Here is a 72089-nt window from a genome sequence, read left to right on the forward strand (position 1 = left end):
TAGGCTTTAGAGCAATTTCTCATTGAACTATGGGTGTTCTGAATTCATTGATTCCTTCTAAACATGTGAGATGTTATTTTTATATACAAATATGCAAATAACCATTATAGTATCAATTTGGTCAAAGAATTGCTTTGCAACACAGATTACCAAAATCAAACAAGTTAACAGGTAAACACTTACATTTTCCAAAAGGATTTTTAAGTTTTATGAAAATATTAGGGATGTGGGCTTTATAGCAATTTCTCATTGGACTAAGGGTGTTCTGATTTCATTGATTCCTTTTAAACATGTGAGATGTAATTTTTATATGCAGATATGCAAATATCCTTTATTGTATCAATTTGGTCAAAGAATTTTTTGCAACACAGATTACCAAAATTGAACAAGTTAACAGTTAAACACTTATCTTTTCCAAAAGGAAAACTTTTACTATCCACCTAAAACCTAAAAAATACTGTAACTATGTGTACATCATACACATCATTGTTTATGTTGTATTTATTTTCCTATAGGAATTACATTTAGAAATGTACATTCTTTACAACATTGTCATCCATTGATTTCATGAAGAGTTCAAATAGTGATCGAAAAGAAAACCTCAAACACGAAGGGACTCGCACTCTCAATCTTCTGATTCGAAGTCAGATGCCTTATCAATTAGGCCACACGGTCACCTACATAGAAGTTGTCGAACCTGTGGAAGGTGTGGTAATAGTAACCTCAAGTATAACATTCAAAATTTAGAAGTTTTTTCTAGAGGTATGTTTTGGAAAAACTTGCATATGAATTACAAAATGATATCCAACAACATATTTTAATGATTTATTTTGAGTAAACATTACAAAGTATACCTTTCACATAGCCTAGATTTTGTTAAATCCTTAATTTAGCTGAGAAATAACTTAACTTTTCTATAGCCATGCTATAAAGTTTTAAGAAAAGATTAGGGATGTAGGCTTTAGAGCAATTTCTCATTGAACAATGGGTGTTCTGATTTCATTGATTCCTTCTAAACATGTGAGATGTAATTTTTATATGCAGATATGCAAATAACCATTATAGTATCAATTTGGTCAAAGAATTGCTTTGCAACACAGATTACCAAAATCAAACAAGTTAACAGGTAAACACTTACATTTTCCCAAAGGATTTTTAAGTTTTATGAAAATATTAGGGATGTAGGCTTTATAGCAAATTCTCATTGGACTATGGGTGTTCAGATTTCATTGATTCCTTTTAAACATGTGAGATGTAATTTTTATATGCAGATATGCAAATATCTTTTATTGTATCAATTTGGTCAAAGAATTTTTTGCAACACAGATTACCAAAATTGAACAAGTTAACAGGTAAACATTTAACTTTTCCAAAAGGATAACTTTTACTATCCACCTAAAACCTAAAAAAACTGTAACTATGTGTACATCATACACATCATTGTTTATGTTGTATTTATTGTCCTATAGTAATTACATTCTTTACAACATTCTCATCCATTTATTTCATGAAGAGTTCAAATAGTGATCGAAAAGAATACCTCGACCACGAAGGGACTTGAACCCTCAATCTTCTGATCTGAAGTCAGACGCCTTAGTTTGACAACTATGTAGGAGTTGTCAAACCTGTGGAAAGTGTGGTAATAGTAACCTCAAGTATAGTATTCAAAATTTAGAAGTTTTTTCTAGAGGTATGTTTTGGAAAAACTTGCATATGAATTAAAAAATGAAATCCAACAACATATTTTAATGATTTGTTTTGAGTGAACATTACAAAGTATACATTTCACATAGTCTAGATTTTGTTAAATCCTTAATTTAGCTGAGAAATAACTTAACTTTTCTATATGCATGCTATAAAGTTTTATGAAAAGATTAGGGATGTAGGCTTTAGAGCAATTTCTCATTGAACTATGGGTGTTCTGAATTCATTGATTCCTTCTAAACATGTGAGATGTTATTTTTATATGCAAATATGCAAATAACCATTATAGTATAAATTTGGTCAAAGAATTGCTTTGCAACACAGATTACCAAAATCGAACAAGTTAACAGGTAAACACTTTCATTTTCCAAATGATTTTTAAGTTTTATGAAAATATTAGGGATGTAGGCTTTATTGCAATTTCTCATTGGACTATGGGTGTTCTGATTTCATTGATTCCTTTTAAACATGTGAGATGTTTTTTCTAGAGGTATGTTTTGGAAAAACTTGCATATGAATTACAAAATGAAATCCAACAACATATTTTAATGATTTATTTTGAGTGAACATTACAAAGTATAACTTTCACATAGCCTAGATTTTGTTAAATCCTTAACTTAGCTGAGAAATTACTTAACTTTTCTATAGGCATGCTATAAAGTTTTATGAAAAGATTAGGGATGTAGGCTTTGAAGCAATTTCTCATTGAACTATGGGTGTTCTGATTTCATTGATTCCTTCTAAACATGTGAGATGTAATTTTTATATGCAAATATGCAAATAACCATTAAAGTATCAATTTGGTCAAAGAATTGTTTTTAACACAGATTACCAAAATTGAACAAGTTAACAGGTAAATACTTACCTTTTCCAAAAGGATACCTTTTACTATCCACCTAAAACCTAAAAAAACTGTAACTATGTGTATGTCATACACATCATTGTTTATGTTGTATTTATTTTCCTATGGGAATTACATTTAGAAATGTACATTCTTTACAACTTTGTCATCCATTGAATTCATGCAGAGTTTGAAGATTTCAAATAGTGACAAAAAGAAAAAATCAACCACAAAGGGACTCGAACCCTCAATCTTCTTTTCTGAAGTCAGATGCCTTATCCATTAGACCACGTGGTCATCTATGTAGAAGTTCTCAAACCTGTGGAATGTGTGGAAATAGTAACCTCAAGTATAACATTCAAAATTTAGAAGTTTTTTCAAGAGGTAAGTTTTGGAAAAACTTTCATATGAATTACAAAATGAAATTCAACAATATATTTTAATGATATATTTTGAGTGAACATTACAAAGTATACCTTTCACATAGCCTAGATTTTGTAAAATCCTTAACTTAGCTGAGAAATAACTTAACTTTTCTATAGGCATGCTATAAAGTTTTACAAAAAGATTAGGGATGTAGGCATTAGAGCAATTTCTCATTGAACTATGGGTGTTCTGATTTCATTGATTCCTTTTAAACATGTGAGATGTAATTTTTATATGCAGATATGCAAATAACCATTATAGTATCAATTTGGTCAAAGAATTGCTTTGCAACACAGATTACCAAAATCAAACAAGTTAACAAGTAAACAGTTACATTTTCCAAAAGGATTTTTAAGTTTTATGAAAATATTAGGGATGTAGGCTTTATAGCAATTTCTCATTGGACTATGGGTGTTCAGATTTCATTGATTCCTTTTAAACATGTGAGATGTAATTTTTATATGCAGATATGCAAATATCCTTTATTGTATCAATTTGGTCAAATAATTTTTTGCAACACAGATTACCAAAATTGAACAAGTTAACAGGTAAACACTTACCTTTTCCAAAAGGATAACTTTTACTATACACCTAAAGCCTAAAAAAACTAACTATGTGTACATCACACACATCATTGTTTATGTTGTATTTATTTTCCTATAGTAATTACATTCTTTACAACATTGTCATCCATTTATTTCATGAAGAGTTCAAATAGTGATCGAAACGAAGACCTCGACCACAAGGGGACTCAAACCCTCAATCTTCTGATCTGAAGTCAGACGCCTTATCCATTAGGCCAAGCTTTCAACTATGTAGGAGTTGTCAAACCTGTGGAAGGTGTGGTAATAGTAACCTCAAGTATAGCATTCAAAATTTAGAAGTTTTTTCTAGAGGTATGTTTTGGAAAAACTTGCATATGAATTACAAAATTAAATCCAACAACATATTTTAATGATTTGTTATGAGTGAACATTACAAAGTATATCTTTCACATAGCCTAGATTTTGTTAAATCCTTAACTTAGCTGAGAAATAACTTAACTTTTCTATAGCCATGCTATAAAGTTTTATGAAAAGATTAGGGATGTAGGCATTAGCGCAACTTCTCATTGAACTTTGGGTGTTCTGATTTCATTGATTCCTTCTAAACATGTGAGATGTATTTTTTATATGCAGATATGCAAATAACCATTATAGTATCAATTTGGTCAAAGAATTGCTTTGCAACACAGATTATCAAAATCCAACATGTTAACAGGTAAACACTTACATTTTCCAAAAGGATTTTTAAGTTTTATGAAAATATTAGGGATGTAGGCTTTATAGCAATTTATCATTGGACTATGGGTGTTCTGATTTCATTGATTCCTTTAAACATGTGAGAATTTATTTCTAGAAGAATGTTTTGGAAAAAATTGCATATGAATTACAAAATGAAATCCAACAACATATTTTAATGATTTATTTTGAGAGAACATTACAAAGTATAGCTTTCACATATCCTTGATTTTGTTAAATCCTTAACTTAGCTTAGAGATAACTTATTATTTCTATATGCATTCTATATGCATGCTGTAAAGTTTAATGAAAATATTAGGGATGTAGGCTTTAGAGCAATTTCTCATTGGACTATGGGTGTTCAGATTTCATTGATTCCTTTTAAACATGTGAGATGTAATTTTTATATGCAGATATGCAAATATCCTTTATTGTATCAATTTGGTCAAAGAATTTTTTGCAACACAGATTACCAAAATTGAACAAGTTAACAGATAAACATTTACCTTTTCCAAAAGGATAACTTTTACTATCCACCTAAAACCTAAAAAAACTGTAACTATGTGTACATCATACACATCATTGTTTATGTTGTATTTATTTTCCTATAGTAATTACATTCTTTACAACATTCTCATCCATTTATTTCATGAAGAGTTCAAATAGTGATCGAAAAGAAGACCTCGACCACGAAGGGACTCAAAGCCTCAATCTTCTGATCCGAAGTCAGACACCTTATCCATTAGGCCACGCAGTCAACTATGTAGAAGATGTCGAACCTGTGGAAGGTGTGGTAATAGCAACCTCAAGTATAACATTCAAAATTTAGAAGTTTTTTCTAGAAGAATGTTTTGGAAAAACTTGCATATGAATTACAAAATGAAATCCAACAACATATTTTAATGATTTATTTTGAGTGAACATTACAAAGTATACCTTTCACATAGCCTAGATTTTGTTAAATCCTTAACTTAGCTGAGAAATGACTTAACTTTTCTATAGACATGCTATAAAGTTTTACGAAAAGATTAGGGATGTAGGCTTTAGAGCAATTTCTCATTGAACTATGGGTGTTCTGAATTCATTGATTCCTTCTAAACATGTGAGATGTTATTTTTATATACAAATATGCAAATAACCATTATAGTATCAATTTGGTCAAAGAATTGCTTTGCAACACAGATTACCAAAATCAAACAAGTTAACAGGTAAACACTTACATTTTCCAAAAGGATTTTTAAGTTTTATGAAAATATTAGGGATGTGGGCTTTATAGCAATTTCTCATTGGACTAAGGGTGTTCTGATTTCATTGATTCCTTTTAAACATGTGAGATGTAATTTTTATATGCAGATATGCAAATATCCTTTATTGTATCAATTTGGTCAAAGAATTTTTTGCAACACAGATTACCAAAATTGAACAAGTTAACAGTTAAACACTTATCTTTTCCAAAAGGAAAACTTTTACTATCCACCTAAAACCTAAAAAAAACTGTAACTATGTGTACATCATACACATCATTGTTTATGTTGTATTTATTTTCCTATAGGAATTACATTTAGAAATGTACATTCTTTACAACATTGTCATCCATTGATTTCATGAAGAGTTCAAATAGTGATCGAAAAGAAAACCTCAAACACGAAGGGACTCGCACTCTCAATCTTCTGATTCGAAGTCAGATGCCTTATCAATTAGGCCACACGGTCACCTACATAGAAGTTGTCGAACCTGTGGAAGGTGTGGTAATAGTAACCTCAAGTATAACATTCAAAATTTAGAAGTTTTTTCTAGAGGTATGTTTTGGAAAAACTTGCATATGAATTACAAAATGATATCCAACAACATATTTTAATGATTTATTTTGAGTAAACATTACAAAGTATACCTTTCACATAGCCTAGATTTTGTTAAATCCTTAATTTAGCTGAGAAATAACTTAACTTTTCTATAGCCATGCTATAAAGTTTTAAGAAAAGATTAGGGATGTAGGCTTTAGAGCAATTTCTCATTCAACAATGGGTGTTCTGATTTCATTGATTCCTTCTAAACATGTGAGATGTAATTTTTATATGCAGATATGCAAATAACCATTATAGTATCAATTTGGTCAAAGAATTGCTTTGCAACACAGATTACCAAAATCAAACAAGTTAACAGGTAAACACTTACATTTTCCCAAAGGATTTTTAAGTTTTATGAAAATATTAGGGATGTAGGCTTTATAGCAAATTCTCATTGGACTATGGGTGTTCAGATTTCATTGATTCCTTTTAAACATGTGAGATGTAATTTTTATATGCAGATATGCAAATATCTTTTATTGTATCAATTTGGTCAAAGAATTTTTTGCAACACAGATTACCAAAATTGAACAAGTTAACAGGTAAACATTTAACTTTTCCAAAAGGATAACTTTTACTATCCACCTAAAACCTAAAAAAACTGTAACTATGTGTACATCATACACATCATTGTTTATGTTGTATTTATTGTCCTATAGTAATTACATTCTTTACAACATTCTCATCCATTTATTTCATGAAGAGTTCAAATAGTGATCGAAAAGAATACCTCGACCACGAAGGGACTTGAACCCTCAATCTTCTGATCTGAAGTCAGACGCCTTAGTTTGACAACTATGTAGGAGTTGTCAAACCTGTGGAAAGTGTGGTAATAGTAACCTCAAGTATAGTATTCAAAATTTAGAAGTTTTTTCTAGAGGTATGTTTTGGAAAAACTTGCATATGAATTAAAAAATGAAATCCAACAACATATTTTAATGATTTGTTTTGAGTGAACATTACAAAGTATACATTTCACATAGTCTAGATTTTGTTAAATCCTTAATTTAGCTGAGAAATAACTTAACTTTTCTATATGCATGCTATAAAGTTTTATGAAAAGATTAGGGATGTAGGCTTTAGAGCAATTTCTCATTGAACTATGGGTGTTCTGAATTCATTGATTCCTTCTAAACATGTGAGATGTTATTTTTATATGCAAATATGCAAATAACCATTATAGTATAAATTTGGTCAAAGAATTGCTTTGCAACACAGATTACCAAAATCGAACAAGTTAACAGGTAAACACTTTCATTTTCCAAATGATTTTTAAGTTTTATGAAAATATTAGGGATGTAGGCTTTATTGCAATTTCTCATTGGACTATGGGTGTTCTGATTTCATTGATTCCTTTTAAACATGTGAGATGTTTTTTCTAGAGGTATGTTTTGGAAAAACTTGCATATGAATTACAAAATGAAATCCAACAACATATTTTAATGATTTATTTTGAGTGAACATTACAAAGTATAACTTTCACATAGCCTAGATTTTGTTAAATCCTTAACTTAGCTGAGAAATTACTTAACTTTTCTATAGGCATGCTATAAAGTTTTATGAAAAGATTAGGGATGTAGGCTTTGAAGCAATTTCTCATTGAACTATGGGTGTTCTGATTTCATTGATTCCTTCTAAACATGTGAGATGTAATTTTTATATGCAAATATGCAAATAACCATTAAAGTATCAATTTGGTCAAAGAATTGTTTTTAACACAGATTACCAAAATTGAACAAGTTAACAGGTAAATACTTACCTTTTCCAAAAGGATACCTTTTACTATCCACCTAAAACCTAAAAAAACTGTAACTATGTGTATGTCATACACATCATTGTTTATGTTGTATTTATTTTCCTATGGGAATTACATTTAGAAATGTACATTCTTTACAACTTTGTCATCCATTGAATTCATGCAGAGTTTGAAGATTTCAAATAGTGACAAAAAGAAAAAATCAACCACAAAGGGACTCGAACCCTTAATCTTCTTTTCTGAAGTCAGATGCCTTATCCATTAGACCACGTGGTCATCTATGTAGAAGTTCTCAAACCTGTGGAATGTGTGGAAATAGTAACCTCAAGTATAACATTCAAAATTTAGAAGTTTTTTCAAGAGGTAAGTTTTGGAAAAACTTTCATATGAATTACAAAATGAAATCCAACAATATATTTTAATGATATATTTTGAGTGAACATTACAAAGTATACCTTTCACATAGCCTAGATTTTGTAAAATCCTTAACTTAGCTGAGAAATAACTTAACTTTTCTATAGGCATGCTATAAAGTTTTACAAAAAGATTAGGGATGTAGGCATTAGAGCAATTTCTCATTGAACTATGGGTGTTCTGATTTCATTGATTCCTTTTAAACATGTGAGATGTAATTTTTATATGCAGATATGCAAATAACCATTATAGTATCAATTTGGTCAAAGAATTGCTTTGCAACACAGATTACCAAAATCAAACAAGTTAACAGGTAAACAGTTACATTTTCCAAAAGGATTTTTAAGTTTTATGAAAATATTAGGGATGTAGGCTTTATAGCAATTTCTCATTGGACTATGGGTGTTCAGATTTCATTGATTCCTTTTAAACATGTGAGATGTAATTTTTATATGCAGATATGCAAATATCCTTTATTGTATCAATTTGGTCAAATAATTTTTTGCAACACAGATTACCAAAATTGAACAAGTTAACAGGTGAACACTTACCTTTTCCAAAAGGATAACTTTTACTATACACCTAAAGCCTAAAAAAACTAACTATGTGTACATCATACACATCATTGTTTATGTTGTATTTATTTTCCTATAGTAATTACATTCTTTACAACATTGTCATCCATTTATTTCATGAAGAGTTCAAATAGTGATCGAAAAGAAGACCTCGACCACAAGGGGACTCAAACCCTCAATCTTCTGATCTGAAGTCAGACGCCTTATCCATTAGGCCAAGCATTCAACTATGTAGGAGTTGTCAAACCTGTGGAAGGTGTGGTAATAGTAACCTCAAGTATAGCATTCAAAATTTAGAAGTTTTTTCTAGAGGTATGTTTTGGAAAAACTTGCATATGAATTACAAAATTAAATCCAACAACATATTTTAATGATTTGTTATGAGTGAACATTACAAAGTATATCTTTCACATAGCCTAGATTTTGTTAAATCCTTAACTTAGCTGAGAAATAACTTAACTTTTCTATAGCCATGCTATAAAGTTTTATGAAAAGATTAGGGATGTAGGCATTAGCGCAACTTCTCATTGAACTTTGGGTGTTCTGATTTCATTGATTCCTTCTAAACATGTGAGATGTATTTTTTATATGCAGATATGCAAATAACCATTATAGTATCAATTTGGTCAAAGAATTGCTTTGCAACACAGATTATCAAAATCCAACATGTTAACAGGTAAACACTTACATTTTCCAAAAGGATTTTTAAGTTTTATGAAAATATTAGGGATGTAGGCTTTATAGCAATTTATCATTGGACTATGGGTGTTCTGATTTCATTGATTCCTTTAAACATGTGAGAATTTATTTCTAGAAGAATGTTTTGGAAAAAATTGCATATGAATTACAAAATGAAATCCAACAACATATTTTAATGATTTATTTTGAGAGAACATTACAAAGTATAGCTTTCACATATCCTTGATTTTGTTAAATCCTTAACTTAGCTTAGAGATAACTTATTATTTCTATATGCATTCTATATGCATGCTGTAAAGTTTAATGAAAATATTAGGGATGTAGGCTTTAGAGCAATTTCTCATTGGACTATGGGTGTTCAGATTTCATTGATTCCTTTTAAACATGTGAGATGTAATTTTTATATGCAGATATGCAAATATCCTTTATTGTATCAATTTGGTCAAAGAATTTTTTGCAACACAGATTACCAAAATTGAACAAGTTAACAGATAAACATTTACCTTTTCCAAAAGGATAACTTTTACTATCCACCTAAAACCTAAAAAAACTGTAACTATGTGTACATCATACACATCATTGTTTATGTTGTATTTATTTTCCTATAGTAATTACATTCTTTACAACATTCTCATCCATTTATTTCATGAAGAGTTCAAATAGTGATCGAAAAGAAGACCTCGACCACGAAGGGACTCAAAGCCTCAATCTTCTGATCCGAAGTCAGACACCTTATCCATTAGGCCACGCAGTCAACTATGTAGAAGATGTCGAACCTGTGGAAGGTGTGGTAATAGCAACCTCAAGTATAACATTCAAAATTTAGAAGTTTTTTCTAGAAGAATGTTTTGGAAAAACTTGCATATGAATTACAAAATGAAATCCAACAACTTATTTTAATGATTTATTTTGAGTGAACATTACAAAGTATACCTTTCACATAGCCTAGATTTTTTTAAATCCTTAACTTAGCTGAGAAATGACTTAACTTTTCTATAGGCATGCTATAAAGTTTTACGAAAAGATTAGGGATGTAGGCTTTAGAGCAATTTCTCATTGAACTATGGGTGTTCTGAATTCATTGATTCCTTCTAAACATGTGAGATGTTATTTTTATGTACAAATATGCAAATAACCATTATAGTATCAATTTGGTCAAAGAATTGCTTTGCAACACAGATTACCAAAATCAAACAAGTTAACAGGTAAACACTTACATTTTCCAAAAGGATTTTTAAGTTTTATGAAAATATTAGGGATGTGGGCTTTATAGCAATTTCTCATTGGACTAAGGGTGTTCTGATTTCATTGATTCCTTTTAAACATGTGAGATGTAATTTTTATATGCAGATATGCAAATATCCTTTATTGTATCAATTTGGTCAAAGAATTTTTTGCAACACAGATTACCAAAATTGAACAAGTTAACAGTTAAACACTTATCTTTTCCAAAAGGAAAACTTTTACTATCCACCTAAAACCTAAAAAAAACTGTAACTATGTGTACATCATACACATCATTGTTTATGTTGTATTTATTTTCCTATAGGAATTACATTTAGAAATGTACATTCTTTACAACATTGTCATCCATTGATTTCATGAAGAGTTCAAATAGTGATCGAAAAGAAAACCTCAAACACGAAGGGACTCGCACTCTCAATCTTCTGATTCGAAGTCAGATGCCTTATCAATTAGGCCACACGGTCACCTACATAGAAGTTGTCGAACCTGTGGAAGGTGTGGTAATAGTAACCTCAAGTATAACATTCAAAATTTAGAAGTTTTTTCTAGAGGTATGTTTTGGAAAAACTTGCATATGAATTACAAAATGATATCCAACAACATATTTTAATGATTTATTTTGAGTAAACATTACAAAGTATACCTTTCACATAGCCTAGATTTTGTTAAATCCTTAATTTAGCTGAGAAATAACTTAACTTTTCTATAGCCATGCTATAAAGTTTTAAGAAAAGATTAGGGATGTAGGCTTTAGAGCAATTTCTCATTGAACAATGGGTGTTCTGATTTCATTGATTCCTTCTAAACATGTGAGATGTAATTTTTATATGCAGATATGCAAATAACCATTATAGTATCAATTTGGTCAAAGAATTGCTTTGCAACACAGATTACCAAAATCAAACAAGTTAACAGGTAAACACTTACATTTTCCCAAAGGATTTTTAAGTTTTATGAAAATATTAGGGATGTAGGCTTTATAGCAAATTCTCATTGGACTATGGGTGTTCAGATTTCATTGATTCCTTTTAAACATGTGAGATGTAATTTTTATATGCAGATATGCAAATATCTTTTATTGTATCAATTTGGTCAAAGAATTTTTTGCAACACAGATTACCAAAATTGAACAAGTTAACAGGTAAACATTTAACTTTTCCAAAAGGATAACTTTTACTATCCACCTAAAACCTAAAAAAACTGTAACTATGTGTACATCATACACATCATTGTTTATGTTGTATTTATTGTCCTATAGTAATTACATTCTTTACAACATTCTCATCCATTTATTTCATGAAGAGTTCAAATAGTGATCGAAAAGAATACCTCGACCACGAAGGGACTTGAACCCTCAATCTTCTGATCTGAAGTCAGACGCCTTAGTTTGACAACTATGTAGGAGTTGTCAAACCTGTGGAAAGTGTGGTAATAGTAACCTCAAGTATAGTATTCAAAATTTAGAAGTTTTTTCTAGAGGTATGTTTTGGAAAAACTTGCATATGAATTAAAAAATGAAATCCAACAACATATTTTAATGATTTGTTTTGAGTGAACATTACAAAGTATACATTTCACATAGTCTAGATTTTGTTAAATCCTTAATTTAGCTGAGAAATAACTTAACTTTTCTATATGCATGCTATAAAGTTTTATGAAAAGATTAGGGATGTAGGCTTTAGAGCAATTTCTCATTGAACTATGGGTGTTCTGAATTCATTGATTCCTTCTAAACATGTGAGATGTTATTTTTATATGCAAATATGCAAATAACCATTATAGTATAAATTTGGTCAAAGAATTGCTTTGCAACACAGATTACCAAAAACGAACAAGTTAACAGGTAAACACTTTCATTTTCCAAATGATTTTTAAGTTTTATGAAAATATTAGGGATGTAGGCTTTATTGCAATTTCTCATTGGACTATGGGTGTTCTGATTTCATTGATTCCTTTTAAACATGTGAGATGTTTTTTCTAGAGGTATGTTTTGGAAAAACTTGCATATGAATTACAAAATGAAATCCAACAACATATTTTAATGATTTATTTTGAGTGAACATTACAAAGTATAACTTTCACATAGCCTAGATTTTGTTAAATCCTTAACTTAGCTGAGAAATTACTTAACTTTTCTATAGGCATGCTATAAAGTTTTATGAAAAGATTAGGGATGTAGGCTTTGAAGCAATTTCTCATTGAACTATGGGTGTTCTGATTTCATTGATTCCTTCTAAACATGTGAGATGTAATTTTTATATGCAAATATGCAAATAACCATTAAAGTATCAATTTGGTCAAAGAATTGTTTTTAACACAGATTACCAAAATTGAACAAGTTAACAGGTAAATACTTACCTTTTCCAAAAGGATACCTTTTACTATCCACCTAAAACCTAAAAAAACTGTAACTATGTGTATGTCATACACATCATTGTTTATGTTGTATTTATTTTCCTATGGGAATTACATTTAGAAATGTACATTCTTTACAACTTTGTCATCCATTGAATTCATGCAGAGTTTGAAGATTTCAAATAGTGACAAAAAGAAAAAATCAACCACAAAGGGACTCGAACCCTCAATCTTCTTTTCTGAAGTCAGATGCCTTATCCATTAGACCACGTGGTCATCTATGTAGAAGTTCTCAAACCTGTGGAATGTGTGGAAATAGTAACCTCAAGTATAACATTCAAAATTTAGAAGTTTTTTCAAGAGGTAAGTTTTGGAAAAACTTTCATATGAATTACAAAATGAAATCCAACAATATATTTTAATGATATATTTTGAGTGAACATTACAAAGTATACCTTTCACATAGCCTAGATTTTGTAAAATCCTTAACTTAGCTGAGAAATAACTTAACTTTTCTATAGGCATGCTATAAAGTTTTACAAAAAGATTAGGGATGTAGGCATTAGAGCAATTTCTCATTGAACTATGGGTGTTCTGATTTCATTGATTCCTTTTAAACATGTGAGATGTAATTTTTATATGCAGATATGCAAATAACCATTATAGTATCAATTTGGTCAAAGAATTGCTTTGCAACACAGATTACCAAAATCAAACAAGTTAACAGGTAAACAGTTACATTTTCCAAAAGGATTTTTAAGTTTTATGAAAATATTAGGGATGTAGGCTTTATAGCAATTTCTCATTGGACTATGGGTGTTCAGATTTCATTGATTCCTTTTAAACATGTGAGATGTAATTTTTATATGCAGATATGCAAATATCCTTTATTGTATCAATTTGGTCAAATAATTTTTTGCAACACAGATTACCAAAATTGAACAAGTTAACAGGTAAACACTTACCTTTTCCAAAAGGATAACTTTTACTATACACCTAAAGCCTAAAAAAACTAACTATGTGTACATCATACACATCATTGTTTATGTTGTATTTATTTTCCTATAGTAATTACATTCTTTACAACATTGTCATCCATTTATTTCATGAAGAGTTCAAATAGTGATCGAAAAGAAGACCTCGACCACAAGGGGACTCAAACCCTCAATCTTCTGATCTGAAGTCAGACGCCTTATCCATTAGGCCAAGCATTCAACTATGTAGGAGTTGTCAAACCTGTGGAAGGTGTGGTAATAGTAACCTCAAGTATAGCATTCAAAACTTAGAAGTTTTTTCTAGAGGTATGTTTTGGAAAAACTTGCATATGAATTACAAAATTAAATCCAACAACATATTTTAATGATTTGTTATGAGTGAACATTACAAAGTATATCTTTCACATAGCCTAGATTTTGTTAAATCCTTAACTTAGCTGAGAAATAACTTAACTTTTCTATAGCCATGCTATAAAGTTTTATGAAAAGATTAGGGATGTAGGCATTAGCGCAACTTCTCATTGAACTTTGGGTGTTCTGATTTCATTGATTCCTTCTAAACATGTGAGATGTATTTTTTATATGCAGATATGCAAATAACCATTATAGTATCAATTTGGTCAAAGAATTGCTTTGCAACACAGATTATCAAAATCCAACATGTTAACAGGTAAACACTTACATTTTCCAAAAGGATTTTTAAGTTTTATGAAAATATTAGGGATGTAGGCTTTATAGCAATTTATCATTGGACTATGGGTGTTCTGATTTCATTGATTCCTTTAAACATGTGAGAATTTATTTCTAGAAAAATGTTTTGGAAAAAATTGCATATGAATTACAAAATGAAATCCAACAACATATTTTAATGATTTATTTTGAGAGAACATTACAAAGTATAGCTTTCACATATCCTTGATTTTGTTAAATCCTTAACTTAGCTTAGAGATAACTTATTATTTCTATATGCATTCTATATGCATGCTGTAAAGTTTAATGAAAATATTAGGGATGTAGGCTTTAGAGCAATTTCTCATTGGACTATGGGTGTTCAGATTTCATTGATTCCTTTTAAACATGTGAGATGTAATTTTTATATGCAGATATGCAAATATCCTTTATTGTATCAATTTGGTCAAAGAATTTTTTGCAACACAGATTACCAAAATTGAACAAGTTAACAGATAAACATTTACCTTTTTCAAATGGATAACTTTTACTATCCACCTAAAACCTAAAAAAACTGTAACTATGTGTACATCATACACATCATTGTTTATGTTGTATTTATTTTCCTATATTAATTACATTCTTTACAACATTCTCATCCATTTATTTCATGAAGAGTTCAAATAGTGATCGAAAAGAAGACCTCGACCACGAAGGGACTCAAAGCCTCAATCTTCTGATCCGAAGTCAGACACCTTATCCATTAGGCCACGCAGTCAACTATGTAGAAGATGTCGAACCTGTGGAAGGTGTGGTAATAGCAACCTCAAGTATAACATTCAAAATTTAGAAGTTTTTTCTAGAAGAATGTTTTGGAAAAACTTGCATATGAATTACAAAATGAAATCCAACAACATATTTTAATGATTTATTTTGAGTGAAGATTACAAAGTATACCTTTCACATAGCCTAGATTTTGTTAAATCCTTAACTTAGCTGAGAAATGACTTAACTTTTCTATAGGCATGCTATAAAGTTTTACGAAAAGATTAGGGATGTAGGCTTTAGAGCAATTTCTCATTGAACTATGGGTGTTCTGAATTCATTGATTCCTTCTAAACATGTGAGATGTTATTTTTATATACAAATATGCAAATAACCATTATAGTATCAATTTGGTCAAAGAATTGCTTTGCAACACAGATTACCAAAATCAAACAAGTTAACAGGTAAACACTTACATTTTCCAAAAGGATTTTTAAGTTTTATGAAAATATTAGGGATGTAGGCTTTATAGCAATTTCTCATTGGACTAAGGGTGTTCTGATTTCATTGATTCCTTTTAAACATGTGAGATGTAATTTTTATATGCAGATATGCAAATATCCTTTATTGTATCAATTTGGTCAAAGAATTTATTGCAACACAGATTACCAAAATTGAACAAGTTAACAGTTAAACACTTATCTTTTCCAAAAGGAAAACTTTTACTATCCACCTAAAACCTAAAAAAAACTGTAACTATGTGTACATCATACACATCATTGTTTATGTTGTATTTATTTTCCTATAGGAATTACATTTAGAAATGTACATTCTTTACAACATTGTCATCCATTGATTTCATGAAGAGTTCAAATAGTGATCGAAAAGAAAACCTCAAACACAAAGGGACTCGAACCCTCAAGCTTCTGATTCGAAGTCAGATGCCTTATCAATTAGGCCACACGGTCACCTACATAGAAGTTGTCGAACCTGTGGAACGTGTGGTAATAGTAACCTCAAGTATAACATTCAAAATTTAGAAGTTTTTTCTAGAGGTATGTTTTGGAAAAACTTGCATATGAATTACAAAATGATATCCAACAACATATTTTAATGATTTATTTTGAGTAAACATTACAAAGTATACCTTTCACATAGCCTAGATTTTGTTAAATCCTTAATTTAGCTGAGAAATAACTTAACTTTTCTATAGCCATGCTATAAAGTTTTAAGAAAAGATTAGGGATGTAGGCTTTAGAGCAATTTCTCATTGAACAATGGGTGTTCTGATTTCATTGATTCCTTCTAAACATGTGAGATGTAATTTTTATATGCAGATATGCAAATAACCATTATAGTATCAATTTGGTCAAAGAATTGCTTTGCAACACAGATTACCAAAATCAAACAAGTTAACAGGTAAACACTTACATTTTCCCAAAGGATTTTTAAGTTTTATGAAAATATTAGGGATGTAGGCTTTATAGCAAATTCTCATTGGACTATGGGTGTTCAGATTTCATTGATTCCTTTTAAACATGTGAGATGTAATTTTTATATGCAGATATGCAAATATCCTTTATTGTATCAATTTGGTCATAGAATTTTGAGCAACACAGATTACCAAAATTGAACAAGTTAACAGGTAAACATTTAACTTTTCCAAAAGGATAACTTTTACTATCCACCTAAAACCTAAAAAAACTGTAACTATGTGTACATCATACACATCATTGTTTATGTTGTATTTATTGTCCTATAGTAATTACATTCTTTACAACATTCTCATCCATTTATTTCATGAAGAGTTCAAATAGTGATCGAAAAGAATACCTCGACCACGAAGGGACTTGAACCCTCAATCTTCTGATCTGAAGTCAGACGCCTTAGTTTGACAACTATGTAGGAGTTGTCAAACCTGTGGAAAGTGTGGTAATAGTAACCTCAAGTATAGTATTCAAAATTTAGAAGTTTTTTCTAGAGGTATGTTTTGGAAAAACTTGCATATGAATTAAAAAATGAAATCCAACAACATATTTTAATGATTTGTTTTGAGTGAACATTACAAAGTATACATTTCACATAGTCTAGATTTTGTTAAATCCTTAATTTAGCTGAGAAATAACTTAACTTTTCTATATGCATGCTATAAAGTTTTATGAAAAGATTAGGGATGTAGGCTTTAGAGCAATTTCTCATTGAACTATGGGTGTTCTGAATTCATTGATTCCTTCTAAACATGTGAGATGTTATTTTTATATGCAAATATGCAAATAACCATTATAGTATAAATTTGGTCAAAGAATTGCTTTGCAACACAGATTACCTAAATCGAACAAGTTAACAGGTAAACACTTTCATTTTCCAAATGATTTTTAAGTTTTATGAAAATATTAGGGATGTAGGCTTTATTGCAATTTCTCATTGGACTATGGGTGTTCTGATTTCATTGATTCCTTTTAAACATGTGAGATGTTTTTTCTAGAGGTATGTTTTGGAAAAACTTGCATATGAATTACAAAATGAAATCCAACAACATATTTTAATGATTTATTTTGAGTGAACATTACAAAGTATAACTTTCACATAGCCTAGATTTTGTTAAATCCTTAACTTAGCTGAGAAATTACTTAACTTTTCTATAGGCATGCTATAAAGTTTTATGAAAAGATTAGGGATGTAGGCTTTGAAGCAATTTCTCATTGAACTATGGGTGTTCTGATTTCATTGATTCCTTCTAAACATGTGAGATGTAATTTTTATATGCAAATATGCAAATAACCATTAAAGTATCAATTTGGTCAAAGAATTGTTTTTAACACAGATTACCAAAATTGAACAAGTTAACAGGTAAATACTTACCTTTTCCAAAAGGATACCTTTTACTATCCACCTAAAACCTAAAAAAACTGTAACTATGTGTATGTCATACACATCATTGTTAATGTTGTATTTATTTTCCTATGGGAATTACATTTAGAAATGTACATTCTTTACAACTTTGTCATCCATTGAATTCATGCAGAGTTTGAAGATTTCAAATAGGGACAAAAAGAAAAAATCAACCACAAAGGGACTCGAACCCTCAATCTTCTTTTCTGAAGTCAGATGCATTATACATTAGACCACGTGGTCATCTATGTAGAAGTTCTCAAACCTGTGGAATGTGTGGAAATAGTAACCTCAAGTATAACATTCAAAATTTAGAATTTTTTTCAAGAGGTAAGTTTTGGAAAAACTTTCATATGAATTACAAAATGAAATCCAACAATATATTTTAATGATATATTTTGAGTGAACATTACAAAGTATACCTTTCACATAGCCTAGATTTTGTAAAATCCTTAACTTAGCTGAGAAATAACTTAACTTTTCTATAGGCATGCTATAAAGTTTTACAAAAAGATTAGGGATGTAGGCATTAGAGCAATTTCTCATTGAACTATGGGTGTTCTGATTTCATTGATTCCTTTTAAACATGTGAGATGTAATTTTTATATGCAGATATGCAAATAACCATTATAGTATCAATTTGGTCAAAGAATTGCTTTGCAACACAGATTACCAAAATCAAACAAGTTAACAGGTAAACAGTTACATTTTCCAAAAGGATTTTTAAGTTTTATGAAAATATTAGGGATGTAGGCTTTATAGCAATTTCTCATTGGACTATGGGTGTTCAGATTTCATTGATTCCTTTTAAACATGTGAGATGTAATTTTTATATGCAGATATGCAAATATCCTTTATTGTATCAATTTGGTCAAATATTTTTTTGCAACACAGATTACCAAAATTGAACAAGTTAACAGGTAAACACTTACCTTTTCCAAAAGGATAACTTTTACTATACACCTAAAGCCTAAAAAAACTAACTATGTGTACATCATACACATCATTGTTTATGTTGTATTTATTTTCCTATAGTAATTACATTCTTTACAACATTGTCATCCATTTATTTCATGAAGAGTTCAAATAGTGATCGAAAAGAAGACCTCGACCACAAGGGGACTCAAACCCTCAATCTTCTGATCTGAAGTCAGACGCCTTATCCATTAGGCCAAGCATTCAACTATGTAGGAGTTGTCAAACCTGTGGAAGGTGTGGTAATAGTAACCTCAAGTATAGCATTCAAAATTTAGAAGTTTTTTCTAGAGGTATGTTTTGGAAAAACTTGCATATGAATTACAAAATTAAATCCAACAACATATTTTAATGATTTGTTATGAGTGAACATTACAAAGTATATCTTTCACATAGCCTAGATTTTGTTAAATCCTTAACTTAGCTGAGAAATAACTTAACTTTTCTATAGCCATGCTATAAAGTTTTATGAAAAGATTAGGGATGTAGGCATTAGCGCAACTTCTCATTGAACTTTGGGTGTTCTGATTTCATTGATTCCTTCTAAACATGTGAGATGTATTTTTTATATGCAGATATGCAAATAACCATTATAGTATCAATTTGGTCAAAGAATTGCTTTGCAACACAGATTATCAAAATCCAACATGTTAACAGGTAAACACTTACATTTTCCAAAAGGATTTTTAAGTTTTATGAAAATATTAGGGATGTAGGCTTTATAGCAATTTATCATTGGACTATGGGTGTTCTGATTTCATTGATTCCTTTAAACATGTGAGAATTTATTTCTAGAAGAATGTTTTGGAAAAAATTGCATATGAATTACAAAATGAAATCCAACAACATATTTTAATGATTTATTTTGAGAGAACATTACAAAGTATAGCTTTCACATATCCTTGATTTTGTTAAATCCTTAACTTAGCTTAGAGATAACTTATTATTTCTATATGCATTCTATATGCATGCTGTAAAGTTTAATGAAAATATTAGGGATGTAGGCTTTATAGCAATTTCTCATTGGACTATGGGTGTTCAGATTTCATTGATTCCTTTTAAACATGTGAGATGTAATTTTTATATGCAGATATGCAAATATCCTTTATTGTATCAATTTGGTCAAATAATTTTTTGCAACACAGATTACCAAAATTGAACAAGTTAACAGGTAAACACTTACCTTTTCCAAAAGGATAACTTTTACTATACACCTAAAGCCTAAAAAAACTAACTATGTGTACATCATACACATCATTGTTTATGTTGTATTTATTTTCCTATAGTAATTACATTCTTTACAACATTGTCATCCATTTATTTCATGAAGAGTTCAAATAGTGATCGAAAAGAAGACCTCGACCACAAGGGGACTCAAACCCTCAATCTTCTGATCTGAAGTCAGACGCCTTATCCATTAGGCCAAGCATTCAACTATGTAGGAGTTGTCAAACCTGTGGAAGGTGTGGTAATAGTAACCTCAAGTATAGCATTCAAAATTTAGAAGTTTTTTCTAGAGGTATGTTTTGGAAAAACTTGCATATGAATTACAAAATTAAATCCAACAACATATTTTAATGATTTGTTATGAGTGAACATTACAAAGTATATCTTTCACATAGCCTAGATTTTGTTAAATCCTCAACTTAGCTGAGAAATAACTTAACTTTTCTATAGCCATGCTATAAAGTTTTATGAAAAGATTAGGGATGTAGGCATTAGCGCAACTTCTCATTGAACTTTGGGTGTTCTGATTTCATTGATTCCTTCTAAACATGTGAGATGTATTTTTTATATGCAGATATGCAAATAACCATTATAGTATCAATTTGGTCAAAGAATTGCTTTGCAACACAGATTATCAAAATCCAACATGTTAACAGGTAAACACTTACATTTTCCAAAAGGATTTTTAAGTTTTATGAAAATATTAGGGATGTAGGCTTTATAGCAATTTATCATTGGACTATGGGTGTTCTGATTTCATTGATTCCTTTAAACATGTGAGAATTTATTTCTAGAAGAATGTTTTGGAAAAAATTGCATATGAATTACAAAATGAAATCCAACAACATATTTTAATGATTTATTTTGAGAGAACATTACAAAGTATAGCTTTCACATATCCTTGATTTTGTTAAATCCTTAACTTAGCTTAGAGATAACTTATTATTTCTATATGCATTCTATATGCATGCTGTAAAGTTTAATGAAAATATTAGGGATGTAGGCTTTATAGCAATTTCTCATTGGACTATGGGTGTTCAGATTTCATTGATTCCTTTTAAACATGTGAGATGTAATTTTTATATGCAGATATGCAAATATCCTTTATTGTATCAATTTGGTCAAAGAATTTTTTGCAACACAGATTACCAAAATTGAACAAGTTAACAGGTAAACACTTACCTTTTCCAAAAGGATAACTTTTACTATCCACCTAAAGCCTAAAAAAACTGTAACTATGTGTACATCATACACATCATTGTTAATGTTGTATTTATTTTCCTATAGTAATTACATTCTTTACAACATTGTCATCCATTTATTTCATGAAGAGTTCAAATAGTGATCGAAAAGAAGACCTCGACCACGAACCCTCTATCTTCTGATCTGAATTCAGATGCCTTTTCCATTAGGCCAAGCAGTCAACTATGTAGGAGTTGTCAAACCTGTGGAAGGTGTGGTAATAGTAACCTCAAGTATAGCATTCAAAATTCAGAAGTTTTTTCTAGAGGTATGTTTTGGAAAAACTTGCATATGAATTACAAAATGAAATCCAACAACATATTTTAATGATATATTTTGAGTGAACATTACAAAGTATACATTTCACATAGCCTAGATTTTGTTAAATCCTTAACTTAGCTGAGAAATAACTTAACTTTTCTATATGCATACTATAAAGTTTTATGAAAAGATTAGGGATGTAGGCTTTACAGCAATTTCTCATTGAACTATGGGTGTTCTGATTTCATTGATTCCTTCTAAACATGTGAGATGTTATTTTTATATACAAATATGCAAATAACCATTATAGTATCAATTTGGTCAAAGAATTGCTTTGCAACACAGATTACCAAAATCAAACAAGTTAACAGGTAAACACTTACATTTTCCAAAAGGATTTTTAAGTTTTATGAAAATATTAGGGATGTAGGCTTTATAGCAATTTCTCATTGGACTATGGGTGTTCAGATTTCATTGATTCCTTTTAAACATGTGAGATGTAATTTTTATATGCAGATATGCAAATATCCTTTATTGTATCAATTTGGTCAAATAATTTTTTGCAACACAGATTACCAAAATTGAACAAGTTAACAGGTAAACACTTACCTTTTCCAAAAGGATAACTTTTACTATACACCTAAAGCCTAAAAAAACTAACTATGTGTACATCATACACATCATTGTTTATGTTGTATTTATTTTCCTATAGTAATTACATTCTTTACAACATTGTCATCCATTTATTTCATGAAGAGTTCAAATAGTGATCGAAAAGAAGACCTCGACCACAAGGGGACTCAAACCCTCAATCTTCTGATCTGAAGTCAGACGCCTTATCCATTAGGCCAAGCATTCAACTATGTAGGAGTTGTCAAACCTGTGGAAGGTGTGGTAATAGTAACCTCAAGTATAGCATTCAAAATTTAGAAGTTTTTTCTAGAGGTATGTTTTGGAAAAACTTGCATATGAATTACAAAATTAAATCCAACAACATATTTTAATGATTTGTTATGAGTGAACATTACAAAGTATATCTTTCACATAGCCTAGATTTTGTTAAATCCTTAACTTAGCTGAGAAATAACTTAACTTTTCTATAGCCATGCTATAAAGTTTTATGAAAAGATTAGGGATGTAGGCATTAGCGCAACTTCTCATTGAACTTTGGGTGTTCTGATTTCATTGATTCCTTCTAAACATGTGAGATGTATTTTTTATATGCAGATATGCAAATAACCATTATAGTATCAATTTGGTCAAAGAATTGCTTTGCAACACAGATTATCAAAATCCAACATGTTAACAGGTAAACACTTACATTTTCCAAAAGGATTTTTAAGTTTTATGAAAATATTAGGGATGTAGGCTTTATAGCAATTTATCATTGGACTATGGGTGTTCTGATTTCATTGATTCCTTTAAACATGTGAGAATTTATTTCTAGAAGAATGTTTTGGAAAAAATTGCATATGAATTACAAAATGAAATCCAACAACATATTTTAATGATTTATTTTGAGAGAACATTACAAAGTATAGCTTTCACATATCCTTGATTTTGTTAAATCCTTAACTTAGCTTAGAGATAACTTATTATTTCTATATGCATTCTATATGCATGCTGTAAAGTTTAATGAAAATATTAGGGATGTAGGCTTTATAGCAATTTCTCATTGGACTATGGGTGTTCAGATTTCATTGATTCCTTTTAAACATGTGAGATGTAATTTTTATATGCAGATATGCAAATATCCTTTATTGTATCAATTTGGTCAAAGAATTTTTTGCAACACAGATTACCAAAATTGAACAAGTTAACAGGTAAACACTTACCTTTTCCAAAAGGATAACTTTTACTATCCACCTAAAGCCTAAAAAAACTGTAACTATGTGTACATCATACACATCATTGTTAATGTTGTATTTATTTTCCTATAGTAATTACATTCTTTACAACATTGTCATCCATTTATTTCATGAAGAGTTCAAATAGTGATCGAAAAGAAGACCTCGACCACGAACCCTCTATCTTCTGATCTGAATTCAGATGCCTTTTCCATTAGGCCAAGCAGTCAACTATGTAGGAGTTGTCAAACCTGTGGAATGTGTGGTAATAGTAACCTCAAGTATAGCATTCAAAATTCAGAAGTTTTTTCTAGAGGTATGTTTTGGAAAAACTTGCATATGAATTACAAAATGAAATCCAACAACATATTTTAATGATATATTTTGAGTGAACATTACAAAGTATACATTTCACATAGCCTAGATTTTGTTAAATCCTTAACTTAGCTGAGAAATAACTTAACTTTTCTATATGCATACTATAAAGTTTTATGAAAAGATTAGGGATGTAGGCTTTACAGCAATTTCTCATTGAACTATGGGTGTTCTGATTTCATTGATTCCTTCTAAACATGTGAGATGTTATTTTTATATACAAATATGCAAATAACCATTATAGTATCAATTTGGTCAAAGAATTGCTTTGCAACACAGATTACCAAAATCAAACAAGTTAACAGGTAAACACTTACATTTTCCAAAAGGATTTTTAAGTTTTATGAAAATATTAGGGATGTAGGCTTTATAGCAATTTCTCATTGGACTATGGGTGTTCAGATTTCATTGATTCCTTTTAAACATGTGAGATGTAATTTTTATATGCAGATATGCAAATATCCTTTATTGTATCAATTTGGTCAAATAATTTTTTGCAACACAGATTACCAAAATTGAACAAGTTAACAGGTAAACACTTACCTTTTCCAAAAGGATAACTTTTACTATACTCCTAAAGCCTAAAAAAACTAACTATGTGTACATCATACACATCATTGTTTATGTTGTATTTATTTTCCTATAGTAATTACATTCTTTACAACATTGTCATCCATTTATTTCATGAAGAGTTCAAATAGTGATCGAAAAGAAGACCTCGACCACAAGGGGACTCAAACCCTCAATCTTCTGATCTGAAGTCAGACGCCTTATCCATTAGGCCAAGCATTCAACTATGTAGGAGTTGTCAAACCTGTGGAAGGTGTGGTAATAGTAACCTCAAGTATAGCATTCAAAATTTAGAAGTTTTTTCTAGAGGTATGTTTTGGAAAAACTTGCATATGAATTACAAAATTAAATCCAACAACATATTTTAATGATTTGTTATGAGTGAACATTACAAAGTATATCTTTCACATAGCCTAGATTTTGTTAAATCCTTAACTTAGCTGAGAAATAACTTAACTTTTCTATAGCCATGCTATAAAGTTTTATGAAAAGATTAGGGATGTAGGCATTAGCGCAACTTCTCATTGAACTTTGGGTGTTCTGATTTCATTGATTCCTTCTAAACATGTGAGATGTATTTTTTATATGCAGATATGCAAATAACCATTATAGTATCAATTTGGTCAAAGAATTGCTTTGCAACACAGATTATCAAAATCCAACATGTTAACAGGTAAACACTTACATTTTCCAAAAGGATTTTTAAGTTTTATGAAAATATTAGGGATGTAGGCTTTATAGCAATTTATCATTGGACTATGGGTGTTCTGATTTCATTGATTCCTTTAAACATGTGAGAATTTATTTCTAGAAGAATGTTTTGGAAAAAATTGCATATGAATTACAAAATGAAATCCAACAACATATTTTAATGATTTATTTTGAGAGAACATTACAAAGTATAGCTTTCACATATCCTTGATTTTGTTAAATCCTTAACTTAGCTTAGAGATAACTTATTATTTCTATATGCATTCTATATGCATGCTGTAAAGTTTAATGAAAATATTAGGGATGTAGGCTTTATAGCAATTTCTCATTGGACTATGGGTGTTCAGATTTCATTGATTCCTTTTAAACATGTGAGATGTAATTTTTATATGCAGATATGCAAATATCCTTTATTGTATCAATTTGGTCAAAGAATTTTTTGCAACACAGATTACCAAAATTGAACAAGTTAACAGGTAAACACTTACCTTTTCCAAAAGGATAACTTTTACTATCCACCTAAAGCCTAAAAAAACTGTAACTATGTGTACATCATACACATCATTGTTAATGTTGTATTTATTTTCCTATAGTAATTACATTCTTTACAACATTGTCATCCATTTATTTCATGAAGAGTTCAAATAGTGATCGAAAAGAAGACCTCGACCACGAACCCTCTATCTTCTGATCTGAATTCAGATGCCTTTTCCATTAGGCCAAGCAGTCAACTATGTAGGAGTTGTCAAACCTGTGGAATGTGTGGTAATAGTAACCTCAAGTATAGCATTCAAAATTCAGAAGTTTTTTCTAGAGGTATGTTTTGGAAAAACTTGCATATGAATTACAAAATGAAATCCAACAACATATTTTAATGATATATTTTGAGTGAACATTACAAAGTATACATTTCACATAGCCTAGATTTTGTTAAATCCTTAACTTAGCTGAGAAATAACTTAACTTTTCTATATGCATACTATAAAGTTTTATGAAAAGATTAGGGATGTAGGCTTTACAGCAATTTCTCATTGAACTATGGGTGTTCTGATTTCATTGATTCCTTCTAAACATGTGAGATGTTATTTTTATATACAAATATGCAAATAACCATTATAGTATCAATTTGGTCAAAGAATTGCTTTGCAACACAGATTACCAAAATCAAACAAGTTAACAGGTAAACACTTACATTTTCCAAAAGGATTTTTAAGTTTTATGAAAATATTAGGGATGTAGGCTTTATAGCAATTTCTCATTGGACTATGGGTGTTCAGATTTCATTGATTCCTTTTAAACATGTGAGATGTAATTTTTATATGCAGATATGCAAATATCCTTTATTGTATCAATTTGGTCAAATAATTTTTTGCAACACAGATTACCAAAATTGAACAAGTTAACAGGTAAACACTTACCTTTTCCAAAAGGATAACTTTTACTATACACCTAAAGCCTAAAAAAACTAACTATGTGTACATCATACACATCATTGTTTATGTTGTATTTATTTTCCTATAGTAATTACATTCTTTACAACATTGTCATCCATTTATTTCATGAAGAGTTCAAATAGTGATCGAAAAGAAGACCTCGACCACAAGGGGACACAAACCCTCAATCTTCTGATCTGAAGTCAGACGCCTTATCCATTAGGCCAAGCATTCAACTATGTAGGAGTTGTCAAACCTGTGGAAGGTGTGGTAATAGTAACCTCAAGTATAGCATTCAAAATTTAGAAGTTTTTTCTAGAGGTATGTTTTGGAAAAACTTGCATATGAATTACAAAATTAAATCCAACAACATATTTTAATGATTTGTTATGAGTGAACATTACAAAGTATATCTTTCACATAGCCTAGATTTTGTTAAATCCTTAACTTAGCTGAGAAATAACTTAACTTTTCTATAGCCATGCTATAAAGTTTTATGAAAAGATTAGGGATGTAGGCATTAGCGCAACTTCTCATTGAACTTTGGGTGTTCTGATTTCATTGATTCCTTCTAAACATGTGAGATGTATTTTTTATATGCAGATATGCAAATAACCATTATAGTATCAATTTGGTCAAAGAATTGCTTTGCAACACAGATTATCAAAATCCAACATGTTAACAGGTAAACACTTACATTTTCCAAAAGGATTTTTAAGTTTTATGAAAATATTAGGGATGTAGGCTTTATAGCAATTTATCATTGGACTATGGGTGTTCTGATTTCATTGATTCCTTTAAACATGTGAGAATTTATTTCTAGAAGAATGTTTTGGAAAAAATTGCATATGAATTACAAAATGAAATCCAACAACATATTTTAATGATTTATTTTGAGAGAACATTACAAAGTATAGCTTTCACATATCCTTGATTTTGTTAAATCCTTAACTTAGCTGAGAGATAACTTATTATTTCTATATGCATTCTATATGCATGCTGTAAAGTTTAATGAAAATATTAGGGATGTAGGCTTTAGAGCAATTTCTCATTGGACTATGGGTGTTCAGATTTCATTGATTCCTTTTAAACATGTGAGATGTAATTTTTATATGCAGATATGCAAATATCCTTTATTGTATCAATTTGGTCAAAGAATTTTTTGCAACACAGATTACCAAAATTGAACAAGTTAACAGATAAACATTTACCTTTTCCAAAAGGATAACTTTTACTATCCACCTAAAACCTAAAAAAACTGTAACTATGTGTACATCATACACATCATTGTTTATGTTGTATTTATTTTCCTATAGTAATTACATTCTTTACAACATTCTCATCCATTTATTTCATGAAGAGTTCAAATAGTGATCGAAAAGAAGACCTTGACCACGAAGGGACTCAAAGCCTCAATCTTCTGATCCGAAGTCAGACACCTTATCCATTAGGCCACGCAGTCAACTATGTAGAAGATGTCGAACCTGTGGAAGGTGTGGTAATAGCAACCTCAAGTATAACATTCAAAATTTAGAAGTTTTTTCTAGAAGAATGTTTTGGAAAAACTTGCATATGAATTACAAAATGAAATCCAACAACATATTTTAATGATTTATTTTGAGTGAACATTACAAAGTATACCTTTCACATAGCCTAGATTTTGTTAAATCCTTAACTTAGCTGAGAAATGACTTAACTTTTCTATAGGCATGCTATAAAGTTTTATGAAAAGATTAGGGATGTAGGCTTTAGAGCAATTTCTCATTGAACTATGGGTGTTCTGATTTCATTGATTCCTTCTAAACATGTGAGATGTAATTTTTATATGCAAATATGCAAATAACCATTATAGTATCAATTTGGTCAAAGAATTGTTTTTAACACAGATTACCAAAATTGAAAAAGTTAACAGGTAAATACTTACCTTTTCCAAAAGGATACCTTTTACTATCCACCAAAAACCTAAAAAAACTGTTACTATGTGTACGTCATACACATCATTGTTTATGTTGTATTTATTTTCCTATGGGAATTACATTTTGAAATGTACATTCTTTACAACTTTGTCATCCATTGAATTCATGCAGAGTTTGAAGATTTCAAATAGTGACAAAAGGAAAACTTCGACCACAAAGGGACTCGAACCCTCAATCTTCTGATCTGAAGTTAGACGCCTTATCCATTAGACCACGTGGTCATCTATGTAGAAGTTCTCGAACCTGTGGAAGGTGTGGTAATAGTAACCTCAAGTATAACATTCAAAATTTTGAAGTTTTTTCTAGAGGTAAGTTTTGGAAAAACTTTCATATGAATTACAAAATGAAATCCAACAATATATTTTAATGATATATTTTGAGTGAACATTACAAAGTATACCTTTCACATAGCCTAGATTTTGTAAAATCCTTAACTTAGCTGAGAAATGACTTAACTTTTCTATAGGCATGCTATAAAGTTTTACAAAAAGATTAGGGATGTAGGCATTAGAGCAATTTCTCATTGAACTAAGGGTGTTCTGATTTCATTGATTCCTTCTAAACATGTGAGATGTAATTTTTATATGCAGATATGCAAATAACCATTATAGTATCTATTTGGTCAAAGAATTGCTTTGAAACACAGATTACCAAAATCAAACAAGTTAACAGGTAAACACTTACATTTTCCAAAAGGATTTTTAAGTTTTATGAAAATATTAGGGATGTAGGCTTTATAGCAATTTCTCATTGGACTATGGGTGTTCAGATTTCATTGATTCCTTTTAAACATGTGAGATGTAATTCTTATATGCAGATATGCAAATATCCTTTATTGTATCAATTTGGTCAAATAATTTTTTGCAACACAGATTACCTAAATTGAACAAGTTAACAGGTAAACATTTACCTTTTCCAAAAGGATAACTTTTATTATCCACCTAAAACCTAAAAAAACTAACTATGTGTACATCATACACATCATTGTTTATGTTGTATTTATTTTCCTATAGTAATTACATTCTTTACAACATTCTCATCCATTTATTTCATGAAGAGTTCAAATAGTGATCAAAAAGGCACTCAAACCCTCAATCTTCTGATCCAAAGTCAGATGCCTTATCCATTAGGCCAAGCAGTCAACTATGTAGGAGTTGTCAAACCTGTGGAAGGTGTGGTAATAGTAACCTCAAGTATAACATTCAAAATTTAGAAGTTTTTTCTAGAGGTATGTTTTGGAAAAACTTGCATATGAATTACAAAATGAAATCCAACAACATATTTTAATGATTTGTTTTGAGTGAACATTACAAAGTATACATTTCACATAGCCTAGATTTTGTTAAATCCTTAACTTAGCTGAGAAATAACTTAACTTTTCTACAGCCATGCTATAAAGTTTTATGAAAAGATTAGGGATGTAGGCTTTAGAGCAATTTCTCATTGAACTATGGGTGTTCTGATTTCATTGATTACTTCTAAACATGTGAGATGTTATTTTTATATGCAAATATGCAAATAACCATTATAGTATCAATTTGGTCAAAGAATTGCTTTGCAACACAGATTACCAAAATCCAACAAGTTAACAGGTAAACACTTACATTTTCCAAAAGGATTTTTAAGTTTTAAGAAAATATTAGGGATGTAGGCTTTATAGCAATTTCTCATTGGACTATGGGTGTTCTGATTTCATTGATTCCTTTAAACATGTGAGAAGTTTTTTCTAGAAGTATGTTTTGGAAAAATTTGCATATGAATTACAAAATGAAATCCAACAACATATTTTAATGATTTATTTTGAGTGAACATTAGAAAGTATAACTTTCACATAGCCTAGATTTTGTTAAATCCTTAACTTAGCTGAGAGAAAACTTATTTTTTCTATATGCATGCTATAAAGTTTTACGAAAAGATTAGGGATGTAGGCTTTAGAGCAATTTCTCATTGGACTATGGCTGTTCTGATTTCATTGATTCCTTTTAAACATGTGAGATGTAATTTTTATATGCAGATATGCAAATATCCTTTATTGTATCAATTTGGTCAAAGAATTTTTTGCAACACAGATTACCAAAATTGAACAAGTTAACAGGTAAACATTTACCTTTTCCAAAAGGATAACTTTTACTATCCACCTAAAACCTAAAAAAACTGTAACTATGTGTACATCATACACATCATTGTTTATGTTGTATTTAATGTCCTATAGTAATTACATTCTTTACAACATTCTCATCCATTTATTTCATGAAGAGTTCAAATAGTGATCGAAAAGTATACCTCGACCACGAAGGGACTTGAACCCTCAATCTTCTGATCTGAAGTCAGACGCCTTATCCATTAGGCCAAGCATTCAACTATGTAGGAGTTGTCAAACCTGTGGAAGGTGTGGTAATAGTAACCTCAAGTATAACATTCAAAATTTAGAAGTTATTTCTAGAGGTATGTTTTGGAAAAACTTGCATATGAATTACAAAATGATATCCAACAACATATTTTAATGAATTATTTTGAGTAAACATTACAAAGTATACCTTTCACATAGCCTAGATTTTGTTAAATCCTTAATTTAGCTGAGAAATAACTTAACTTTTCTATAGCCATGCTATAAAGTTTTATGAAAAGATTAGGGATGTAGGCTTTAGAGCAATTTCTCATTGAACAATGGGTGTTCTGATTTCATTGATTCCTTCTAAACATGTGAGAAGTATTTTCTAGAGGTATGTTTTGGAAAAACTTGCATATGAATTACAAAATGAAATCCAACAACATATTTTAATGATTTATTTTGAGTGAACATTACAAAGTATAACTTTCACATAGCCTAGATTTTGTTAAATCCTTAACTTAGCTGAGAAATTACTTAACTTTTCTATAGGCATGCTATAAAGTTTTATGAAAAAATTAGGGATGTAGGCTTTAGAGCAATTTCTCACTGAACTATGGGTGTTCTGATTTCATTGATTACTTCTAAACATGTGAAATGTTATAATTATATGCAAATATGCAAATAACCATTATAGTATCAATTTGGTCAAAGAATTGCTTTGCAACACAGATTACCAAAATCGAACAAGTTAACAGGTAAACACTTACATTTTCCAAAAGGATTTTGAAGTTTTATTAAAATATTAGGGATGTAGGCTTTATAGCAATTTCTCATTGGACTATGGGTTTTCTGATTTCATTGATTCCTTTTAAACATGTGAGAAGTTTTATCTAGAGGTATGTTTTGGAAAAACTTGCATATGAATTACAAAATGAAATCCAACAACATATTTTAATGATTTATTTTGAGTGAACATTACAAAGTATAACTTTCACATAGCCTAGATTTTGCTAAATCCTTAACTTAGCTGAGAAATGACTTAACTTTTCTATAGGCATGCTATAAAGTTTTATGAAAAGATTAGGGATGTAGGCTTTAGAGCAATTTCTCATTGAACTATGGGTGTTCTGATTTCATTGATTCCTTCTAAACATGTGAGATGTTATTTTTATATGCAAATATGCAAATAACCATTATAGTATCAATTTGGTCAAAGAATTGTTTTTAACACAGATTACCAAAATTTAACAAGTTAACAGGTAAATACTTACCTTTTCCAAAAGGATACCTTTTACTATCCACCAAAAACCTAAAAAAACTGTAACTATGTGTACGTCATACACATCATTGTTTATGTTGTATTTATTTTCCTATGGGAATTACATTTAGAAATGTACATTCTTTACAACTTTGTCATCCATTGAATTCATGCAGAGTTTGAAGATTTCAAATAGTGACAAAAAGAAAACTTTGACCACGAAGGGACTTGAACACTCAATCTTCTGATCTGAAGTCAGATGCCTTATACATTAGACAACGTAGTCATCTATGTAGAAGTTCTCAAACCAGTGGAAGGTGTGGAAATAGTAACCTCAAGTATAACATTCAAAATTTAGAAGTTTTTTCTAGAGGTAAGTTTTGGAAAAACTTTCATATGAATTACAAAATGAAATCCAGCAATATATTTTAATAATATATTTTGAGTGAACATTACAAAGTATACCTTTCACATAGCCTAGATTTTGTAAAATCCTTAACTTAGCTGAGAAATAACTTAACTTTTCTATAGGCATGCTATAAAGTTTTACAAAAAGATTAGGGATGTAGGCATTAGAGCAATTTCTCATTGAACTATGGGTGTTCTGATTTCATTGATTCCTTCTAAACATGTGAGATGTAATTTTTATATGCAAATATGCAAATAACCATTATAGTATCAATTTGGTCAAAGAATTGCTTTGCAACACAGATTACCAAAATCAAACAAGTTAACAGGTAAACACTTACATTTTCCAAAAGGATTTTTAAGTTTTATGAAAATATTAGGGATGTAGGCTTTATAGCAATTTCTCATTGGACTAAGGGTGTTCAGATTTCATTGATTCCTTTTAAACATGTGAGATGTAATTTTTATATGCAGATATGCAAATATCCTTTATTGTATCAATTTGGTCAAAGAATTTTTTGCAGCACAGATTACCATAATTGAACAAGTTAACAGGTAAACACTTACCTTTTCCAAAAGGATAACTTTTACTATCCACCTAAAGCCTAAAAAAACTGTAACTATGTGTACATCATACACATCATTGTTTATGTTGTATTTATTTTCCTATAGTAATTACATTCTTTACAACATTGTCATCCATTTATTTCATGAAGAGTTCAAATAGTGATCGAAAAGAAGACCTCGACCACGAACCCTCAATCTTCTGATCTGAAGTCAGATGCCTTATCCATTAGGCCAAGCAGTCAACTATGTAGGAGTTGTCAAACCTGTGGAAGGTGTGGTAATAGTAACCTCAAGTATAGCATTCAAAATTTAGAAGTTTTTTCTAGAGGTAAGTTTTGGAAAAACTTGCATATGAATTACAAAATGAAATCCAAAAACATATTTTAATGATTTGTTTTGAGTGAACATTACAAAGTATATCTTTCACATAGCCTAGATTTTGTTAAATCCTTAACTTAGCTGAGAAATAACTTAACTTTTCTATAGCCATGCTATAAAGTTTTATGAAAAGATTAGGGATGTAGGCATTAGCGCAACTTCTCATTGAACTTTGGGTGTTCTGATTTCATTGATTCCTTCTAAACATGTGAGATGTATTTTTTATATGCAGATATGCAAATAACCCTTATAGTATCAATTTGGTCAAAGAATTGCTTTGCAACACAGATTACCAAAATCCAACAAGTTAACAGGTAAACACTTACATTTTTCAAAAGGATTTTTAAGTTTTATGAAAATATTAGGGATGTAGGCTTTATAGCAATTTCTCATTGGACTATGGGTGTTCTGATTTCATTGATTCCTTTAAACATGTGAGAAGTTTTTTCTAGAGGAATGTTTTGGGAAAACTTGCATATGAATTACAAAATGAAATCCAACAACATATTTTAATGATTTATTTTGAGTGAACATTACAAAGTTTAGCTTTCACAAAGCCTAGATTTTGTTAAATCCTTAATTTAGCTGAGAAATAACTTAACTTTTCTATAGCCATGCTATAAAGTTTTATGAAAAGTTTAGGGATGTAGGCTTTAGAGCAATTTCTCATTGAACTATGGGTGTTCTGATTTCATTGATTCCTTCTAAACATGTGAGATGTTATTTTTATATACAAATATGCAAATAACCATTATAGTATCAATTTGGTCAAAGAATTTTTTGCAACACAGATTACCAAAATTGAACAAGTTAACAGGTAAACACTTACCTTTTCCAAAAGGATAACTTTTACTATCCACCTAAAACCTAAAAAAAACTGTAACTATGTGTACATCATACACATCATTGTTTATGTTGTATTTATTTTCCTATAGGAATTACATTTAAAAATGTACATTCTTTACAACATTGTCATCCATTGATTTCATGAAGAGTTCAAATAGTGATCGAAAAGAAAACCTCAAACACGAAGGGACTCGAACCCTCAATCTTCTGATTCGAAGTCAGATGCCTTATCAATTAGGCCACGTGGTCATCTATGTCGAAGTTGTCGAACCTGTGGAAGGTGTGGTAATAGTAACCTCAAGTATAACATTAAAAATTTAGAAGTTTTTTCTAGAGGTATGTTTTGGAAAAACTTGCATATGAATTACAAAATGATATCCAACAACATATTTTAATGAATTATTTTGAGTAAACATTACAAAGTATACCTTTCACATAGCCTAGATTTTGTTAAATCCTTAATTTAGCTGAGAAATAACTTAACTTTTCTATAGCCATGCTATAAAGTTTTATGAAAAGATTAGGGATGTAGGCTTTAGAGCAATTTCTCATTGAACAATGGGTGTTCTGATTTCATTGATTCCTTCTAAACATGTGAGAAGTATTTTCTAGAGGTATGTTTTGGAAAAACTTGCATATGAATTACAAAATGAAATCCAACAACATATTTTAATGATTTATTTTGAGTGAACATTACAAAGTATACCTTTCACATAGCCTAGATTTTATTAAATCCTTAATTTAGCTGAGAAATAACTTAACTATCTATAGCCATGCTATAAAGTTTTATGAAAAGATTAGGGATGTAGGCTTTAGATCAATTTCTCATTGAACTATGGGTGTTCTGATTTCATTGATTACTTCTAGACATGTGAAATGTTATAATTATATGCAAATATGCAAATAACCATTATAGTATCAATTTGGTCAAAGAATTGCTTTGCAACACAGATTACCAAAATCGATCAAGTTAACAGGTAAACACTTACATTTTCCAAAAGGATTTTTAAGTTTTATGAAAATATTAGGGATGTAGGCTTTATAGCAATTTCTCATTGGACTATGGGTTTTCTGATTTCATTGATTCCTTTTAAACATGTGAAAAGTTTTATCTAGAGGTATGTTTTGGAAAAACTTGCATATGAATTACAAAATGAAATCCAACAACATATTTTAATGATTTATTTTGAGTGAACATTACAAAGTATAACTTTCACATAGCCTAGATTTTGTTAAATCCTTAACTTAGCTGAGAAATGACTTAACTTTTCTATAGGCATGCTATAAAGTTTTATGAAAAGATTAGGGATGTAGGCTTTAGAGCAATTTCTCATTGAACTATGGGTGTTCTGATTTCATTGATTCCTTCTAAACATGTGAGATGTTATTTTTATATGCAAATATGCAAATAACCATTATAGTATCAATTTGGTCAAAGAATTGTTTTTAACACAGATTACCAATATTTAACAAGTTAACAGGTAAATACTTACCTTTTCCAAAAGGATACCTTTTACTATCCACCAAAAACCTAAAAAAACTGTAACTATGTGTACGTCATACACATCATTGTTTATGTTGTATTTAATTTCCTATGGGAATTACATTTAGAAATGTACATTCTTTACAACTTTGTCATCCATTGAATTCATGCAGAGTTTGAAGATTTCAAATAGTGACAAAAAGAAAACTTTGACCACGAAGGGACTTGAACCCTCAATCTTCTGATCTGAAGTCAGACGCCTTATACATTAGACCACGTAGTCATCTATGTAGAAGTTCTCGAACCAGTGGAAGGTGTGGTAATAGTAACCTCAAGTATAACATTCAAAATTTAGAAGTTTTTTCTAGAGGTAAGTTTTGGAAAAACTTTCATATGAATTACAAAATGAAATCCAGCAATATATTTTAATGATATATTTTGAGTGAACATTACAAAGTATACCTTTCACATAGCCTAGATTTTGTAAAATCCTTAACTTAGCTGAGAAATAACTTAACTTTTCTATAGGCATGCTATAAAGTTTTACAAAAAGATTAGGGATGTAGGCTTTAGAGCAATTTCTCATTGAACTATGGGTGTTCTGATTTCATTGATTCCTTCTAAACATGTGAGATGTAATTTTTATATGCAAATATGCAAATAACCATTATAGTATCAATTTGGTCAAAGAATTGCTTTGCATCACAGATTACCAAAATCAAACAAGTTAACAGGTAAACACTTACATTTTCCAAAAGGATTTTTAAGTTTTATGAAAATCTTAGGGATGTAGGCTTCATAGCAATTTCTCATTGGACTATGGGTGTTCAGATTTCATTGATTCCTTTTAAACATGTGAGATGTAATTTTTATATGCAGATATGCAAATATTCTTTATTGTATCAATTTGATCAAAGAATTTTTTGCAACACAGATTACCAAAATTGAACAAGTTAACAGGTAAACACTTACCTTTTCCAAAAGGATAACTTTTACTATCCACCTAAAACCTAAAAAAACTGTAATTATGTGTACATCATACACATCATTGTTCATGTTGTATTTATTTTCCTATAGTAAATACATTCTTTACAACATTGTCATCCCATTTATTTCATGAATAGTTTAAATAGTGATCGAAATGAAAACCTTGACCACGAAGGGACTTGAACCCTCAATCTTCTGATCCGAAGTCAGATGCCTTATCCATTAGGCCATGCAGTCAACTATGTAGAAGATGTCGAACCTGTGGAAGGTGTGGTAATAGCAACCTCAAGTATAACATTCAAAATTTAGAAGTTTTTTCTAGAGGAGTGTTTTGGAATAACTTGCATATGAATTACAAAATGAAATCCAACTACATATTTTAATGATTTATTTTGAGTGAACATTACAAAGTATACCTTTCACATAGCCTAGATTTTGTTAAATCCTTAACTTAGCTGAGAAATAACTTAACTTTTCTATATGTATGCTATAAAGTTTTATGAAAAGATTAGGGATGTAGGAATTAGAGCAATTTCTCATTGAACTATGGGTGTTCTGATTTCATTGATTCCTTCTAAACATGTGAGATGTATTTTTTATATGCAGATATGGAAATAACCATTACAGTATCAATTTGGTCAAAGAATTGCTTTGCAACACAGATTACCAAAATCAAACAAGTTAACAGGTAAACACTTACATTTTCCAAAAGGATTTTTAAGTTTTATGAAAATATTAGGGATGTAGGCTTTATAGCAATTTCTCATTGGACTATGGGTGTTCTGATTTCATTGATTACTTTAAACATGTGAGAAGTTTTTTCTAGATGTATGTTTTGGAAAAACTTGCATATGAATTACAAAATGAAATCCAACAACATATTTTAAAGATTTATTTTGAGTGAACATTACACAGTATAACTTTCACATAGCCTAGATTTTGTTAAATCCTTAACTTAGCTGAGAGATAACTTATTTTTCTATATGCATGCTATAAAGTTTTATGAATAGATTAGGGATGTAGGCTTTAGAGCAATTTCTCATTGGACAATGGGTGTTCTGATTTCATTGATTCCTTTTAAACATGTGAGATATAATTTTTATATGCAGATATGCAAATATCCTTTATTGTATCAATTTGGTCAAAGAATTTTTTGCAACACAGATTACCAAAATTGAACAAGTTAACAGGTAAATACTTATCTTTTCCAAAAGGATAACTTTTACTATCCACCTAAAATCTAAAAAAACTGTAACTATATGTACATCATACACATCATTGTTTATGTTGTATTTATTTTCCTATAGGAATTACATTTAGAAATGTACATTCTTTACAACATTGTCATCCATTTATTTCACGAATAGTTTAAATAGTGATCGGAAAAAAAACCTCGACCCCAAAGGGACTCGAACCCTCAATCTTCTGATCCAAAGTCAGACGCCTTATCCATTAGGCCACCCAGTCAACTATGTAGAAAGTGTCGAACCTGTGGAAGGTGTGGTGACAGCAACCTCAAGTATAACATTCAAAATTTAGAAGTTTTTTCTAGAAGAATGTTTTGGAAAAACTTGCATATGAATTACAAAATGAAATCCAACAATATATTTTAATGATTTATTTTGAGTGAACATTAGAAAGTATACCTTTCACATAGCCTAGATTTTGTTAAATCCTTAACTTAGCTGAGAAATAACTTAACTTTTCTATATGCATGCTATAAAGTTTTATGAAAAGATTAGGGAAGTAGGCTTTAGAGCAATTTATCATTAGACTATGGGAGTTCTGATTTCATTGATTCCTTTTAAACATGTGAGATATAATTTTTATTTGCAGATATGCAAATATCCTTTATTGTATCAATTTGGTCAAAGAATTTTTTGCAACACAGATTACCAAAATTGAACAAGTTAACAGGTAAATACTTATCTTTTCCAAAAGGATAACTTTTACTATCCACCTAAAAGCTAAAAAAACTGTAACTATATGTACATCATACACATCATTGTTTATATTGTATTTATTTTCCTATAGGAATTACATTTAGAAATGTACATTCTTTACGATATTGTCATCCATTTATTTCATGAATAGTTTAAATAGTGATCGAAAAGAAAACCTCGACCTCGAAGGGACTCGAAGCCTCAATCCTCTGATCCGAAGTCAGATGCCTTATCCATTAGGCCACGCAGTCAACTATGTAGAAGATGTCGAACCTGTGGAAGGTGTGGTAATAGCAACCTCAAGTATAACATTCAAAATTTAGAAGTTTTTTCTAGAGGAATGTTTTGGAAAAACTTGCATATGAATTACAAAATGAAATCCAACAACATATTTTAATGATTTATTTTGAGTGAACATTCCAAAGTATACCTTTCACATAGCCTAGATTTTGTTAAATCCTTAATTTAGCTGAGAAATAACTTAACTTTTCTATAGCCATGCTATAAAGTTTTATGAAAAGATTAGGGATGTAGGCTTTAGAGCAATTTCTCATTGGACAATGGGTGTTCTGATTTCATTGATTCCTTTTAAACATGTGAGATATAATTTTTATATGCAGATATGCAAATATCCTTTATTGTATCAATTTGGTCAAAGAATTTTTTGCAACACAGATTACCAAAATTGAACAAGTTAACAGGTAAATACTTATCTTTTCCAAAAGGATAACTTTTACTATCCACCTAAAATCTAAAAAAACTGTAACTATATGTACATCATACACATCATTGTTTATGTTGTATTTATTTTCCTATAGGAATTACATTTAGAAATGTACATTCTTTACAACATTGTCATCCATTTATTTCACGAATAGTTTAAATAGTGATCGGAAAAAAAACCTCGACCCCAAAGGGACTCGAACCCTCAATCTTCTGATCCAAAGTCAGACGCCTTATCCATTAGGCCACCCAGTCAACTATGTAGAAAGTGTCGAACCTGTGGAAGGTGTGGTGACAGCAACCTCAAGTATAACATTCAAAATTTAGAAGTTTTTTCTAGAAGAATGTTTTGGAAAAACTTGCATATGAATTACAAAATGAAATCCAACAATATATTTTAATGATTTATTTTGAGTGAACATTAGAAAGTATACCTTTCACATAGCCTAGATTTTGTTAAATCCTTAACTTAGCTGAGAAATAACTTAACTTTTCTATATGCATGCTATAAAGTTTTATGAAAAGATTAGGGAAGTAGGCTTTAGAGCAATTTATCATTAGACTATGGGAGTTCTGATTTCATTGATTCCTTTTAAACATGTGAGATATAATTTTTATTTGCAGATATGCAAATATCCTTTATTGTATCAATTTGGTCAAAGAATTTTTTGCAACACAGATTACCAAAATTGAACAAGTTAACAGGTAAATACTTATCTTTTCCAAAAGGATAACTTTTACTATCCACCTAAAAGCTAAAAAAACTGTAACTATATGTACATCATACACATCATTGTTTATATTGTATTTATTTTCCTATAGGAATTACATTTAGAAATGTACATTCTTTACGATATTGTCATCCATTTATTTCATGAATAGTTTAAATAGTGATCGAAAAGAAAACCTCGACCACGAAGGGACTCGAAGCCTCAATCCTCTGATCCGAAGTCAGATGCCTTATCCATTAGGCCACGCAGTCAACTATGTAGAAGATGTCGAACCTGTGGAAGGTGTGGTAATAGCAACCTCAAGTATAACATTCAAAATTTAGAAGTTTTTTCTAGAGGAATGTTTTGGAAAAACTTGCATATGAATTACAAAATGAAATCCAACAACATATTTTAATGATTTATTTTGAGTGAACATTCCAAAGTATACCTTTCACATAGCCTAGATTTTGTTAAATCCTTAATTTAGCTGAGAAATAACTTAACTTTTCTATAGCCATGCTATAAAGTTTTATGAAAAGATTAGGGATGTAGGCTTTAGAGCAATTTCTCATTGAACTATGGGTGTTCTGATTTAATTGATTCCTTCTAAACATGTGAGATGTTATTTTTATATGCAAATATGCAAATAACCATTATAGTATCAATTTGGTCAAAGAATTGCTTTGCAAAACAGATTACCAAAATCGAACAAGTTAATAGGTAAACTCTTACATTTTCCAAAAGGATTTTGAAGTTTTATGAAAATATTAGGGATGTAGGCTTTATAGCAATTTCTCATTGGACTATAGGTGTTCTGATTTCATTGATTCCTTTTAAACATGTGAGAAATTTTTTCTAGAGGTATGTTTTGGAAAACTTGCATATGAATTACAAAATGAAATCCAACAACATATTTTAATGATTTATTTTGAGTGAACATTACAAAGTATAACTTTCACATAGCCTAGATTTTGTTAAATCCTTAACTTAGCTGAGAAATGACTTAACTTTTCTATAGGCATGCCTTAAAGTTTTATGAAAAGATTAGGGATGTAGGCTTTAGAGCAATTTCTCATTAAAATATGGGTGTTCTGATTTCATTGATTCCTTCTAAACATGTGAGATGTAATTTTTATATGCAAATATGCAAATAACCATTATAGTATCAATTTGGTCAAAGAATTGTTTTTAACACAGATTACCAAAATTGAACAAGTTAACAGGTAAATACTTACCTTTTCCAAAAGGATACCTTTTACTATCCACCAAAAACCTAAAAAAACTGTAACTATGTGTACGTCATACACATCATTGTTTATGTTGTATTTATTTTCCTATAGGAATTACATTTAGAAATGTACATTCTTTACAACATTGTCATCCATTTATTTCATGAATAGTTTAAATAGTGATCGAAATGAAAACCTTGACCACGAAGGGACTCGATCCCTCAATCTTCTGATCTGAAGTCAGACGCATTATCCATTAGACCACGTGGTCATCTATGTAGAAGTTTTCGAACCTGTGGAAGGTGTGGTAATAGAAACCTCAAGTATAACATTCAAAATTTAGAAGTTTTTTCTAGAGGTAAGTTTTGGAAAAACTTTCATATGAATTACAAAATGAAATCCAACAATATATTTTAATGATATATTTTGAGTGAACATTACAAAGTATACCTTTCACATAGCCTAGATTTTGTTAAATCCTTAACTTAGCTGAGAAATAACTTAACTTTTCTATATGCATGCTATAAAGTTTTATGAAAAGATTAGGGATGTAGGCATTAGAGCAATTTCTCATTGAACTATGGGTGTTCTGATTTCATTGATTCCTTCTAAACATGTGAGATGTTATTTTTATATGCAAAAATGCAAATAACCATTATAGTATCAATTTGGTCAAAGAATTGCTTTGCAACACAGATTACCAAAATCGAACAAGTTAACAGGTAAACACTTAAATTTTCCAAAAGGATTTTGAAGTTTTATGAAAATATTAGAGATGTAGTCCTTATAGCAATTTCTCATTGGACTATGGGTGTTCTGATTTCATTGATTCCTTTTAAACATGTGAGAAGTTTTTTCTAGAGGTATGTTTTAGAAAAACTTGCATATGAATTACAAAATGAAATCCAACAACATATTTTAATGATTTATTTTGAGTGAACATTACAAAGTATACCTTTCACATAGCCTAGATTTTGTTAAATCCTTAATTTAGCTGAGAAATAACTTAACTTTTCTATAGCCATGCTATAAAGTTTTATGAAAAGATTAGGGATGTAGGCTTTAGAGCAATTTCTCATTGAACTATGGGTGTTCTGATTTCATTGATTCCTTCTAAACATGTGAGATGTTATTTTTATATGCAAATATGCAAATAACCATTATAGTATCAATTTGGTCAAAGAATTGCTTTGCAAAACAGATTACCAAAATCCAACAAGTTAACAGGTAAACACTTACATTTTCCAAAAGGATTTTTAAGTTTTATGAAAATATTAGGGATGTAGGCTTTATAGCAATTTCTCATTGGACTATAGGTGTTATGATTTCATTGATTCCTTTAAACATGTGAGAAGTTTTTTCTAGAAGTATGTTTTGGAAAAACTTGCATATGAATTACAAAATGAAATCCAACAACATATTTTAATGATTTATTTTGAGTGAACATTACAAAGTATAACTTTCACATAGCCTAGATATGGTTAAATCCTTAACTTAGCTGAGAGATAACTTATTTTTTCTATATGCATGCTATAAAGTTTTACGAAAAGATTAGGGATGTAGGCTTTAGAGCAATTTCTCATTGGATTATGGGTGTTCTGATTACATTGATTCCTTTTAAACATGTGAGATATAATTTTTATATGCAGATATGCAAATATCCTTTATTGTATCAATTTGGTCAAAGAATTTTTTGCAACACAGATTACCAAAATTGAACAAGTTAACAGATAAATACTTATCTTTTCCAAAAGGATAACTTTTACTATCCACCTAAAATCTAAAAAAACTGTAACTATATGTACATCATACACATCATTGTTTATGTTGTATTTATTTTCCTATAGGAATTACATTTAGAAATGTACATTCTTTACAACATTGTCATCCATTTATTTCATGAATAGTTTAAATAGTGATCGAAATGAAAACCTCGACCACGAAGGGACTCGAAGCCTCAATCTTCTGATCCGAAGTCAGACGCCTTATCCATTAGGCCACGCATTCAACTATGTAGAAAATGTCGAACCTGTGGAAGGCGTGGTAATAGCAACCTCAAGTATAACATTCAAAATTTAGAAGTTTTTTCTAGAGGAATGTTTTGGAAAAACTTGCATATGAATTACAAAATGAAATCCAACAACATATTTTAATGATTTATTTTGAGTGAACATTACAAAGTATACCTTTCACATAGCCTAGATTTTGTTAAATCCTTAATTTAGCTGAGAAATAACTTAACTTTTCTATAGCCATGCTATAAAGTTTTATGAAAAGATTAGGGATGTAGGCTTTAGAGCAATTTCTCATTGAACAATGGGTGTTCTGATTTCATTGATTCCTTCTAAACATGTGAGAAGTATTTTCTAGAGGTATGTTTTGGAAAAACTTGCATATGAATTACAAAATGAAATCCAACAACATATTTTAATGATTTATTTTGAGTGAACATTACAAAGTATACCTTTCACATAGCCTAGATTTTGTTAAATCCTTAATTTAGCTGAGAAATAACTTAACTATCTATAGCCATGCTATAAAGTTTTATGAAAAGATTAGGGATGTAGGCTTTAGAGCAATTTCTCATTGAACTATGGGTGTTCTGATTTCATTGATTACTTCTAGACATGTGAAATGTTATAATTATATGCAAATATGCAAATAACCATTATATTATCAATTTGGTCAAAGAATTGCTTTGCAACACAGATTACCAAAATCGAACAAGTTAACAGGTAAACACTTACATTTTCCAAAAGGATTTTGAAGTTTTATGAAAATATTAGGGATGTAGGCTTTATAGCAATTTCTCATTGGACTATGGGTTTTCTGATTTCATTGATTCCTTTTAAACATGTGAAAAGTTTTATCTAGAGGTATGTTTTGGAAAAACTTGCATATGAATTACAAAATGAAATCCAACAACATATTTTAATGATTTATTTTGAGTGAACATTACAAAGTATAACTTTCACATAGCCTAGATTTTGTTAAATCCTTAACTTAGCTGAGAAATGACTTAACTTTTCTATAGGCATGCTATAAAGTTTTATGAAAAGATTAGGGATGTAGGCTTTAGAGCAATTTCTCATTGAACTATGGGTGTTCTGATTTCATTGATTCCTTCTAAACATGTGAGATGTTATTTTTATATGCAAATATGCAAATAACCATTATAGTATCAATATGGTCAAAGAATTGTTTTTAACACAGATTACCAAAATTTAACAAGTTAACAGGTAAATACTTACCTTTTCCAAAAGGATACCTTTTACTATCCACCAAAAACAAAAAAAAACTGTAACTATGTGTACGTCATACACATCATTGTTTATGTTGTATTTATTTTCCTATGGGAATTACATTTAGAAATGTACATTCTTTACAACTTTGTCATCCATTGAATTCATGCAGAGTTTGAAGATTTCAAATAGTGACAAAAAGAAAACTTTGACCACGAAGGGACTTGAACCCTCAATCTTCTGATCTGAAGTCAGACGCCTTATACATTAGACCACGTAGTCATCTATGTAGAAGTTCTCGAACCAGTGGAAGGTGTGGTAATAGTAACCTCAAGTATAACATTCAAAATTTAGAAGTTTTTTCTAGAGGTAAGTTTTGGAAAAACTTTCATATGAATTACAAAATGAAATCCAGCAATATATTTTAATGATATATTTTGAGTGAACATTACAAAGTATACCTTTCACATAGCCTAGATTTTGTAAAATCCTTAACTTAGCTGAGAAATAACTTAACTTTTCTATAGGCATGCTATAAAGTTTTACAAAAAGATTAGGGATGTAGGCTTTAGAGCAATTTCTCATTGAACTATGGGTGTTCTGATTTCATTGATTCCTTCTAAACATGTGAGATGTAATTTTTATATGCAGATATGCAAATAACCATTATAGTATCAATTTGGTCAAAGAATTGCTTTGCAACACAGATTACCAAAATCAAACAAGTTAACAGGTAAACACTTACATTTTCCAAAAGGATTTTTAAGTTTTATGAAAATCTTAGGGATGTAGGCTTTATAGCAATTTCTCATTGGACTATGGTTGTTCAGATTTCATTGATTCCTTTTAAACATGTGAGATGTAATTTTTATATGCAGATATGCAAATATTCTTTATTGTATCAATTTGGTCAAAGAATTTTTTGCAACACAGATTACCAAAATTGAACAAGTTAACAGGTAAACACTTACCTTTTCCAAAAGGATAACTTTTACTATCCACCTAAAACCTAAAAAAACTGTAATTATGTGTACATCATACACATCATTGTTCATGTTGTATTTATTTTCCTATAGTAAATACATTCTTTACAACATTGTCATCCATTTATTTCATGAATAGTTTAAATAGTGATCGAAATGAAAACCTCGACCACGAAGGGACTCGAACCCTCAATCTTCTGATCCGAAGTCAGATGCCTTATCCATTAGGCCATGCAGTCAACTATGTAGAAGATGTCGAACCTGTGGAAGGTGTGGTAATAGCAACCTCAAGTATAACATTCAAAATTTAGAAGTTTTTTCTAGAGGAATGTTTTGGAATAACTTGCATATGAATTACAAAATGAAATCCAACTACATATTTTAATGATTTATTTTGAGTGAACATTACAAAGTATACCTTTCACATAGCCTAGATTTTGTTAAATCCTTAACTTAGCTGAGAAATAACTTAACTTTTCTATATGCATGCTATAAAGTTTTATGAAAAGATTAGGGATGTAGGCATTAGAGCAATTTCTCATTGAACTATGGGTGTTCTGATTTCATTGATTCCTTCTAAACATGTGAGATGTATTTTTTATATGCAGATATGCAAATAACCATTACAGTATCAATTTGGTCAAAGAATTGCTTTGCAACACACATTACCAAAATCCAACAAGTTAACAGGTAAACACTTACATTTTCCAAAAGGATTTTTAAGTTTTATGAAAATATTAGGGATGTAGGCTTTATAGCAATTTCTCATTGGACTATGGGTGTTCTGATTTCATTGATTCCTTTAAACATGTGAGAAGTTTTTTCTAGATGTATGTTTTGGAAAAACTTGCATATGAATTACAAAATGAAATCCAACAACATATTTTAAAGATTTATTTTGAGTGAACATTACAAAGTATACCTTTCACATAGCCTAGATTTTGTTAAATCCTTAATTTAGCTGAGAGATAACTTATTTTTCTATATCATTGCTATAAAGTTTTACGAATAGATTAGGGATGTAGGCTTTAGAGCAATTTCTCATTGGACTATGGGTGTTCTGATTTCATTGATTCCTTTTAAACATGCGAGATATAATTTTTATATGCAGATATGCAAATGTCCTTTATTGTATCAATTTGGTCAAAGAATTTTTTGCAACACAGATTACCAAAATTGAACAAGTTAACAGGTAAATACTTATCTTTTCCAAAAGGATAACTTTTACTATCCACCTTAAAGCTAAAAAAACTGTAACTATATGTACATCATACACATCATAGTTTATGTTGTATTTATTTTCCTATAGGAATTACATTTTTAACAATGTACATTCTTTACAACATTGTCATCCATTTATTTCATGAATAGTTTAAATAGTGATCGAAAAGAAAACCTCGACCACGAAGGGACTCGAAGCCTCAATCCTCTCATCCGAAGTCAGACGCCATATCCATTAGGCCAATCAGTCAACTATGTAGAAGATGTCGAACCTGTGGAAGGTGTGGTAATAGCAACCTCAAGTATAACATTCAAAATTTAGAAGTTTTTTCTTGAGGAATGCTTTGGAAAAACTTGCATATGAATTACAAAATGAAATCCAACAACATATTTTAATGATTTATTTTGAGTGAACATTACAAAGTATACCTTTCACATAGCCTAGATTTTGTTAAATCCTTAATTTAGCTGAAAAATAACTTAACTTTTCTATAGCCATACTATAAAGTTTTATGAAAAGATTAGGGATGTAGGCTTTAGAGCAATTTCTCATTGAACTATGGGTGTTCTGATTTCATTGATTACTTCTAAACATGTGAAATGTTATAATTATATGCAAAAATGAAAATAACCATTATAGTATCAATTTGGTCAAAGAATTGCTTTGCAACACAGATTACCAAAATCGAACAAGTTAACAGGTAAACACTTACATTTTCCAAAAGGATTTTGAAGTTTTATGAAAATATTTGGGATGTAGGCTTTATAGCAATTTCTCATTGGACTATGGGTGTTCTGATTTCATTGATTACTTCTAAACATGTGAAATGTTATAATTATATGCAAATATGCAAATAACCATTATAGTATCAATTTGGTCAAAGAATTGTTTTTAACACAGATTACCAAAATTGAACAAGTTAACAGGTAAATACTTACCTTTTCCAAAAGGATACCTTTTACTATCCACCAAAAACCTAAAAAAACTGTAACTATGTGTACGTCATACACATCATTGTTTATGTTGTATTTATTTTCCTATGGGAATTACATTTAGAAATGTACATTCTTTAGAACTTTGTCATCCATTGAATTCATGCAGAGTTTGAAGATTTCAAATAGTGACAAAAAGAAAACTTCAACCATGAAGGGACTCGAACCCTCAATCTTCTGATCTGAAGTCAGATGCCTTCTCCATTAAACCACATGGTCATCTATGTAGAAGTTCTCGAACCTGTGGAAGGTGTGGTAATAGTAACCTCAAGTATAACATTCAAAATTTAGAAGTTTTTTCTAGAGGTATGTTTTGGAAAAACTTGCTTATGAATTACAAAATGAAATCCAACAACATATTTTAATGATTTATTTTGAGTGAACATTACAAAGTATACCTTTCACATAGCCTAGATTTTGTTAAATCCTTAACTTAGCTGAGAAATAACTTAACTTATCTAGTTTTATTAAAAGATTAGGGATGTAGGCATTAGAGCAATTTCTCATTGGACTATGGGTGTTCGGATTTCATTGATTCCTTCTAAACATGTGAGATGTATTTGATATATGCAGATATGCAAATAACCAATATAGTATCAATTTGGTCAAAGAATTGCTTTGCAACACACATTACCAAAATCCAACAAGTTAACAGGTAAACACTTACATTTTCCAAAAGGATTTTTAAGTTTTATGAAAATATTAGGGATGTAGGCTTTATAGCAATTTCTCATTGGACTATGGGTGTTCTGATTTCATTGATTCCTTTAAACATGTGAGAAGTTTTTTCTAGAAGTATGTTTTGGAAAAACTTGCATATGAATTACAAAATGAAATCCAACAACATATGTTAATGATTTATTTTGAGTGAACATTACAAAGTATAACTTTCACATAGCCTAGATTTTGTTAAATCCTTAACTTAGCTGAGAGTTAAACTAATTTTTTCTATATGCATGCTATAAAGTTTTACGAAAAGATTAGGGATGTAGGCTTTAGAGCAATTTCTCATTGGACTATGGGTGTTCTGATTTCATTGATTCCTTTTAAACATGTGAGATATAATTTTTATATGCAGATATGCAAATCTCCTTTATTGTATCAATTTGGTCAAAGAATTTTTTGCAACACAGATTTCCAAAATTGAACAAGTTAACAGGTAAATACTTATCTTTTCCAAAAGGATAACTTTTACTATCCACAGAAAATCTAAAAAAACTGTAACTATATGTACATCATACACATCATTGTTTATGTTGTATTTATTTTCCTATAGGAATTACATTTAGAAATGTACATTCTTTACAACATTGTCATCCATTTATTTCATGAATAGTTTAAATAGTGATCGAAATGAAAACCTCGACCAAGAAGGGACTCGAAGCCTCAAGCTTCTGATCCGAAGTCAGACGCCTTATCCATTAGGCCACGCAGTCAACTATGTAGAAGATGTCGAACCTGTGGAAGGTGTGGTAATAGCAACCTCAAGTATAACATTCAAAATTTAGAAGTTTTTCTAGAGGAATGTTTTGGAAAAACTTGCATATGAATTACAAAATGAAATCCAACAACATATTTTAATGATTTATTTTGAGTGAACATTACAAAGTATACCTTTCACATAGCCTAGATTTTGTTAAATCCTTAACTTAGCTGAGAAATAACTTAACTTTTCTATATGCATGCTATAAAGTTTTATGAAAAGATTAGGGATGTAGGCATTAGAGCAATTTCTCATTGAACTATGGGTGTTCTGATTTCATTGATTCCTTCTAAACATGTGAGATGTTATTTTTATATGCAAATATGCAAATAACCATTATAGTATCAATTTGGTCAATGAATTACTTTGCAACACAGATTACCAAAATCGAACAAGTTAACAGGTAAACACTTACATTTTCCAAAAGGATTTTGAAGTTTTATGAAAATATTAGGGATGTAGTCCTTATAGCAATTTCTCATTGGACTATGGGTGTTCTGATTTCATTGATTCCTTTTAAACATGTGAGAAGTTTTTTCTAGAGGTATGTTTTAGAAAAACTTGCATATGAATTACAAAATGAAATCCAACAACATATTTTAATGATTTATTTTGAGTGAACATTACAAAGTATACCTTTCACATAGCCTAGATTTTGTTAAATCCTTAATTTAGCTGAGAAATAACTTAACTTTTCTATAGCCATGCTATAAAGTTTTATGAAAAGATTAGGGATGTAGGCTTTAGAGCAATTTCTCATTGAACTATGGGTGTTCTGATTTCATTGATTCCTTCTAAACATGTGAGATGTAATTTTTATATGCAAATATGCAAATAACCATTATAGTATCAATTTGGTCAAAGAATTGTTTTTAACACAGATTGCCAAAATTGAACAAGTTAACAGGTAAATACTTACCTTTTCCAAAAGGATACCTTTTACTATCCACCAAAAACCTAAAAAAACTGTAACTATGTGTACGTCATACACATCATTGTTTATGTTGTATTTATTTTCCTATAGGAATTACATTTAGAAATGTACATTCTTTACAACTTTGTCATCCATTGAATTCATGCAGAGTTTGACGATTTCAAATAGTGACAAAAAGATAACTTCGACCACGAAGGGACTCGAACCCTCAATCTTCTGATCTGAAGTTAGACGCCTTACCCATTAGACCATGTGGTCATCTATGTAGAAGTTCTCGAACCTGTGGAAGGTGTGGTAATAGAAACCTCAAGTATAACATTCAAAATTTAGAAGTTTTTTCTAGAGGTAAGTTTTGGAAAAACTTTCATATGAATTACAAAATGAAATCCAACAATATATTTTAATGATATATTTTGAGTGAACATTACAAAGTATAACTTTCACATAGCCTAGATTTTGTTAAATCCTTAACTTAGCTGAGAAATAACATAACTTTTCTATAGGCATGCTATAAAGTTTTACAAAAAGATTAGGGATGTAGGCATTAGAGCAATTTCTCATTGAACTATGGGTGTTCTGATTTCATTGATTCCTTCTAAACATGTGAGATGTAATTTTTATATGCAGATATGCAAATAACCATTATAGTATCAATTTGGTCAAAGAATTGCTTTGCAACACAAATTACCAAAATCAAACAAGTTAACAGGTAAACACTTACATTTTCCAAAAGGATTTTTAAGTTTTATGAAAATATTAGGGATGTAGGCTTTATAGCAATTTCTCATTGGACTATGGGTGTTCAGATTTCATTGATTCCTTTTAAACATGTGAGATGTAATTTTTATATGCAGATATGCAAATATCCTTTATTGTATCATTTTGGTCAAAGAATTTTTTGCAACACAGATTACTAAAATTGAACAAGTTAACAGGTAAACATTTACCTTTTCCAAAAGAATAACTTTTACTATCCACCTAAAACCTAAAAAAACTGTAACTATGTGTACATCATACACATCATTGTTTATGTTGTATTTATATTCCTATAGTATTACATTCTTTACAACATTGTCATCCATTTATTTCATGAAGAGTTCAAATAGTGATCAAAAAGAAGACCTCGACCACAAAGGAACTCGAACCCCCAATCTTCCGATCTGAAGTCAGACGCCTTATCCATTAGGCCAAGCAGTCAACTATGTAGTAGCTGTCGAACCTGTGGAAGGTGTGGTAATGGTAACCTCATGTATAGCATTCAAAATGTAGAAGTTTTTCTAGAGGTATGTTTTGGAAAAACTTGCATATGAATTACAAAATGAAATCCAACAACATATTTTAATGATTTGTTTTGAGTGAACATTACAAAGTATACCTTTCACATAGCCTAGATTTTGTTAAATCCGTAACTTAGCAGAGAAATAACATAACTTATCTATATGCATGCTATAAAGTTTTATGAAAAGATTAGGGATGTAGGCATTAGAGCAATTTCTCATTGGACTATGGGTGTTCGGATTTCATTGATTCCTTCTAAACATGTGAGATGTATTTTTTATATGCAGATATGCAAATAACCAATATAGTATCAATTTGGTCAAAGAATTGCTTGCAACACACATTACCAAAATCCAACAAGTTAACAGGTAAACACTTACTTTTTCCAAAAGGATTTTTAAGTTTTATGAAAATATTAGGGATGTAGGCTTTATAGCAATTTCTCATTGGACTATGGGTGTTCTGATTTCATTGATTCCTTTAAACATGTGAGAAGTTTTTTCTAGAAGTATGTTTTGGAAAAACTTGCATATGAATTACAAAATGAAATCCAACAACATATTTTAATGATTTATTTTGAGTGAACATTACAAAGTATAACTTTCACATAGCCTAGATTTTGTTATATCCTTAACTTAGCTGAGAGATAACTTATTTTTACTATATGCATGCTATAAAGTTTTACGAAAAGATTAGGGATGTAGGCTTTAGAGCAATTTCTCATTGGACTATGGGTGTTCTGATTTCATTGATTCCTTTTAAACATGTGACATATAATTTTTATATGCAGATATGAAAATATCCTTTATTGTATCAATTTGGTCAAAGAATTTTTTGCAACACAGATTACCAAAATTGAACAAGTTAACAGGTAAATACTTATCTTTTCCAAAAGGATAACTTTTACTATCCACCTAAAATCTAAACAAACTGTAACTATATGTACATCATACACATCATTGTTTATGTTGTATTTATTTTCCTATAGGAATTACATTTAGAAATGTACATTCTTTACAACATTGTCATCCATTTATTTCATGAATAGTTTAAATAGTGATCGAAATGAAAACCTCGACCACGAAGGGACTCGAAGCCTCAAGTTTCTGATCCGAAGTCAGACGCCTTATCCATTAGGCCACGCAGTCAACTATGTAGAAGATGTCGAACCTGTGGAAGGTGTGGTAATAGCAACCTCAAGTATAACATTCAAAATTTAGACATTTTTTCTAGAGGAATGTTTTGGAAAAATTTGCATATGAATTACAAAATGAAATCCAACAACATATTTTAATGATTTATTTTGAGTGAACATTACAAAGTATACCTTTCACATAGCCTAGATTTTGTTAAATCCTTAACTTAGCTGAGAAATAACTTAACTTTTCTATATGCATGCTATAAAGTTTTATGAAAAGATTAGGGATGTAGGCATTAGAGCAATTTCTCATTGAACTATGGGTGTTCTGATTTCATTGATTCCTTCTAAACATGTGAGATGTTATTTTTATATGCAAATATGCAAATAACCATTATAGTATGAATTTGGTCAATGAATTGCTTTGCAACACAGATTACCAAAATCGAACAAGTTAACAGGTAAACACTTACATTTTCCAAAAGGATTTTGAAGTTTTATGAAAATATTAGGGATGTAGGCTTTATAGCAATTTCTCATTGGACTATGGGTGTTCTGATTTCATTGATTCCTTTAAACATGTGAGAAGTTTTTTCTAGAAGTATGTTTTGGAAAAACTTGCATATGAATTACAAAATGAAATCCAACAACATATTTTAATGATTTATTTTGAGTGAACATTACAAAGTATAACTTTCACATAGCCTAGATTTTGTTAAATCCTTAACTTAGCTGAGAGATAACTTATTTTTTCTATATGCATGCTATAAAGTTTTACGAAAAGATTAGGGATGTAGGCTTTAGAGCAATTTCTCATTGGACTATGGGTGTTCTGATTTCATTGATTCCTTTTAAACATGTGAGATATAATTTTTATGTGCAGATATGCAAATATCCTTTATTGTATCAATTTGGTCAAAGAATTTTTTGCAACACAGATTACCAAAATTGAACAAGTTAACAGGTAAATACTTATCTTTTCCAAAAGGATAACTTTTACTATCCACCTAAAATCTAAAAAAACTGTAACTATATGTACATCATACACATCATTGTTTATGTTGTATTTATTTTCCAATAGGAATTACATTTAGAAATGTACATTCTTTACAACTTTGTCATCCATTGAATTCATGCAGAGTTTGAAGATTTCAAATAGTGACAAAAAGATAACTTCGACCACGAAGGGACTCGAACCCTCAATCTTCTGATCTGAAGTTAGACGCCTTATCCATTAGACCACGTGGTAATCTATGTAGAAGTTCTCGAACCTGTGGAAGGTGTGGTAATAGAAACCTCAAGTATAACATTCAAAATTTAGAAGTTTTTTCTAGAGGTAAGTTTTGGAAAAACTTTCATATGAATTACAAAATGAAATCCAACAATATATTTTAATGATATATTTTGAGTGAACATTACAAAGTATACCTTTCACATAGCCTAGATTTTGTAAAATCCTTAACTTAGCAGAGAAATAACATAACTTTTCTATAGGCATGCTATAAAGTTTTACAAAAAGATTAGGGATGTAGGCATTAGAGCAATTTCTCATTGAACTATGGGTGTTCTGATTTCATTGATTCCTTCTAAACATGTGAGATGTAATTTTTATATGCAGATATGCAAATAACCATTATAGTATCAATTTGGTCAAAGAATTGCTTTGCAACACAGATTACCAAAATCAAACAAGTTAACAGGTAAACACTTACATTTTCCAAAAGGATTTTTAAGTTTTATGAAAATATTAGGGATGTAGGCTTTATAGCAATTTCTCATTGGACTATGGGTGTTCAGATTTCATTGATTCCTTTTAAACATGTGAGATGTAATTTTTATATGCAGATATGCAAATATCCTTTATTGTATCAATTTGGTCAAATAATTTTTTGCAACACAGATTACTAAAATTGAACAAGTTAACAGGTAAACATTTACCTTTTCCAAAAGAATAACTTTTACTATCCACCTAAAACCTAAAAAAACTGTAACTATGTGTACATCATACACATCATTGTTTATGTTGAATTTATATTCCTATAGTATTACATTCTTTACAACATTGTCATCCATTTATTTCATGAAGAGTTCAAATAGTGATCAAAAAGAAGACCTCAACCACAAAGGGACTCGAACCCCCAATCTTCTGATCTGAAGTCAGATGCCTTATCCATTAGGCCAAGCAGTCAACTATGTAGGAGTTGTCAAACCTGTGGAAGGTGTGGTAATAGTAACCTCATGTATAGCATTCAAAATGTAGAAGTTTTTTCTAGAGGTATGTTTTGGAAAAACTTGCATATGAATTACAAAATGAAATCCAACAACATATTTTAATGATTTGTTTTGAGTGAACATTACAAAGTATACCTTTCACATAGCCTAGATTTTGTTAAATCCTTAACTTAGCTGAGAAATAACTTAACTTATCTATATGCATGCTATAAAGTTTTATGAAAAGATTAGGGATGTAGGCATTAGAGCAATTTCTCATTGGACTATGGGTGTTCGGATTTCATTGATTCCTTCTAAACATGTGAGATGTATTTTTTATATGCAGATATGCAAATAACCAATATAGTATCAATTTGGTCAAAGAATTGCTTTGCAACACACATTACCATAATCCAACAAGTTAACAGGTAAACACTTCCATTTTCCAAAAGGATTTTTAAGTTTTATGAAAATATTAGGGATGTAGGCTTTATAGCAATTTCTCATTGGACTATGGGTGTTCTGATTTCATTGATTCCTTTAAACATGTGAGAAGTTTTTTCTAGAAGTATGTTTTGGAAAAACTTGCATATGAATTACAAAATGAAATCCAACAACATATTTTAATGATTTATTTTGAGTGAACATTACAAAGTATAACTTTCACATAGCCTAGATTTTGTTAAATCCTTAACTTAGCTGAGAGATAACTTATTTTTTCAATATGCATGCTATAAAGTTTTACGAAAAGATTAGGGATGTAGGCTTTAGAGCAATTTCTCATTGGACTATGGGTGTTCTGATTTCATTGATTCCTTTTAAACATGTGAGATATAATTTTTATATGCAGATATGCAAATATCCTTTATTGTATCAATTTGGTCAAAGAATTTTTTGCAACACAGAATACCAAAATTGAACAAGTTAACAGGTAAATACTTATCTTTTCCAAAAGGATAACTTTTACTATCCACCTAAAATCTAAAAAAACTGTAACTATATGTACATCATACACATCATTGTTTATGTTGTATTTATTTTCCTATAGGAATTACATTTAGAAATGTACATTCTTTACAACATTGTCATCCATTTATTTCATGAAAAGTTTAAATAGTGATCGAAATGAAAACCTCGACCACGAAGAGACTCGAAGCCTCAATCTTCTGATCCGAAGTCAGACACCTTATCCATTAGGCCACGCAGTCAACTATGTAGAAGATGTCGAACCTGTGGAAGGTGTGGTAATAGCAACCTCAAGTATAACATTCAAAATTTAGAAGTTTTTTCTAGAGGAATGTTTTGGAAAAACTTGCATATGAATTACAAAATGAAATCCAACAACATATTTTAATGATTTATTTTGAGTGAACATTACAAAGTATACCTTTCACATAGCCTAGATTTTGTTAAATACTTAACTTAGCTGAGAAATAACTTAACTTTTCTATAGCCATGCTATAAAGTTTTATGAAAAGATTAGGGATGTAGGCTTTACAGCAATTTCTCATTGAACTATGGGTGTTCTGATTTCATTGCTTACATCTTAACATGTGAGATGTTATTTTTATATGCAAATATGCAAATAACCATTATAGTATCAATTTGGTCAAAGAATTGCTTTGCAAAACAGATTACCAAAATCGAACAAGTTAATAGGTAAACACTTACATTTTCCAAAAGGATTTTGAAGTTTTATGAAAATATTAGGGATGTAGGCTTTATAGCAATTTCTCATTGGACTATGGGTGTTCTGATTTCATTGATTCCTTTTAAACATGTGAGAAGTTTTTTCTAGAGGTATGTTTTGGAAAAACTTGCATATGAATTACAAAATGAAATCCAACAACATATTTTAATGATTTATTTTGAGTGAACATTACAAAGTATAACTTTTACATAGCCTAGATTTTGTTAAATCCTTAACTTAGCTGAGAAATGACTTAACTTTTCTATAGGCATGCTATAAAGTTTTATGAAAAGATTAGGGATGTAGGCTTTAGAGCAATTTCTCATTGAACTATGGGTGTTCTGATTTCATTGATTCCTTCTAAACATGTGAGATGTAATTTTTATATGCAAATATGCAAATAACCATTATAGTATCAATTTGGTCAAAGAATTGTTTTTAACACAGATTACCAAAATTGAACAAGTTAACAGGTAAATACTTACCTTTTCCAAAAGGATACCTTTTACTATCCACCAAAAACCTAAAAAAACTGTAACTATGTGTACGTCATACACATCATTGTTTATGTTGTATTTATTTTCCAATAGGAATTACATTTAGAAATGTACATTCTTTACAACTTTGTCATCCATTGAATTCATGCAGAGTTTGAAGATTTCAAATAGTGACAAAAAGATAACTTCGACCACGAAGGGACTCGAACCCTCAATCTTCTGATCTGAAGTTAGACGCCTTATCCATTAGACCACGTGGTCATCTATGTAGAAGTTCTCGAACCTGTGGAAGGTGTGGTAATAGAAAGCTCAAGTATAACATTCAAAATTTAGAAGTTTTTTCTAGAGGTAAGTTTTGGAAAAACTTTCATATGAATTACAAAATGAAATCCAACAATATATTTTAATGATATATTTTGAGTGAACATTACAAAGTATACCTTTCACATAGCCTAGATTTTGTAAAATCCTTAACTTAGCAGAGAAATAACATAACTTTTCTATAGGCATGCTATAAAGTTTTACAAAAAGATTAGGGATGTAGGCATTAGAGCAATTTCTCATTGAACTATGGGTGTTCTGATTTCATTGATTCCTTCTAAACATGTGAGATGTAATTTTTATATGCAGATATGCAAATAACCATTATAGTATCAATTTGGTCAAAGAATTGCTTTGCAACACAAATTACCAAAATCAAACAAGTTAACAGGTAAACACTTACATTTTCCAAAAGGATTTTTAAGTTTTATGAAAATATTAGGGATGTAGGCTTTATAGCAATTTCTCATTGGACTATGGGTGTTCAGATTTCATTGATTCCTTTTAAACATGTGAGATGTAATTTTTATATGCAGATATGCAAATATCCTTTATTGTATCATTTTGGTCAAAGAATTTTTTGCAACACAGATTACTAAAATTGAACAAGTTAACAGGTAAACATTTACCTTTTCCAAAAGAATAACTTTTACTATCCACCTAAAACCTAAAAAAACTGTAACTATGTGTACATCATACACATCATTGTTTATGTTGTATTTATATTCCTATAGTATTACATTCTTTACAACATTGTCATCCATTTATTTCATGAAGAGTTCAAATAGTAATCAAAAAGAAGACCTCGACCACAAAGGGACTCGAACCCCCAATCTTCTGATCTGAAGTCAGACGCCTTATCCATTAGGCCAAGCAGTCAACTATGTAGGAGTTGTCGAACCTGTGGAAGGTGTGGTAATAGCAACCTCAAGTATAACATTCAAAATTTAGAAGTTTTTTCTAGAGGTATGTTTTGGAAAAACTTGCATATGAATTACAAAATGAAATCCAACAACATATTTTAATGATTTGTTTTGAGTGAACATTACAAAGTATACCTTTCACATAGCCTAGATTTTGTTAAATCCGTAACTTAGCAGAGAAATAACATAACTTATCTATATGCATGCTATAAAGTTTTATGAAAAGATTAGGGATGTAGGCATTAGAGCAATTTCTCATTGGACTATGGGTGTTCGGATTTCATTGATTCCTTCTAAACATGTGAGATGTATTTTTTATATGCAGATATGCAAATAACCAATATAGTATCAATTTGGTCAAAGAATTGCTTGCAACACACATTACCAAAATCCAACAAGTTAACAGGTAAACACTTACTTTTTCCAAAAGGATTTTTAAGTTTTATGAAAATATTAGGGATGTAGGCTTTATAGCAATTTCTCATTGGACTATGGGTGTTCTGATTTCATTGATTCCTTTAAACATGTGAGAAGTTTTTTCTAGAAGTATGTTTTGGAAAAACTTGCATATGAATTACAAAATGAAATCCAACAACATATATTAATGATTTATTTTGAGTGAACATTACAAAGTATTACTTTCACATAGCCTAGATTTTGTTATATCCTTAATTTAGCTGAGAGATAACTTATTTTTACTATATGCATGCTATAAAGTTTTAGGAAAAGATTAGGGATGTAGGCTTTAGAGCAATTTCTCATTGGACTATGGGTGTTCTGATTTCATTGATTCCTTTTAAACATGTGAGATATAATTTTTATATGCAGATATGCAAATATCCTTTATTGTATCAATTTGGTCAAAGAATTTTTTGCAACACAGATTACCAAAATTGAACAAGTTAACAGGTAAATACTTATCTTTCCAAAAGGATAACTTTTACTATCCACCTAAAATCTAAACAAACTGTAACTATATGTACATCATACACATCATTGTTTATGTTGTATTTATTTTCCTATAGGAATTACATTTAGAAATGTACATTCTTTACAACATTGTCATCCATTTATTTCATGAATAGTTTAAATAGTGATCGAAATGAAAACCTCGACCACGAAGGGACTCGAAGCCTCAAGATTCTGATCCGAAGTCAGACGCCTTATCCATTAGGCCACGCAGTCAACTATGTAGAAGATGTCGAACCTGTGGAAGGTGTGGTAATAGCAACCTCAAGTATAACATTCAAAATTTAGACGTTTTTTCTAGAGGAATGTTTTGGAAAAATTTGCATATGAATTACAAAATGAAATCCAACAACATATTTTAATGATTTCTTTTGAGTGAACATTACAAAGTATACCTTTCACATAGCCTAGATTTTGTTAAATCCTTAACTTAGCTGAGAAATAACTTAACTTTTCTATATGCATGCTATAAAGTTTTATGAAAAGATTAGGGATGTAGGCATTAGAGCAATTTCTCATTGAACTATGGGTGTTCTGATTTCATTGATTCCTTCTAAACATGTGAGATGTTATTTTTATATGCAAATATGCAAATAACCATTATAGTATGAATTTGGTCAATGAATTGCTTTGCAACACAGATTACCAAAATCGAACAAGTTAACAGGTAAACACTTACATTTTCCAAAAGGATTTTGAAGTTTTATGAAAATATTAGGGATGTAGTCCTTATAGCATTTTCTCATTGGACTATGGGTGTTCTGATTTCATTGATTCCTTTTAAACATGTGAGAAGTTTTTTCTAGAGGTATGTTTTAGAAAAACTTGCATATGAATTACAAAATGAAATCCAACAACATATTTTAATGATTTATTTTGAGTGAACATTACAAAGTATACCTTTCACATAGCCTAGATTTTGTTAAATCCTTAATTTAGCTGAGAAATAACTTAACTTTTCTATAGCCATGCTATAAAGTTTTATGAAAAGATTAGGGATGTAGGCTTTAGAGCAATTTCTCATTGAACTATGGGTGTTCTGATTTCATTGATTCCTTCTAAACATGTGAGATGTAATTTTTATATGCAAATATGCAAATAACCATTATAGTATCAATTTGGTCAAAGAATTGCTTTGCAACACAGATTACCAAAATCAAACAAGTTAACAGGTAAACACTTACATTTTCCAAAAGGATTTTTAAGTTTTATGAAAATATTAGGGATGTAGGCTTTATAGCAATTTCTCATTGGACTATGGGTGTTCAGATTTCATTGATTCCTTTTAAACATGTGAGATGTAATTTTTATATGCAGATATGCAAATATCCTTTATTGTATCAATTTGGTCAAAGAATTTTTTGCAACACAGATTACTAAAATTGAACAAGTTAACAGGTAAACATTTACCTTTTCCAAAAGAATAACTTTTACTATCCACCTAAAACCTAAAAAAACTGTAACTATGTGTACATCATACACATCATTGTTTATGTTGTATTTATATTCCTATAGTATTACATTCTTTACAACATTGTCATCCATTTATTTCATGAAGAGTTCAAATAGTGATCAAAAAGAAGACCTCGACCACAAAGGGACTCGAACCCCCAATCTTCTGATCTGAAGTCAGATGCCTTATCCATTAGGCCAAGCAGTCAACTATGTAGGAGTTGTCGAACCTGTAGAAGGTGTGGTAATAGTAACCTCATGTATAGCATTCAAAATGTAGAAGTTTTTTCTAGAGGTATGTTTTGGAAAAACTTGCATATGAATTACAAAATGAAATCCAACAACATATTTTAATGATTTGTTTTGAGTGAACATTACAAAGTATACCTTTCACATAGCCTAGATTTTGTTAAATCCTTAACTTAGCTGAGAAATAACTTAACTTATCTATATGCATGCTATAAAGTTTTATGAAAAGATTAGGGATGTAGGCATTAGAGCAATTTCTCATTGGACTATGGGTGTTCGGATTTCATTGATTCCTTCTAAACATGTGAGATGTATTTTTTATATGCAGATATGCAAATAACCAATATAGTATCAATTTGGTCAAAGAATTGCTTTGCAACACACATTACCAAAATCCAACAAGTTAACAGGTAAACACTTACTTTTTCCAAAAGGATTTTTAAGTTTTATGAAAATATTAGGGATGTAGGCTTTATAGCAATTTCTCATTGGACTATGGGTGTTCTGATTTCATTGATTCCTTTAAACATGTGAGAAGTTTTTTCTAGAAGTATGTTTTGGAAAAACTTGCATATGAATTACAAAATGAAATCCAACAACATATTTTAATGATTTATTTTGAGTGAACATTACAAAGTATAACTTTCACATAGCCTAGATTTTGTTATATCCTTAACTTAGCTGAGAGATAACTTATTTTTACTATATGCATGCTATAAAGTTTTACGAAAAGATTAGGGATGTAGGCTTTAGAGCAATTTCTCATTGGACTATGGGTGTTCTGATTTCATTGATTCCTTTTAAACATGTGAGATATAATTTTTATATGCAGATATGAAAATATCCTTTATTGTATCAATTTGGTCAAAGAATTTTTTGCAACACAGATTACCAAAATTGAACAAGTTAACAGGTAAATACTTATCTTTTCCAAAAGGATAACTTTTACTATCCACCTAAAATCTAAACAAACTGTAACTATATGTACATCATACACATCATTGTTTATGTTGTATTTATTTTCCTATAGGAATTACATTTAGAAATGTACATTCTTTACAACATTGTCATCCATTTATTTCATGAATAGTTTAAATAGTGGTCGAAATGAAAACCTCGACCACGAAGGGACTCGAAGCCTCAAGTTTCTGATCCGAAGTCAGACGCCTTATCCATTAGGCCACGCAGTCAACTATGTAGAAGATGTCGAACCTGTGGAAGGTGTGGTAATAGCAACCTCAAGTATAACATTCAAAATTTAGACATTTTTTCTAGAGGAATGTTTTGGAAAAATTTGCATATGAATTACAAAATGAAATCCAACAACATATTTTAATGATTTATTTTGAGTGAACATTACAAAGTATACCTTTCACATAGCCTAGATTTTGTTAAATCCTTAACTTAGCTGAGAAATAAATTAACTTTTCTATATGCATGCTATAAAGTTTTATGAAAAGATTAGGGATGTAGGCATTAGAGCAATTTCTCATTGAACTATGGGTGTTCTGATTTCATTGATTCCTTCTAAACATGTGAGATGTTATTTTTATATGCAAATATGCAAATAACCATTATAGTATGAATTTGGTCAATGAATTGCTTTGCAACACAGATTACCAAAATCGAACAAGTTAACAGGTAAACACTTACATTTTCCAAAAGGATTTTGAAGTTTTATGAAAATATTAGGGATGTAGGCTTTATAGCAATTTCTCATTGGACTATGGGTGTTCTGATTTCATTGATTCCTTTAAACATGTGAGAAGTTTTTTCTAGAAGTATGTTTTGGAAAAACTTGCATATGAATTACAAAATGAAATCCAACAACATATTTTAATGATTTATTTTGAGTGAACATTACAAAGTATAACTTTCACATAGCCTAGATTTTGTTAAATCCTTAACTTAGCTGAGAGATAACTTATTTTTTCTATATGCATGCTATAAAGTTTTACGAAAAGATTAGGGATGTAGGCTTTAGAGCAATTTCTCATTGGACTATGGGTGTTCTGATTTCATTGATTCCTTTTAAACATGTGAGATATAATTTTTATGTGCAGATATGCAAATATCCTTTATTGTATCAATTTGGTCAAAGAATTTTTTGCAACACAGATTACCAAAATTGAACAAGTTAACAGGTAAATACTTATCTTTTCCAAAAGGATAACTTTTACTATCCACCTAAAATCTAAAAAAACTGTAACTATATGTACATCATACACATCATTGTTTATGTTGTATTTATTTTCCAATAGGAATTACATTTAGAAATGTACATTCTTTACAACTTTGTCATCCATTGAATTCATGCAGAGTTTGAAGATTTCAAATAGTGACAAAAAGATAACTTCGACCACGAAGGGACTCGAACCCTCAATCTTCTGATCTGAAGTTAGACGCCTTATCCATTAGACCACGTGGTAATCTATGTAGAAGTTCTCGAACCTGTGGAAGGTGTGGTAATAGAAACCTCAAGTATAACATTCAATATTTAGAAGTTTTTTCTAGAGGTAAGTTTTGGAAAAACTTTCATATGAATTACAAAATGAAATCCAACAATATATTTTAATGATATATTTTGAGTGAACATTACAAAGTATACCTTTCACATAGCCTAGATTTTGTAAAATCCTTAACTTAGCAGAGAAATAACATAACTTTTCTATAGGCATGCTATAAAGTTTTACAAAAAGATTAGGGATGTAGGCATTAGAGCAATTTCTCATTGAACTATGGGTGTTCTGATTTCATTGATTCCTTCTAAACATGTGAGATGTAATTTTTATATGCAGATATGCAAATAACCATTATAGTATCAATTTGGTCAAAGAATTGCTTTGCAACACAGATTACCAAAATCAAACAAGTTAACAGGTAAACACTTACATTTTCCAAAAGGATTTTTAAGTTTTATGAAAATATTAGGGATGTAGGCTTTATAGCAATTTCTCATTGGACTATGGGTGTTCAGATTTCATTGATTCCTTTTAAACATGTGAGATGTAATTTTTATATGCAGATATGCAAATATCCTTTATTGTATCAATTTGGTCAAATAATTTTTTGCAACACAGATTACTAAAATTGAACAAGTTAACAGGTAAACATTTACCTTTTCCAAAAGAATAACTTTTACTATCCACCTAAAACCTAAAAAAACTGTAACTATGTGTACATCATACACATCATTGTTTATGTTGAATTTATATTCCTATAGTATTACATTCTTTACAACATTGTCATCCATTTATTTCATGAAGAGTTCAAATAGTGATCAAAAAGAAGACCTCAACCACAAAGGGACTCGAACCCCCAATCTTCTGATCTGAAGTCAGATGCCTTATCCATTAGGCCAAGCAGTCAACTATGTAGGAGTTGTCAAACCTGTGGAAGGTGTGGTAATAGTAACCTCATGTATAGCATTCAAAATGTGGAAGTTTTTTCTAGAGGTATGTTTTGGAAAAACTTGCATATGAATTACAAAATGAAATCCAACAACATATTTTAATGATTTGTTTTGAGTGAACATTACAAAGTATACCTTTCACATAGCCTAGATTTTGTTAAATCCTTAACTTAGCTGAGAAATAACTTAACTTATCTATATGCATGCTATAAAGTTTTATGAAAAGATTAGGGATGTAGGCATTAGAGCAATTTCTCATTGGACTATGGGTGTTCGGATTTCATTGATTCCTTCTAAACATGTGAGATGTATTTTTTATATGCAGATATGCAAATAACCAATATAGTATCAATTTGGTCAAAGAATTGCTTTGCAACACACATTACCATAATCCAACAAGTTAACAGGTAAACACTTCCATTTTCCAAAAGGATTTTTAAGTTTTATGAAAATATTAGGGATGTAGGCTTTATAGCAATTTCTCATTGGACTATGGGTGTTCTGATTTCATTGATTCCTTTAAACATGTGAGAAGTTTTTTCTAGAAGTATGTTTTGGAAAAACTTGCATATGAATTACAAAATGAAATCCAACAACATATTTTAATGATTTATTTTGAGTGAACATTACAAAGTATAACTTTCACATAGCCTAGATTTTGTTAAATCCTTAACTTAGCTGAGAGATAACTTATTTTTTCTATATGCATGCTATAAAGTTTTACGAAAAGATTAGGGATGTAGGCTTTAGAGCAATTTCTCATTGGACTATGGGTGTTCTGATTTCATTGATTCCTTTTAAACATGTGAGATATAATTTTTATATGCAGATATGCAAATATCCTTTATTGTATCAATTTGGTCAAAGAATTTTTTGCAACACAGAATACCAAAATTGAACAAGTTAACAGGTAAATACTTATCTTTTCCAAAAGGATAACTTTTACTATCCACCTAAAATCTAAAAAAACTGTAACTATATGTACATCATACACATCATTGTTTATGTTGTATTTATTTTCCTATAGGAATTACATTTAGAAATGTACATTCTTTACAACATTGTCATCCATTTATTTCATGAAAAGTTTAAATAGTGATCGAAATGAAAACCTCGACCACGAAGAGACTCGAAGCCTCAATCTTCTGATCCGAAGTCAGACACCTTATCCATTAGGCCACGCAGTCAACTATGTAGAAGATGTCGAACCTGTGGAAGGTGTGGTAATAGCAACCTCAAGTATAACATTCAAAATTTAGAAGTTTTTTCTAGAGGAATGTTTTGGAAAAACTTGCATATGAATTACAAAATGAAATCCAACAACATATTTTAATGATTTATTTTGAGTGAACATTACAAAGTATACCTTTCACATAGCCTAGATTTTGTTAAATACTTAACTTAGCTGAGAAATAACTTAACTTTTCTATAGCCATGCTATAAAGTTTTATGAAAAGATTAGGGATGTAGGCTTTACAGCAATTTCTCATTGAACTATGGGTGTTCTGATTTCATTGATTACATCTTAACATGTGAGATGTTATTTTTATATGCAAATATGCAAATAACCATTATAGTATCAATTTGGTCAAAGAATTGCTTTGCAAAACAGATTACCAAAATCGAACAAGTTAATAGGTAAACACTTACATTTTCCAAAAGGATTTTGAAGTTTTATGAAAATATTAGGGATGTAGGCTTTATAGCAATTTCTCATTGGACTATGGGTGTTCTGATTTCATTGATTCCTTTTAAACATGTGAGAAGTTTTTTCTAGAGGTATGTTTTGGAAAAACTTGCATATGAATTACAAAATGAAATCCAACAACATATTTTAATGATTTATTTTGAGTGAACATTACAAAGTATAACTTTTACATAGCCTAGATTTTGTTAAATCCTTAACTTAGCTGAGAAATGACTTAACTTTTCTATAGGCATGCTATAAAGTTTTATGAAAAGATTAGGGATGTAGGCTTTAGAGCAATTTCTCATTGAACTATGGGTGTTCTGATTTCATTGATTCCTTCTAAACATGTGAGATGTAATTTTTATATGCAAATATGCAAATAACCATTATAGTATCAATTTGGTCAAAGAATTGTTTTTAACACAGATTACCAAAATTGAACAAGTTAACAGGTAAATACTTACCTTTTCCAAAAGGATACCTTTTACTATCCACCAAAAACCTAAAAAAACTGTAACTATGTGTACGTCATACACATCATTGTTTATGTTGTATTTATTTTCCAATAGGAATTACATTTAGAAATGTACATTCTTTACAACTTTGTCATCCATTGAATTCATGCAGAGTTTGAAGATTTCAAATAGTGACAAAAAGATAACTTCGACCACGAAGGGACTCGAACCCTCAATCTTCTGATCTGAAGTTAGACGCCTTATCCATTAGACCACGTGGTCATCTATGTAGAAGTTCTCGAACCTGTGGAAGGTGTGGTAATAGAAAGCTCAAGTATAACATTCAAAATTTAGAAGTTTTTTCTAGAGGTAAGTTTTGGAAAAACTTTCATATGAATTACAAAATGAAATCCAACAATATATTTTAATGATATATTTTGAGTGAACATTACAAAGTATACCTTTCACATAGCCTAGATTTTGTAAAATCCTTAACTTAGCAGAGAAATAACATAACTTTTCTATAGGCATGCTATAAAGTTTTACAAAAAGATTAGGGATGTAGGCATTAGAGCAATTTCTCATTGAACTATGGGTGTTCTGATTTCATTGATTCCTTCTAAACATGTGAGATGTAATTTTTATATGCAGATATGCAAATAACCATTATAGTATCAATTTGGTCAAAGAATTGCTTTGCAACACAAATTACCAAAATCAAACAAGTTAACAGGTAAACACTTACATTTTCCAAAAGGATTTTTAAGTTTTATGAAAATATTAGGGATGTAGGCTTTATAGCAATTTCTCATTGGACTATGGGTGTTCAGATTTCATTGATTCCTTTTAAACATGTGAGATGTAATTTTTATATGCAGATATGCAAATATCCTTTATTGTATCATTTTGGTCAAAGAATTTTTTGCAACACAGATTACTAAAATTGAACAAGTTAACAGGTAAACATTTACCTTTTCCAAAAGAATAACTTTTACTATCCACCTAAAACCTAAAAAAACTGTAACTATGTGTACATCATACACATCATTGTTTATGTTGTATTTATATTCCTATAGTATTACATTCTTTACAACATTGTCATCCATTTATTTCATGAAGAGTTCAAATAGTAATCAAAAAGAAGACCTCGACCACAAAGGGACTCGAACCCCTAATCTTCTGATCTGAAGTCAGACGCCTTATCCATTAGGCCAAGCAGTCAACTATGTAGGAGTTGTCGAACCTGTGGAAGGTGTGGTAATAGCAACCTCAAGTATAACATTCAAAATTTAGTAGTTTTTTCTAGAGGTATGTTTTGGAAAAACTTGCATATGAATTACAAAATGAAATCCAACAACATATTTTAATGATTTGTTTTGAGTGAACATTACAAAGTATACCTTTCACATAGCCTAGATTTTGTTAAATCCGTAACTTAGCAGAGAAATAACATAACTTATCTATATGCATGCTATAAAGTTTTATGAAAAGATTAGGGATGTAGGCATTAGAGCAATTTCTCATTGGACTATGGGTGTTCGGATTTCATTGATTCCTTCTAAACATGTGAGATGTATTTTTTATATGCAGATATGCAAATAACCAATATAGTATCAATTTGGTCAAAGAATTGCTTGCAACACACATTACCAAAATCCAACAAGTTAACAGGTAAACACTTACTTTTTCCAAAAGGATTTTTAAGTTTTATGAAAATATTAGGGATGTAGGCTTTATAGCAATTTCTCATTGGACTATGGGTGTTCTGATTTCATTGATTCCTTTAAACATGTGAGAAGTTTTTTCTAGAAGTATGTTTTGGAAAAACTTGCATATGAATTACAAAATGAAATCCAACAACATATATTAATGATTTATTTTGAGTGAACATTACAAAGTATTACTTTCACATAGCCTAGATTTTGTTATATCCTTAATTTAGCTGAGAGATAACTTATTTTTACTATATGCATGCTATAAAGTTTTAGGAAAAGATTAGGGATGTAGGCTTTAGAGCAATTTCTCATTGGACTATGGGTGTTCTGATTTCATTGATTCCTTTTAAACATGTGAGATATAATTTTTATATGCAGATATGCAAATATCCTTTATTGTATCAATTTGGTCAAAGAATTTTTTGCAACACAGATTACCAAAATTGAACAAGTTAACAGGTAAATACTTATCTTTCCAAAAGGATAACTTTTACTATCCACCTAAAATCTAAACAAACTGTAACTATATGTACATCATACACATCATTGTTTATGTTGTATTTATTTTCCTATAGGAATTACATTTAGAAATGTACATTCTTTACAACATTGTCATCCATTTATTTCATGAATAGTTTAAATAGTGATCGAAATGAAAACCTCGACCACGAAGGGACTCGAAGCCTCAAGATTCTGATCCGAAGTCAGACGCCTTATCCATTAGGCCACGCAGTCAACTATGTAGAAGATGTCGAACCTGTGGAAGGTGTGGTAATAGCAACCTCAAGTATAACATTCAAAATTTAGACGTTTTTTCTAGAGGAATGTTTTGGAAAAATTTGCATATGAATTACAAAATGAAATCCAACAACATATTTTAATGATTTCTTTTGAGTGAACATTACAAAGTATACCTTTCACATAGCCTAGATTTTGTTAAATCCTTAACTTAGCTGAGAAATAACTTAACTTTTCTATATGCATGCTATAAAGTTTTATGAAAAGATTAGGGATGTAGGCATTAGAGCAATTTCTCATTGAACTATGGGTGTTCTGATTTCATTGATTCCTTCTAAACATGTGAGATGTTATTTTTATATGCAAATATGCAAATAACCATTATAGTATGAATTTGGTCAATGAATTGCTTTGCAACACAGATTACCAAAATCGAACAAGTTAACAGGTAAACACTTACATTTTCCAAAAGGATTTTGAAGTTTTATGAAAATATTAGGGATGTAGTCCTTATAGCATTTTCTCATTGGACTATGGGTGTTCTGATTTCATTGATTCCTTTTAAACATGTGAGAAGTTTTTTCTAGAGGTATGTTTTAGAAAAACTTGCATATGAATTACAAAATGAAATCCAACAACATATTTTAATGATTTTTTTTGAGTGAACATTACAAAGTATACCTTTCACATAGCCTAGATTTTGTTAAATCCTTAATTTAGCTGAGAAAAAACTTAACTTTTCTATAGCCATGCTATAAAGTTTTATGAAAAGATTAGGGATGTAGGCTTTAGAGCAATTTCTCATTGAACTATGGGTGTTCTGATTTCATTGATTCCTTCTAAACATGTGAGATGTAATTTTTATATGCAAATATGCAAATAACCATTATAGTATCAATTTGGTCAAAGAATTGCTTTGCAACACAGATTACCAAAATCAAACAAGTTAACAGGTAAACACTTACATTTTCCAAAAGGATTTTTAAGTTTTATGAAAATATTAGGGATGTAGGCTTTATAGCAATTTCTCATTGGACTATGGGTGTTCAGATTTCATTGATTCCTTTTAAACATGTGAGATGTAATTTTTATATGCAGATATGCAAATATCCTTTATTGTATCAATTTGGTCAAAGAATTTTTTGCAACACAGATTACTAAAATTGAACAAGTTAACAGGTAAACATTTACCTTTTCCAAAAGAATAACTTTTACTATCCACCTAAAACCTAAAAAAACTGTAACTATGTGTACATCATACACATCATTGTTTATGTTGTATTTATATTCCTATAGTATTACATTCTTTACAACATTGTCATCCATTTATTTCATGAAGAGTTCAAATAGTGATCAAAAAGAAGACCTCGACCACAAAGGGACTCGAACCCCCAATCTTCTGATCTGAAGTCAGATGCCTTATCCATTAGGCCAAGCAGTCAACTATGTAGGAGTTGTCGAACCTGTAGAAGGTGTGGTAATAGTAACCTCATGTATAGCATTCAAAATGTAGAAGTTTTTTCTAGAGGTATGTTTTGGAAAAACTTGCATATGAATTACAAAATGAAATCCAACAACATATTTTAATGATTTGTTTTGAGTGAACATTACAAAGTATACCTTTCACATAGCCTAGATTTTGTTAAATCCTTAACTTAGCTGAGAAATAACTTAACTTATCTATATGCATGCTATAAAGTTTTATGAAAAGATTAGGGATGTAGGCATTAGAGCAATTTCTCATTGGACTATGGGTGTTCGGATTTCATTGATTCCTTCTAAACATGTGAGATAAATTTTTTATATGCAGATATGCAAATAACCAATATAGTATCAATTTGGTCAAAGAATTGCTTTGCAACACACATTACCAAAATCCAACAAGTTAACAGGTAAACACTTACTTTTTCCAAAAGGATTTTTAAGTTTTATGAAAATATTAGGGATGTAGGCTTTATAGCAATTTCTCATTGGACTATGGGTGTTCTGATTTCATTGATTCCTTTAAACATGTGAGAAGTTTTTTCTAGAAGTATGTTTTGGAAAAACTTGCATATGAATTACAAAATGAAATCCAACAACATATTTTAATGATTTATTTTGAGTGAACATTACAAAGTATAACTTTCACATAGTCTAGATTTTGTTATATCCTTAACTTAGCTGAGAGATAACTTATTTTTTCTATATGCATGCTATAAAGTTTTACGAAAAGATTAGGGATGTAGGCTTTAGAGCAATTTCTCATTGGACTATGGGTGTTCTGATTTCATTGATTCCTTTTGAACATGTGAGATATAATTTTTATATGCAGATATGCAAATATCCTTTATTGTATCAATTTGGTCAAATAATTTTTTGCAACACAGGTAACCAAAATTTAACAAGTTAACAGGTAAATACTTATCTTTTCCAAAAGGATAACTTTTACTATCCACCTAAAATCTAAAAAAACTGTAACTATATGTACATCATACACATCATTGTTTATGTTGTATTTATTTTCCTAAAGGAATTACATTTAGAAATGTACATTCTTTACAACATT

At 29.9% G+C, this 72089-nt stretch overlaps 2 non-coding genes across 2 annotated transcripts; both read right to left on the reverse strand.

The window, feature by feature from the left end:
* Positions 1 to 37503: 37503 nt before the first annotated feature.
* Positions 37504 to 37576, reverse strand: TRNAR-UCG (transfer RNA arginine (anticodon UCG)). Its single transcript has one exon. It is a non-coding gene; the product is annotated as a tRNA-Arg (tRNA).
* An 8762-nt stretch (positions 37577 to 46338) lies between these two features.
* On the reverse strand, positions 46339 to 46411 carry TRNAR-UCG (transfer RNA arginine (anticodon UCG)). Its single transcript has one exon. It is a non-coding gene; the product is annotated as a tRNA-Arg (tRNA).
* Between the last annotated feature and the right edge of the window lie 25678 nt (positions 46412 to 72089).

This window comes from Taudactylus pleione, unplaced genomic scaffold, assembly GCF_031769625.1.
Source record: "Taudactylus pleione unplaced genomic scaffold, aTauple2 ptg000914l, whole genome shotgun sequence".
Classification (NCBI taxonomy): domain Eukaryota; kingdom Metazoa; phylum Chordata; class Amphibia; order Anura; family Myobatrachidae; genus Taudactylus; species Taudactylus pleione.